The sequence below is a fragment of the Panicum virgatum genome, chromosome 3N (genome assembly GCF_016808335.1).
Source record: "Panicum virgatum strain AP13 chromosome 3N, P.virgatum_v5, whole genome shotgun sequence".
Classification (NCBI taxonomy): Eukaryota; Viridiplantae; Streptophyta; class Magnoliopsida; order Poales; family Poaceae; genus Panicum; species Panicum virgatum.
Genome location: NC_053147.1, coordinates 38,221,612 through 38,293,313, shown reverse-complemented (window position 1 = coordinate 38,293,313; position 71,702 = coordinate 38,221,612). Strand labels below are relative to the sequence as shown.

The 71,702-nt window shown below is 46.6% G+C and overlaps 2 protein-coding genes and 1 long non-coding RNA gene across 3 annotated transcripts; 2 read left to right on the top strand and 1 right to left on the bottom strand.

Annotated features, from left to right (window-relative positions):
• Nucleotides 1-46,634: 46,634 nt before the first annotated feature.
• LOC120668158 lies at nt 46,635-47,472 on the bottom strand. The gene is made up of 2 exons (XR_005672264.1): nt 47,028-47,472; nt 46,635-46,925 (listed from the first exon to the last, which is right to left on the bottom strand). It is a non-coding gene; the product is annotated as an uncharacterized LOC120668158 (long non-coding RNA).
• A 2,474-nt stretch (nt 47,473-49,946) lies between these two features.
• On the top strand, nt 49,947-50,978 carry LOC120667798. The gene has a single exon (XM_039947794.1). The coding sequence runs from the start codon at nt 50,091-50,093 to the stop codon at nt 50,976-50,978; it is 888 nt and encodes a 295-aa protein (XP_039803728.1). The 5' UTR covers nt 49,947-50,090.
• LOC120665908 (probable WRKY transcription factor 14) lies at nt 50,926-53,767 on the top strand. The gene is made up of 2 exons (XM_039945629.1): nt 50,926-51,116; nt 52,814-53,767. Exons 1-2 carry the CDS (start codon nt 51,004-51,006, stop codon nt 53,331-53,333), a joined length of 633 nt encoding a protein of 210 aa, XP_039801563.1. The 5' UTR covers nt 50,926-51,003; the 3' UTR covers nt 53,334-53,767.
• Nucleotides 53,768-71,702: the final 17,935 nt, after the last annotated feature.

Sequence of the window (71,702 nt, the reverse complement as noted above, 5' to 3'; positions counted from 1 at the left end):
CTCTGTAGTCGGGGAGGGTGTTCCGGATCCACGGACTGGAGAGAAAGGAGAACAGTAGCGTGGGCGGTAGCGAAGTCGATCCCCATGCGTGTGGTCTAGGTTCCCCTAGCCAGGTTGAAATTCGATTCAGAATCGTCCGCCTCTCACGGCATGAGATTTCTTCATGTTTTCGGTCACACAGAGTAACAAGTGGAACCTGATGACGATAATACTGCTGGTTGATTAAATGATTGCTCTACCATGTTTGTGTAGAGTTAGATGCAAACTTAGAACGGTTAATCTAACTAGAAAATGGCTAAATAAAATATGAAAATAAGGACCAACTCTTAGTGGCATTTTTGGCAAAACAAACCCCACCAACCAAAAAGCCTTGTATGTCTAGTTATCGGACTATGTTATATCCGGTGACGGGTAAGTCTTGCTGAGTATTAGTATACTCAGCCTTGCTTGTGGCACTGTTTTTAGGTACTAACTTCGAAGATCTATTTGCAAGTCTTACTTGGCCGTGTACCTTGCCTCCGGGCTGGTCTGTTGAGTGGGATGGTCCTTCAGCTGGTGCTGACCACCCTCCCGCTGAGTGACGTGTTTCGTATGGGCTTTATCGATACGTCACTTCCTTTCGTTAGATCTTTAATTGCTTCCGCTGAGACTATGACACTCGAATAATTTGTGTAGTTCGGACTTCTGTAGTACTTTGCTACTCTGAACATGGTTTGTAATAAATTTTCCTTTCCGCTGCAAACTCTGAGATGTATGAAATGTTATGTGTTGTAATCTCTGGGCTCACCTTCATGTGAGTGTTGTCTGCTGATCCTGGAATAGTGTGGCTTTTATCGAGGCTTCACTCGAGGAACTACCGGTGAGTGCCAATTTGGGTCAGAGTTGCTTAGCAACAAAGATTAGTGCACCCGGGCCCAGTAGTTTGGGTGGTTCCACCACAGGCAGATCCTCTAGCTGTGAGGCAGAAGTGATGGGATCCTGTGCCTTCCTGAGGTGCACTGTCCGTCCTTGCGGCGTTGCATATATAATCAAATTAGAGAGGGAGTCCTGATCGGACTTGGAGTTCTTAGCCGAGTTAGACTCGACTAGTTTACTATACTGGATTAGGTCGTCCACCTGTTCCTCCGGATCGGAGGAGTACTCGGATTCGGAATCGGTTAGCCCACCGATTTTTGAATATGTATGCTTTGGGTGAGCAAGAAGCGGTATGCCCATCTCTACACAGAGGGCATTCTCGTTCATCCAGTGTAGCCATGATTGAGTAGGAGTTAGCCCCTCAGCCTCCTTAATCCAGGGTTTGTCATAGACTGAGTCGCTGGATTGTTCTGGAGCCTTGGCTTTTCCTTTTTTAAGCTTGGCCAGTTCCCAAAGAGCGTCGTCGTGCTCGTTTGGTTTGGCCATAGCGTCCATGAACAGCTCGACGTAGTCTGACCACTCTTCAAGATCGTCGAGCAGTTCAAAGTTCTCGAGGCCGTTCATGAAGCGATCAAAGTCCTGATCCAATTTGGACTCGACTGGTTTCGGAGTCCGAATGTGAGCAGGTTTCGGTGAAGGGTTCTGAGGTATCCTGGAGATAGACGGTCCCATCCGAACAAGCCGGGGGTTTGTCTCACCAGCTCCCCTGCAGATTCCTCCTCCCGGTTTTTGCTCTTTGTTTTGCAGAGTGCTTTCAGCCACCTTAATGCAGTTGGCAAGCTTCGGATTTACCCGATCGACCCCTGAGAGCATATCGTCCGACCTCTTCTGCGGTGGGTTTAGTGCTTTAGGGTTCTGCAGTGGCGCAGATGAGCTGAGAGCGGTTTCTGCAAGTTTGATGCAGCCCTCAATTGATTGTGAAACTTGATCTACTCCGGCGAGTAGTTCTGAGTTTTTGGTCTTTGGGCGTTTGATTGTCTTCAAAAGAGCCACGTATTTCCCGAGAGTTTTGGAAAAGTAAGGCTTTTCGGAATCAAAATTTGTGTCAAACTTGACCAAACCGAGAGTTCGGTTTTGAGTTGTCACATTTCCTGGGTTGTCCGAGTCGAGTTCGGGTGGAATTCTTTTCTCGTCGAGATCCGGTGAGTTGGGAGCGGGTTTTCGACTTAGGCGAGTTAGGTGTGATAGGTGGCTGGAAAGCCTCCCGTTCCATCAGCCGTGCAAGCCCAGGAACCGAAAACAAAAGTCGTGCCTTCTGGCACGCTGTTGGCGTTGCTTGATCTGGCCATCGAATTCGTTGGTGAACTCGCCGAATCCCCTACCTGGCGTGCCAGCTGTCGGTGTTTACCGCCAAGCCTGCTCAGGGATATCCTTAGCAGTAGGGTTTGTAGGTAGGGGTCGACTGCTCTAGAACTCGATGGTACAAGGAACACAAAGATTTAGACAGGTTCGGGCCACGAGTTTGCGTAATACCCTACGTCCTGTGTGGTTTGTATTGCCTTAGATGTTGATGATTGTTCAGAGGGGGTCCCTGCCCGCCCTTATATATCTGGGGGTCAGGGTTACATGGAAAGTCCTAGCCGAGTACAGTTGGAGTGGAGTCCTACTACAACAAAATCGGGTAGTTTCCTTTGTACTGCAGCTAGTTCTATGCCTATTCGGGTAGTTACAAAAGAGGTAAGGTATATCCATGAGCTATCCCTTACTCTAGAACATTCTAGGTCTATAAGCAGCCCCCCTGTCCCGAGTCTGACAAGCCCCCGAGCTCTTCATTTCCGATTCCTGCAGGCGTCGAGTACTTGGCTGGGCATCTTCGAGTACTTCAAGTAGTCAGAACATCCTTCTAGTTTCTTCTGGTCCTTCCTTCAAATACGTTGAGTAGTCCTTCAATTACTTCTGTTTGCTTCGAGGCTGTGAGGTGCTCAAGCCCTAAAATCTTGATCATATATGGTGCGCAAAGTACTCGCGCTCCATATGGAGTAGCCCCCGAGCCTTAGGTTGAATCGCAGAATCAGGCTGAGGGTCACTTCAGACCATTTTCCAAAAAAATTGAAAAATAAATCTCTGATACCTATATCCAGCAGCCCCCGAGCCTTAAATCAAAATCCCTTTTGCTGCGAGTAGCCTCTGAGCATAGATTTGGAATTAAGGATTTAAGTCGTGGTATCAGATTTTATCCTTCAGATTATTTGTAGGATTCATCAGAACCGGAATCCGAAAAGACCTCTTTTTCGGGTAAAATCCCAGAAAAATGATATAATTGGATCCACCACACTGATTGCACCCGAAATAATTTCAGGAATAAAACTCGAGATGTACGGCTCTTTATTCAGTGCTCACATGAGACGTTACTGTTTGGAGAATCTGCATTATTGCAACTTTGACTGCGTCCGTGAATGCTGCCATGAATGCGTCCGTGAAACTTGCACTGTTGATTCACGGGTTCTCCTTTAGCAAGTCTCCTTGTGGCTATAAAAGGCAGGGGAGAGGCTTTTGCCAGAAGCACCAAAGTGTAGTGACCATGGCTTTTCCTTGGTGTTCTTGTTCTCGCCCTCCAGAATTTTACGTAGTTCCTTCCAACAAAAGATGCTAGAAGAGAACTTGCGAGTGACAAGAGAAGTCTCTTCTACCTCCTCCTGCATCCCTAGAGCTCTCATTGGATCCATGATGGACATCATGTCCTTGCATATTCCAATGAGGCAGGTTTTCCGAGGATGAGTGACACCACATTGTGTCTTATTCTTGGGGTGGCCTGTTTCTAGGTGCCCAAGAACTGCATCTCTGGTGGGAGACTTAATTTTGTCACAACGTATTCTGGGAGAAGGAGAAATTTCTCCACAAGATGCTACAAGAGGACTTGCGATGTGATTACTGTAATATGCCTCCAAACTCTTGAAACTTTCCTCCCAGAGTACGAGTATCATTATTCCCTTAGTGGGAATAACAAGTTTGTACTTTGTCATGGCACCGAACCGATCTAGTCTGCAGCAGGCGTCAACTAGAAGCTCCAAGAGATCCAGGCGATGGCATGCAGGTCCGAGTCATTGTAAAGTTATGTAAAAAGTACTCGAGTTGTAATGTCGAGTAGTTGTACTGTGTCGAGTACTTATCCTTGTTTTCGAATGTAATCCCAGTTAAGGAAAAGGGTGTCGAGTAATCAACTAGCGATGTGAGTGTTTTCTTTTCTAGAATGTATTCTCAAAAAAAGGAATGTCTCTTTAAAATCCCGTTTTTTCCACGATTTGCAACAGACTTTTGGCCTATTGGGTGTTTTTACCATGTTGCCACCACCATTATAAAATGAAGCAGTAACTTAGGTTTTACCCCACTGGCCGCCACTTGTTTTTACTGCTTTAGATCTGTCTTTCTGCTCTCGAGCTCCCAGATCCAGAAATTCCTGCTCCTTGTCATTCCCCATCCTCCTCTTAGGGTTTCCGCCAGTTTATGCGCGTGAAGCGATTTGTGGATTTCCGGATGGCACCCAAAAAGACGACCAAGGGGAAGGGTACAGCCGCAGAGCCAACCCGTGATGAAGGCTGGGAACCAAGTAAGTGTTCCAGATCTGACTTGGAATCCTTAGTAAAACAAAGTTTCTTGGCTTCTGAATCCGTAATCCAATGGCGTCCCGCATTTGGTGATGCCCGTCCGTACGAAAATACGGGCGAGATCATTGGATTTGTTCCGTATTTTGAGCGGGGGTTTAACTTCTCGGCTCTAATTTCTTTTCTGGACTTCTGTATTATTATGGGATCCAGCTTCACCATCTTACTCCCAATTCTTTTGTGCATATGTCTGTCTTCGTACATTTGTGCGAAGCGTATCTGGGCATCGAGCCCCATTTCAAACTTTTCCGTCACCTTTTCCATCTTAAGCCTCAGCCCAATTCGGCTAGTTTAGATGTAGTTGGTGGAGCGGGAATTCAATTTAGACATAAGATGGATAGAGTTTATATCCCCTATAAGTTATCTCAAAAGGTCATCGACTGGAAACCACCATGGTTTTATGTCGAGAATCAGGGAAACAACCTTCCATTCATCACAGTTGGTCCTCCCGTTCAGTGTCCTGAATGGCTGAAAAAACCTTATGATATGAGCCAAATTCCAGAACTCCTGGAAATGATTGCAAATCTGAGGCAAAAGGGGATAAGTGGAGAGTCTGTGGCTTTTGACTAGATGAACCGTAGAATCCAGCCTCTCCAAGCTCGAATTACTTTTGGTTTCGAGTATCAACGGAGAAGTGATCCCTCGCGATGTTCGGAAGATGAGATCACAAACAGAGAAGCTCTTTGTCGAGTACAATGATTATTCGACAAAGTGGAGCATGTTCCTCATCTTCTTAACACTTTTTCAGTGCTTAAGCCTCCAAAAGAGGTAAGTGGTAAGTAGTCGATTTGCAAAATCGAGTACTTTATTCGAACTTCTGACAATATTTCCTTTTGCAGGATAATGTGAATGTTTATAGGAGTAGTCCATCTTTGACAGGCATATTTCGCCCGTCTCATCTCCTTCCGAGTGCTTATAACCCATTTGTGCCTGATTCTGAAGATTCTTCAGAATTTGAAAGCTTTAGTTCTGATAATGAAGCTGCTAGTGCAGAAGCTGCAGAGTCGGCTAGAGATGAAGACAGGGCAGATAGTCCTAGTCGAAGCGAGGGTACTTGTGTGGATCACCCGATGAATACTCGCTCAGCTGCGAGAAAGCGAATCAGCTTCTCACAAACTGCTGACAACAGGTATGTTGCTAGTCGACTTTAATCAGGAACTTCCATTGTCGATTCACGGATTTTGTGTTTTGATTTTTAAGTCCGGCGGCTAAAATGCCACGGATCGTATCATCTGGGGATGATATTGTGGTAGGACAGACTGTCCCCTCCACCACAGTGGACCCATCAAGTGGGATCGGAGCTACTCCTTCAGCGAGTAGTTCCGATGTGGATAAGACCGTCGATGCGGGTAAGCTGGCCGTGATCACAAAGCCTGCCCGCAAATTTGTCATCAAGGGTTTTGCCCTAATAAGAGCTCATGTGTAAGTTCTTTAGAACTTGTATGTGTAGGGTCTGTTTTGAATCTAGTAGTTTGTAACTACTTTGTCTTTACAGAGATGCGGTCCTGGGAGAGGACGTAGGAGCTAAGAGCCACTCGGCTTCTCAGCCGGGGCTAGGGAAGCCCCCGAGTACTCCTGAGATGAGTGCTCGCGATGCGGAGGCGATGGCCAACGCTATGCTTCTGGATTCTCCATTGCCGAACTTGGAGAGGGCCAATGAGGAAATTCCAGAGGATGGCGGAAGCGAGAGGCTTCCAGGAGAAGGAGAAGGCGAGAAGCTTCCTGAGGGAGGCGATGATAAATAGCCTGTGGAGACCCTGCAGGTAAGCTTGTAGTGCCTTGTAGAAATGTATCCTTTTGCTCTTAATGTAATTAAGTAGCATGTCCTTCCTTTAGATTCCCAAAACACGGGGAATACTGTAGGAAGGATTGAAGAAGTGCCCAAGAAGGCTGTTGTTGTGGCGAGTACTTCCCAAGTCACATCGGGAAGTGACTTGTCGCGAGAGAAGGTGGAGCATGCATTTAAGCTGCTGGAGGTAAGCAGTCGAATGCTTCGAGTACTTTTATAGTAGATCGAGTAGTATACTGATCTTTTTGTTTTGCAGGAGGCACTGGGACGAAAGGGTGTCCAGTCGCCAGATGAGACAGAGCTGAATGCTCTCAAGGAGAGGGTTAAGATGCTCTCATCTGAGAAGACTACGCTTGAGGGGAAGCTGAAAAAGCTTTCCCAGTCTAAGAAAGGTTAGTCTTTAGCATTTGATATGCACTCGACTAGTAGATCCGCTTGGTGTTTATAAGATTTTCTTGTTAATCGAGTACACAGCTTGTGCCAAATCTTTAAAGATTCAGGAAAGCTTGGTACCGAAACGCAGATGAAATAGAGAAGCTCAAGAAGATCAAGGAGGACTATGATCGTGAGGCAGCATCGATGCTACAACAACTCAAGACTTTGTCAGAGTCTCGAGACTCGATGCAGCGTGAGCTCGTGGAGCTCAAAGAAGTCAGAGATGCCACCCTGGAGGTAGCCGAGGCCATGGATATCCCAGTTAGAGATGGAGATGAATCACTCACGATGGCCGGGAGGCTTCGCAGGGTGCCTGGGCATTCGAGAGGTTTGTTTCCCACACTACCCGCCAGTACGTAGGTCACGTACTTGGGCTGGTGAAATCTTATTGGCCAACCACTCGTCTAGATGCTCTTGGACGACGAGCCAAGGCTGATTGTACTGATGATCAGTTCCATCAGTATTTGGCGGAAACTTTCGGGGTGGCTGATCAGATTGTAGAAGCCTTGAGCAGAGCAGAGTCTCCTTAAGCTTTTCTTGTATTTGAGTTGGCGTGTGAGCCAGAAGTACTTTGAACAAATGCTGGATGTTTGTGTAAAGTCTAGTACTTGTTAGGATTGTGGAATCTCTTAATGTGTCGAGTAGTTGTACTCGTGGGTTCTAAGTGTAGGCAGCGTCGGGCCCACTTAGTCATAATAGTAGATATGATGCATTGTATACGTGGGTGCCTTAGGAGGCAACATATTCTCAAATCAAATCGAGTTTGTATGTTTCTGAATCATAACCATAGTGCTGACCGGTTAGGATTGAATCCCGCGGGATTAACCAAGTGGGAATAGCACTTAAAGGTGTGAGAAGCCATAGCTTAGTATGAATTTCCTTTTTGGAGGAAAAATTTTCAATTAGCATGCACCTAATATGAACTTTGTTGTCCAAATGGGGGAAGAACTCTTATTGAGTATTTAGGAGTTTTAAGAAGTTTCTCGATAGATAAGAAGACAGGAAGCTCTCGACAAATACTTAGATTACTAAGGGAGAACATGAGTTCTTTTTGTATCTCAAGCAAGCGAGTAGTACCCGTCAAGTACTCGAGGCAGAAAGATTCTGTAACGGAGATTCCCATAGTAAACTAAGCAAGCGGGAAACTTGTGTCAACTTATTTTAGAGTATCAAGAACTTATTTGTACTCATTGAGGGGTTTTCGTAGTTGACCATTTAGGATAGACCTTGTTTGGTTATCCAGATAGTATGCAGCTGTTTATGAAAATGGCCCAAACTACTCAATCGTATCGAGTAGTATGTCCTATTAATGGACTGGATTGATTTCTAGAATAGGACTGTTAGGATTGAACTCCGTCGAGTTAACCAAGACATGAATATTCTAGAAACATCCCAAACTTACTTGAGCAGAGCGAGTATGGTGTCCTACCTAAGGACTGGAGTAACTCTAAGGCAAGTCTGTTAGGTACTAACCCCGTCGGGTTGTCCAAGATGAAGGTGCCGAAAGAGTATCCAAGACCTACTTGAGCCAGCGAGTAGGGTGTCCTTTAACCAAGGACTGGAGTAATCCGTAAGACAGAACTGTTAGGTACGAACCCCGTCGGGTTGCCCAAGACATAAATGTCGAAGGGATACCCAAAACTTACTCGAACAAGGTGAGTAAGGTGTCCTTTAACCAAGGACTGGGGTAATCCTTAAGACAGAACTGTTAGGTACGAACCCCATCAGGTTGCCCAAGATGTAAATGTCAGAAAGATATCCAAACCTTACTCGGGCAGGGCGAGTAAGGTGTCCTTTTAACCAAGGACTGGAGTAATCCTTAAGACAGAACTGTTAGGTACAAACCCCGTCGGGTTGCCCAAGACATAAATTTCAGAAAGATATCCAAAACTTACTCGAGCAGGGCGAGTAGCGTGTCCTCTTAACCAAGGACTGGAATAATCCTTAAGACAGAACTATTAGGTACGAACCCCGTCGGGTTGCCCAAGACATAAATGTCAGAAATATATCCAAAACTTACTCGAGCAGGGCGAGTAAGGTGCCCTTTTAACCAAGGACTAGAGTAATCCTTAAGACAGAACTGTTAGGTACGAACCCCGTCGGGTTGCCCAAGACGTAAATGTCAGAAAGATATCCAAAACTTACTCCAGCAGGGCGAGTAAGGTGTCCTTTTAACCAAGGACTAGAGTAATCCTTAAGACAGAACTGTTAGGTACGAACCCTGTCGGGTTGCCAAAGACGTAAATGTCAGAAAGATATCCAAAACTTACTCGAGCAGGGCGAGTAAGGTGTCCTTTTAACCAAGGACTGGAGTAATCCTTAAGACAGAACTGTTAGGTACAAACCCTGTCGGGTTGCCCAAGACGTAAATGTCAGAAAGATATCCAAAACTTACTTGAGCAGGGCGAGTAAGGTGTCCTTTTAACCAAGGACTAGAGTAACTCTTAGGGCAAGTCTGTTAGGTACTAACCCCATCGGGTTGCCCAAGATGAGTGTGCCAAAAGAGTATCCAAGACCAACTCGAGCAAGGCGAGTAGGGTGTCCTACCGGAGGACTAGAGTGTCTTTTAGGACAGAACTGTTAGGTATGAACCCCGTCGGGATGCCCAAGACGTAAATGTCAAAAAAGCACTCGAGTGAGAACCATAAAAACTACTCGATAGATGCTCAAATGCTGAGCAAGACTTTCGAGGTGGGGTATTGGTCGTGAGAGTGAGAGCCAAGTAGTCGGTATAGGAGAAATCAACTTTATTTGAATTTGTCGAAATTACAATAACTGTAAAGTGACAGACTCTGACTCTTATGACCTACTCCTAGCTCATTGGACGTGAGCAATGGTTTACATAATCTGAATAAAACTTATTCAAAGATAGTACTAGTCGATTTGGGGTAGAGCTAGTCGATGCAGAGGTCGACTGGATTTGTTGGTGGGGTCTCCCTCAGGAGAGGTGCCCCAAGGGCCTTGCAGAGTGAGTCACACAGGAAGATTGTGTGAGAGCTCTTTGGGTGGATAAAGCACTTGCGTAGCAGTGCTTTGTTGATCCTGTTTCCGTTCTAAGATGATTCAGCTTGATGCTGGGTGCGTGGTTTACCCTGAGGACGGGTAGTGAAGGTTGCCGGCTTGTGCTTCTTGACGGATGCGGAAGCCATTGGGGGGATGCGGTAGATGGAAGAAGGGTTGTATGCCTCGACTTCCTCTCGTTCCTTTCTCCTTGAGATGATGATGTTGCGCGCATCACACCCAATGTTGATCACACTGCGGAGGTTGCAGTTGGAGTAGTCGTAGTTGTTGCCTTGCTATTCCAGAAGGCTGTTACCAAGGCGCTGACGCCTGAACGCCCTCTTCTGGTTGAGCTAGCGACGACGTTCATAGAGATCTTCTGCTGGATACTGCTCGTCCAGTTGAACGGTGACGGTCACCGCTGGAGGAGGAGGAGGAGGAGCAGGTAGATTCTTCTTGGTAGTAACTTGGGCTTCTGTGATTGTAGGAGGAGTAGCTTCCATGCTGTCGGAAAGGTACTCATTGAAATCATCAGAATTGTAGTCGTCGAGGTTAAGACGCTCCGTGAGATCGCCCTCAAGTTCTTCGATGATACGAACCATGAGGATTTCACGGCAGAGGTCTTGAACTTCTTGGTCTTGTTTGCTTGAGGATGGGTCTAAAGGAGTGCTCTGTTGGTAGGGCAGATCCTCTAGCTGTGAGGCAGAAGCATTGGGATCTTGTGCCTTCCTGAGGTGCACTATCCGTCCTTGCGGCGTTGCATATATAATCAAATTAGGGAGGGAGTCCTAATCGGACTTGGAGTTCTTAGCCGAGTTAGACTCGACTTGTTTACTATACTGGATTATGTCGTCCAGCTGTTCCTCCGGATCGGAGGAGCACTCGGATTCGGAATCGGTTAGCCCACCGATTTTTGAGTATGTATGCTTTGGGTGAGCAAGAAGCGGTATGCCCATCTCTACACGGAGGGCGTTCTCGTTCATCCAGTGTAGCCATGATTGAGTAGGAGTTAGCCCCTCAGGCTCCTTAATCCAGGGTTTGTCATAGACTGAGTCGCTGGATTGTTCTGGAGCCTTGGCTTTTCCTTTTTTATGATTGGCTAGTTCCCAAAGAGCGTCGGCATGCACGTTTGGTTTGGCCATAGCGTCCATGAATAGCTCAACGTTGTCTGACCACTCTTCAAGATCGTCGAACGGTTCAAAGTTCTCGAGGCTGTTCATGAAGCGATCAAAGTCCTGATCGAATTTGGACTCGACTGGTTTCGGACTCTGAATGTGAGCAGGTTTCGGTGAAGGGTTCTGAGGTATCCTAGAGATAGACGGTCCCATCCGAACAAGCCGGGGGTTTGTCTCACCAGCTCCCCCGCAGATTCCTCTTCCCGATTTTTGCTCTTTGTTTTGCAGAGTGCTTTCAGCCACCTTAATGCAGTTGGCAAGCTTCGGATTTACCCGATCGACCCCTGAGAGCATATCGCCCGACCTCTTCTGCGGTGGGTTTAGTGCTTTAGGGTTCTGCTGTGGCACAGATGAGCTGAGAGCGATTTCTGCAAGTTTGATGCAGCCCTCAATTGATCGCGAAACTTGATCTACTCCGGCGAATAGTTCTGAGTTTTTGGTCTTAGGGCGTTTGATTGTCTTCAGATGAGCCAGGTATTTTCCGAGAGTTTTGGAAAAGTAAGGCTTTTTGGAATCAGAATTTGTGTCGAACTCGACCAAACCGAGAGTTCAGTTTTGAGTTGTCACGTTTCCTGGGTTGTCCGAGTCGAGTTCGGGTGGAACTCTTTTCTCGTCGAGATCCGCAGACTCGCGGATGCCGGCGAGTTGGGAGCATGGGTTTTCGATTTAGGCGAGTTATGTGTGACAAGGTGGCTGGAAAAGCCTCCCGTTCCATCAGCCGTGCAAGCCCAGGAACCGAAAACGAAAGTCGTGCCTTCTGACACGCTGTTGGCGTTGCTTGATCCGGCCATCGAATTCGTTGCTGAACTCGCCAAATCCCCTACCTGGCGCGCCAGTTGTTGGTGTTTACCGCCAAGCCTGCTCAGGGATACCCTTAGCAGTAGGGTTTGTAGGTAGGGATTGACTACTCTAGAACTCGATGGTACAAGGAACACAAAGATTTAGACAGGTTCGGGCCGCGAGTTTGCGTAATACCCTACGTCCTGTGTGGTTTGTATTGCCTTAGGTGTTGATGATTGTTCGGAGGGGGTTCCTGCCTGCCCTTATATATCCGGGGGGACAGGGTTACATGGAAAGTCCTAGCCGAGTACAGTTGGAGTCCTACTACAACACAATCGGGTAGTTTCCTTTGTACTGCAGCTAATTCTATGCCTATTCGGGTAGTTACAAAAGAGGTAAGGTACATCCATGAGCTATCCCTTACTCTAGAACATTCTATGTCTATAAGTAGTCCTGCTGTCCCGGGTCTGACAGAATCACTTTAAAAAAATTACAAATCATGGTAAAAGAGTGCTGCGATGGTTTATTTGTCATATCCAGAGCCATAATATTTTATTACATGAGCAAAATATAGGCTATCTTGATTTACATTGAGCTTTGTCAAATTGCGAGTTCGCTTGAGGAAAGGTACTTGCCATCTACCGGTCTTTCTCCTTTGCGTACCCTTTTCATTGCTAGCCTCAGAAATGTCTGGTATGACAATTACCTACTCCAGGTATTGCCATCCACGTTTGCCAGACAATTCCACCACAATTTCAGCCCAAAATCTCCACTGTGTGCCCATTCATTTAAAAAAGGGTCAAAATCTCCAAACGCTCCATTTGAAAAGAGTCTATCAAGAAGGACATGGGTAATCTTCTTTAAAACAAAAGAGAGAGAGAGAGAAAGAAAAGGAGAAAGTATTCATGATCCTTAGCAAAAAGAGTTCCAATGAGCAGTTCAAATAAAATAACCCAAAATATTTTCCAAAGTGTGAGTTCATTTCCTCCCTGTCCCCTGGACATTTGAAATTCCTTAAGATCGGAATATGACTAAGTGCCAAACACTTGCGAACCACTCTACATCTCGAAATATAGATAAACAAGGTATGCTACACTCTTCCTACCGAAAACTCCACAAATCAGCTATAGAATAGGAAGAAGTTTGTCCAATTTTGACCATGGTAAGGATCATACACCTTGAACGATTGAGAGTACCTTCAGAGAATCTTAACCATACTTGCAAAACATTCCAAGAATGATCCTGAACAGGAAACATGAAATATTCCGGTGAATGATGTTCAGTCTCCCAACCACTTAAGACGAGGGATGAAATGCAAACGAGCCCTATCAACCAGAACATATAGGTATGAGCCAGCTTACTCAATGTACATATGGGTAGAGTAATATGCTATATACAAGGTACCTATAGGGAGTGGACATTGATGCAACTCCTGATCCACCGAGCCTCAGTTTTAAGCTTTGCTCAAGGATGAACAAAAGTTTAAGCTTGGGGGGGGAGGGGGGGTTGCGCCCATTATTTCCCATTCTGATCGTCAACTTCTCGGGAATAGTTCGAGCTTTTGAACTATCTTCTATACATGTTTTGTTTAATTCTAATAAGTTCCACAAGTTTTGGATGAGTTGTGCTTGCAGAAGATCACAAGCCAAAAATGGACAAAATTAGATAAAATCCAGGCCGCCCGACCTTGTTCATGGCGGCCAGCCTATAACACCCTAATTTAAATTTCCTATTTGATAATAAATTTAATTGGCTTTATTTAATTTTCTAGGATTTAATTTGCTTAGCCTTGCATTTATAATTTATTTTTACTTCATAAAGTAATTAAAATCTATTTTAGGGCTAACATGTTTGTGCATTCATGCTGGTGCATAATTTTATTTGATTGAGTGTGGTTTGAATTCAAATTCAAATTCGAATTCAAATAGGTTTAGTTTGGTTTGAATTAGAAATAGAAAAGGAAAGGAAATAGAAGAAGAAAAAGAGAAGAACCAAAACCCAGCCCAAAAATCCCAAACCCGGCCGGCCCACTTCTCCTTTTCCTCTCTCTGCACGGCCCGTTCAACCCGGCCAGCCCAGTCCTCCAGTTCACTCCCGTGCTCAGCCCAGCAACCAGCGCAGTGCCCTCCGCGTGCACCCCCTCCCTCCGGACCCACACTCCAGTGACCGGCATCAAGCTACGCCCCGCATGACGCCCCGCCCGACCAGCTAGGCCCATGGGCCAGCGACATCGCGCCCGCAGCCCGCTCCCCGGCCCCGCCTGCCAGTGGCACGGTTTTACACGAGCGCCCCACCTGTCAGCCGCTGTCTCCCGCGCCTCGCGAGTCGCCGTTCGCCAGTTCCCTGCCGCTGATAGCCCTGGCCCACTGGTTAGGCCCTTCTTCCCCCACAGCGCAACGTCCGCGCGGCATCGCCGCCGAGATCGCCGGCCTTCCTTCCCGAGCGTACGTGCCGTGATCACCGGACTCCTCCTTTATCTGGCGCCCCGCGACCTCCTTCCCCCTATCCTCGCCCCAGCAGCCACCCAGAACCCTAGCGCCGCCTTCGCCATGATCCGCGGCTCCGAGCTCCACCGCACCGCCGTGGAACTCGCTATTCCGCTGCCGCTCCGCCTCCGCAAGTTGACGCCACGGCTTCGCCTTGGAGTCAGGAGCGCCACCGACCTCTCCTTCCCCGACTCCGACCCCTGCAACAGCCTCCTCCGCGTGCGCCGCGCCGGACCTGCCGCTCGACCTCGCCGCCGACCTCCCTGCGTCACGCTTCCGCTCGATTCGAGCCTCGGTGAGCCACACCCCGATCCCCTTTCTCGTTTGCGCTAGGTATCTAGGCCCGTAGCCTACACCCGAGGCTTGAGCGCTGCACGCCGGCGCCTCGCGGAGCCATGGCGGATGCTCTACATCGCAGCCCAGCCCTGCCCGTGCCATGTTCTGACCCGCACACACCCGCACCTTCGTTTCCGGTCTCTTTACGCCCAGAACTGACCCCAGCACGGCACCAGCACTCTGCTCCGGCGAGCACCTCCGCTGCAGGGCCGCCGCACCACCCGAAGTCCTTGCTCCGAGCCCCGAGCCGCCTCCTGTTGCCTCCAGTGGATCACGCATGGCGTGAGGAGCATTCCCGACCCAAGCCCGCTCCGTTTTGGCCCCGGGAACGCCGGATTAGCGAGCTCCAGCGAGTCCCCGACGATGTGCCGCCGCGGGATTTGTCGCCAGCGCGTTCCGCCGCCGCTCCGCGCGCCCTTTCTCCCTGAGCCGTCCGATCCACAACCGACGTACACGATTAGAAGCCGCATACCCTTTGATCTGAGCCACAAGATCTAGATCCGATGGCCCTCATCGCTAGATACCGGTTCGGCCTGGCGATCTTTCTAAAGAGCCCCTCCGTTTTTCTGCTTTTAACCCGCAGTCCACCCACGTTCAAAAGTATTTCTAGTTAAGTCCTGTTTTTAGCGTTTCAACCCCTGAGCTTTCTAGAATTAGAACCCGCGGTCCAAGCCCTACAGTTTTACGAGTTAGACCCTAGATCTACCCTTTAATTACGTATAGGTCCCTGGTTTTTGCAGAAAAACCCCAAAAACTCTGTTTTTCTTACAGTTAAGCCGCTAGATCCTGTTTTAGGCCTAGTGTTCGCGTTCTAGCTCCGTTTTAGGCGTTCTTTATGTCCACGCGATCGTTGTAACGAGTAGAATAGTTCTAGCTTAGTTTCGTTTGCTGTTTTTATGTATTGTTGTACTGTTTGTTAGTGTTTGCCTTTGGTTGCATGTATGTGTATGTGCTGGACTTGTTTTGGCGTTGCAATCGTGAGTAGACGTTGATCCATCAGAGGAGTACCAGGAGCCATCTTCAGAGCAGTTTGAGCAGCAGGAGAACTTTGAGGAAGGCAAGTATAACATGAACACCACCTATCGCTTTTAAATACATTTTCATACTGCATTTTAATACTGTATGCCTATAAGGACTTTCCTAGCCACTTCATATCCTTTATGTATATATCCCTTGGGTTGCATTTTGGTTAGTTGTGCTAGGTGCCGCGCTATAACGCACTTGGTCCTTTTTAATTAATTTGATTAATGGTATATGCAACTTTATTCTGAGAGTGGCCCATTTGAGGGGCTCACGTCTCGTTAAAAATTGGTTTTTCTAGAAACTTGGTTTAGGGGGCTCGCACTGTATTTTGTGCTAGCTACTCTCCATAAGGACCGTACGTCATTAGAGCGACAACCTGGGACAACCGCGCAACCACAAGACTGGAATGGGACGGTCATGGCTTACTAATTAGGTCATTTTGGTTCGGGAGTAACTTACCGACGGGGCAGGAGGGGTGGTGAGCTTCAATGGTCCCTGCGCTATGAGGCTTGCTCTGTGTTATCTTGTACCCCCTCGAGGTGGGCCCCATCATTGCGGAGCCTGAATCCTTAGCGGTTACACCTTACCAACGTGGTCCTTTGTAACGGCCTCGTAGTGAGTTTGCTAGTCATATCACCTAAGGAAGTGTGATGAACAACTAGCGTAGCTCACGACTTGTGGGTAAAGATGTGTAACCTCTGCAGAGTATAAAACTGGTATACTAGCCGTGCTCACGGTCATGAGCGGCCCAGATCCTCCTTTTGATTAGTGGGGTTATCTTCCTTTGGTTAGGAGGGTTTCCCCGGGTGGCTTGGTTTGGTTTGGTTCTCAGTAGTATCATATTTAATTCTGATTGATTACTATGTAACTGGGTTTATGGTAATTCATCCACTTGTAGTAAATAGCTTTAATAAAATTTTGCTAAGACTTAAAAAGCTAATGCAGAATATACATCCCTGTGGATGAATTGCCTCACGTGTAGATGTCTTTGGAGGAGGTCCTTGTCCGCCCTTATATATATATATATATATATATATATATATATATATATATATATATATATATATATATATATATATATATATAAAGGACCAATAGGACAGAATTGAGTTGCATATACCATTAATCAAATTAATTAAAAAGGACCAAGTGTGTTATAGCGCGGCACCTAGCACAACTAACCAAAATGCAACCCAAGGGATATATATATATATATAAAGGATATGAAGTGGCTAGGAAAGTCCTTATAGGCATACAGTATTAAAATGCAGTATGAAAATGTATTTAAAAGTGATTGGTGGTGTTCATGTTATACTTGCCTTCCTCAAAGTTCTCCTGCTGCTCAAACTGCTCTGAAGATGGCTCCTGGTACTCCTCAGATGGATCAACATCTACTCACGATCGCAACGCCAAAACAAGTCCAGCACATACACATACATGCAACCAAAGGCAAAAACTAAGAAACAGTACAACAATACATAAAAACAGCAAACAAAATTAAACTAGAACTATTCTACGCATTACAACGATCGCGTGGACATAAAGAATACCAAAAACTGAGCTAGAACGCGAAAACTAGGCCCAAAACAAGGTTCAGGGACTAAACTGCAAGAAAACAAGGTTTCTAGGGGCTTCTGCGCAATAACTAGGTACTAAAACTTAATAACAGAAAAGATCCGAGGGCAAAAGCGCTAAAACAACTGGGCTGGACTGTGGGTTCAAAAACCAGGAAACTCAGGGGGTTCGGTGTAAGAAACTGGGCCAAACTGGAATTATTTTTGAACAGGTGCAGACTGCGGGTTGATTCTGAGAAAACCCAGGGGCTCTTTAGGAAATCTGCCAGGCTAAAGCGGTATGCGCGGATTTAGACCGTTGGATTTGGATCTAATGGCACGGACCCGGTCTGATCTACATCTAATCCTATGCGTTGATTTCGGATCGGACGGATTAGACCTGATCCTGCGCGTGGGGTGGCGTCGCTTGACGCCGGCGACCAATTCCGCGGCGGCGCTCGTCGGAAACTCGCCGGACTTCACCGAAACCGGTGCTCTGGGGGTCAAATCGATCGGGTTTTGGGTCTAGGATGGACTACGCGCCATGCGTAATCCACCTATGGCCTGAGCGGGGCTAGGGAAGGCTCGGGGCGGCGTGCGCGGTGGCGGCGGCGGGTCTGCGCGGCGGTGCTCACCGGCGTGCGGCGTGCAGGCCATACTGGGCGCGGGTTGTGGTGCAAAGGGGTGCACGTGCGTGTGCGGGTTTAATGCGAACCCGAACTAGGGTCACGAGGGGCTGGGGTATTCTGCAGAGAACCCGCCACTGCAGGCTGCGTGTCGTGCGGCGGCGGAACGCCGGTGAACGGCGTTGCGGTCGCGGGGATGGGCTACATCCTACAAGTTCTAGCGCAAAAGGACCAGGAAAGCGGTCTGGTGCTCACCGGGGGCTCATGGTGGCCGGAGATGCAACGGAGCATGGTCGACGTCGAGGTCCGGCTGCGGCGATGGGGCGGTGCTCGCGGAGGAGGGCGCTATAGGTTTTCTCCCGGCGTCTGGATCCCTCGGGCCGACGCGTGGTACTCCTGCGAAGCCAGTGCAGGGGTCAGCGTGACCTGAGAACCACCGGCGGCGAGCAATTACTCGGAGCTCGGTGCTTACCGGAGTTGGGGGCTCGGCGCGATTCCGGCGATGTAGAGGCTTAGGGTCAAGGCAAAGAGCTGGGGAGGTGTCCTGGGGCTACGGTGGAGCTGCTGTGGTGGCTCGCGGTGGCTGCGGTGTGGCGGAGCGGTGAGGCCACGGCGGAGCAGGGGCTCTGCTCCAGTGCGGAGGTCGCGAGGGTGGTACTGGGGTGCAGAGGTGGCGGCAGTGTGGCGAGGGTAGGGCACAGAGGGTCCACGGGGGCCAATTAAAGGCCGGGCGGGGATCCTGGGCAGGCGTGCGCACTGGTGAAGGCCACGGTGATCGCGGCTGTGATCCGTGCGGGGAAAGCGGATCGTGTGTAACACTCTTATTTAAATTTCAGCATTTAAAAATAAATTTAATAGGCTTTGTTTAATTTTCTAAGGTTTATTATGTTTAGTCTTGCATTTAATCTAATTTTCTCTCACAAGTAATTAAAATTTGTCTAAGTTTAAAATTTGTTGTTGCATTCATGCTGGTGCATGTTTTATCTTGCTTGATTGCATAGGAGTTTGAATTCATAATTTCTTTTGAATTCAAATAGATTTGAGTTGATTAGAAATAGGAAAGGAAAAGAAATAGGAAAGGAAGAAAACCCTGAAACCAGCCCATCAGCCCAAACCGGCCCTGCCTAAGCCCCCGCACGGCCCAGGCCGTCTCCCCCTTCTTTCCCTCCCGCACGGCCCAGTGTGGCCCAGCTCTTTCCCCTCTCCCCACACTGGCAGCCCAGTCCTCGGCCCGGCTAGCACCCTCGCGCCCCGCAGCCCAGCGTACCGCGCGCTCCACTGACGAACTGGGCCCACCGGTTAGATTCTTCCCCTCCGTGATGCCCGCGCCTCTGCTCCGTCCAGCCCGAGCTCCGCTCACCTCGCTGCCCGTGGACCTCCCCGACGCCGCAGACCCACTGGTCAGCGCGGCGTGTCCTTCTTCTAGAAGCCACACCCTGAACGGGATCACACAGAGTTGTTGCCTAATCCGTTTCCTCCGCGCCCAGTGAAATCCGAGCTCGCCACCGCGATCGTCGCGGTACCCTTCCATATCGCGCCGCTAGGATCTCGGCACAGCTTCTTTAAACACAGCCCCGGCCTTCCCTGCACCGCACACGCCCACCTCCCGCAGCCCAGAACCCCTGTTTCAACGCCCTGCACTGTAGCACCGCGACGCCGGACCTCTGCGCCGCCGCAGCAACGCTGCACCACCGCCCCCAAGCCCCTACAAACCGCCGCAGCGACTCCGCCTCGGCACCAGGAAGCCATCCGAGTACTCCACTCTCGACCCCAGGCTTTCACCTCGCCGAAATCACATCTGCCCCACCCGGTGGTGAGATCGCTTCGCCTTCGCGATTGCTTGCCGCCGTCGACCCTCGGGTCCCTCTAACCCCCCCCCCACCGGCTTCACAGGAGCACCACACGTCAATCTGTGGAATCCAGGCGCCCGAACTCCCTCTGCAGCGCCCTCCTCCGCGAGCACTGCCCCATCGCCGCCGCTCGACCTCACCGCCATCGTCCCTCCGCTACAGCTCCGACCCGATCCGAACCCTCGGTGAGTACTATCCCGGTCTTCTCTTGCTTTTGCGCTAGTTAGTTTCGCCCGTAGCCCACCCTAGGTACCCGGACCTAGCACGCCGGCGTCTCACCGCCGCAGCTCTGCCATGGCGGATGCATTTTTGTTCTCCCCAACCCTGCGCGACACCTGTTTTAGGTTGCTCGTGCCCTGCGCATGCTCCACGTGCCCTTTGCACCCGTTTTCCAGCGCTGGCACAGCCCGAACGCCGCACGTCGGCGGATTCCCGACGCCCAGGGCCGCCGCCGCCATTGCAAGCGCAGCTCCGAGCACCCCCGTGCCCTGCTCTTGGCTCAGGTGGCTTACGTGTATCGCACTGACCGTCCCGGGCCAAAGCCCAACTTGATTTGACCCCCGGACGGCCAAGTTTGGCCAAGTCCGGTGAGCCTCCGCCGCGGGAGCAGAGCTCCGGCGACTCGCGCCGCCGCCCCGCGCGTCCAACCAGCCCTGCGCCGTCCGATCCTAGATCCACGGCCCAGAATAGATCCAGCCCGAGGTCAACCAAACCAAATACCGGTCAGCACCTCCAAGTTTTGCAAAAGAGACCCCGGGTTTCTCTGGAATAAACCCGCAGTCCTAGTTAGTTGAAGAATAATTCAATCCAGGCCCAGTTTTTAACGATTAAGCCCCTGACCTTTTTAGAAATCGAACCCGCCGTCCAAGCCCTGCAGTTTTGCGAGTTAGACCCTAGATCTACCCTTTAATTGCGTATAGGTCCCTAGTTTTTGCAGAAAAACCCCAGAAACTCTGTTTTTCTTACAGTTAAGCCCCTAGATCTTGTTTTAGGCCTAGTTTTCGCGTTCTATTTCCGTTTTAGGTGTTCTTTATGTCCACGCGATCGTTGTAATGCGTAGAATAGTTCTAGCTTAGTTTTGTTTGCTGTTTTTATGTATTGTTGTACTGTTTCTTAGTGTATTCTATTGTTTGCATGTATGTTTATGTTGTGTATTGTTTTTGGCCATGTGTTCGTGAGTAGACATTAAGCTACCGAAGGAGCCTCAGTACCAGTACCCAGAGCATCCATCTTCAGAACAGTTTGAGCAGCAGCAGGAGCAGTTTGAGGAAGGCAAGTATAACATGAACAACACCTATCACTTTAAATATAATTTCATACTGCATTTTAATACTGTATGCCTATAACAAACTTGGTTAGTTGTGCTAGGTACCGCACTATAACAAACTTGGTCCTTTTTTAATTAATTTGATTAATAGTTTATGCAACTTAATTCTGAGAGTGGCCCTCTGTGTTGTGCTTGAGTGGCTCACGTCTCGTTAAAATTGGTTTTTATAGAAACATGGTTTAGGGGGGCCAGCACGGTGCTTAGTGCTTGGTTGGCCACTCTCCATAAGGACCGGTTCATAGAGCGACAACCTGGGACAACAGCGCTACAACAAGACTAGAATGGGACGGTCTTGGCGTATTAATTAGGTCTTTTTGGTTTGGAGTAACTTACCTGCGGGGCAGGGGAGGTAAGCTTCTATGGCCCTTGTACTGAGTGGCCTCATCTGTGCTTGGTCTGTGCACCTGTGTCTTGACGCCCACTAGACCTGCTCCATAGTCGCCGATCCACCCTCGTGGTTACTCCTTACCAACGAGATTCTTTGTAATGGCCTCGTAGTGAGTTTGCTAGCCATCTCACCTAAGGAAGTGTGATGAACAACTAGCGTAGGTCATGACTTGTGGGTAAAGATGTGCAACCTCTACAGAGTGTAAAACTGGTATACTAGCCGTGCTCACGGTCATGAGCGGCCCAGATCCTCCTTTTGATTAGTGGGGTTATCTTCCTTTGGTTAGGAGGGTTTCCCCGGGTGGCTTGGTTTGGTTTGGTTCTCAGTAGTATCATATTTAATTCTGATTAATTACTATGTAACTGGGTTTATGGTAATTTCATCCACTTGTAGTAATTAGCTTTAATACAATTTTGCCAAGATTAAAAGCTAATGCAGTCGAGTCAGCCAACCTTAGAGCCTCATAGTTTGTGTTATACTTGTTGAGTATGAGTTGTGTACTCACCCTTGCCTCCTCTACACTTTTTCCTCTTGTTCTTTTGGGGATACTCTACTGCTGCTCAGTTCCTGCCGACGCGAGGGAGTTCACCCGGAGCTACCAGGAGTATGAGGACTTCTAGGCGTTCGTCTCCCAGTCGACGTCACTGTGGTGCCCAGCTTCATCGAGAGTTTACGTATATGTTTTTACGCTTCCGCTGTATCAGACATTTTGTCATTAATGTAATAAATAACATTCGTGTTCGCTTTATTATATCTTTTTACGTGATATGTGCTGTGATATACTGTTCATTCTGTTGTATATACGTGTGACTTGATCCTGGCACGTATATGATTGCTCGGTTTATGTCCTTTTATAAACCGGGTGTTACATCGCACAACCGCTCGGCGCGATCCCTGGCTCAGGGCGCGACTTCTAGAAGGCCGAGGGAGGCTGACTAGGGGGTCACGGGATTGGGGGTCAGTCCACGGTGCAGAGCGGGGTGAGCGGGGGTCGGCACAGAGGAGCTCGGCGCGGGGACTCGGGAGGAAGGGGACGGGACCGACAAGCGGGCCCGGGTCGGCAGGGACAGGCGGGGTCGGGCCACGCGTGGGGCGAACGGCTGATGGGCGGGGCAGGACTGTCAGCGCGCGCGAGCGGGCGAGGTGAGGCTGACATGCGGTACCCGCGTGTCAGGGGGTCGTAGCGCGTGACACGGGCCGAAGCGGAAGCGTGCGGGAGCTGGGCCTCGCTGCTAGTTAGGGCCGGGGGAAAGAGGGGGTCGGCCCAGGGGAAAGAAAGAGCAAGCGGGCCGAGCTCGGGCTGCTGGGTTGAAGGCGGTAGCGGGCCGAGCGGGAGGCGGGGCGAGTTGGGCCGCGGGGGAAAAAGCAAGGAGGAGAGGGCTGGGCTGCTTGCGGGTTTAGGCTGGTTTTCCTTTCTTTTTTTGCTTTCTCCTTTTCTATCCCCTTTCCTTTTTCAAACTCAACTGAAATCTAATTTGAATTCAAATAAAATTTGAATTAAACTCCTATGCACTCAAACCAATAAAACTTATGCACCAGCATGAATGCACAACATGTTAAAACCTAGAAAATTTTAATTACTTATGAAAGAAAATTAATTTAAATCCAAGACTAAGCATATAAACCTTAGAAAATTAAATAAAGCCAATTAAATTTATTATTAATTGCTGAATTTTAAATTAGGGTGTTACATAGGGCGAACCCTGTCGGATTGCCCAAGATGGACAAAATATAGTAGTATCCATAACGTACTCGAGCAAGCGAGTATTTTTGCATTTACAGCAATGCTGGAGTTCCTCATAGTTGACCTGTTAGGATGAACTCTGTCGTGTTACCCATGATGGACAACTAGTAAAGGTATCCATTCACCTTCTCGAGCTAGGCAAGTAGGTTGTGCCCTTTAAGGGAAAGGATGCGACTTGTGTAGTTGTTCTGATGGAAAACTGTGTAAGCTTATTCTAAACAGGTGATGCCATCAAATTGCCTTTAATGTAGTCGATATGCCAATAAGGATCCTCACTTTATTAAGGAAATCAACTGACACCACTAAGCTGCTTGGATCAAGGATAAAACTTGCGTAAGTGCTCGATGTTCCAGGAATTCGGTAGCTCATTGCCATCTGCATCAGTGATTCTGTATGAACCTGGTCTTGTAACCTTAGTTACGATGAAGGGACCTTCCCAGCTGGAATTTAACTTGTGCAGTCCTATCTCATCCTGAATCCGGCGAAGTACTAGATCTCCAATGTTGAAGGATCTTTGCTGGACGTTGCGATCATGATAGCGTCTGACTCTTTGAAGATATCTAGCCGATTGAGTTAAGGCGTTGACTCTGGCCTCTTCGACTGAATCTAACTCTAGTTGTCGAGCTTCATCTGCTTCTCCTTCTTGATAGGCTTCTACTCTTGTGGATCTCCACATGATATCAGCGGGTAGTATAGCCTCTGACCCATAGGTAAGGAAAAAAGGAGATTGTCCAGTTGCTTTGCTAGGCTGGGTTCGCAGCCCCCAGACTACATGAGGTAGTTCTTGAATCCATTTGCCACCTTTCTTGGTGTTGGCATCATAGAGTCTTTTCTTCAAGCCATTGAGTACTAAACCATTGATGCGCTCAACTTGTCCATTTTTCTGAGGAGTTGTCACAGAAATCCCAAAAAGATTGTGATGTGAAGCTGGAGCCAAGATCTATAATAATGGTGTGAGGAAAACTAAACCGATGGATAATGTCAAAGATGAAGTACACTGCTCTATCTGATGAGATGTTGACAATGGGCTTGTACTCGATCCACTTGGTGAACTTGTCGACTGCTACCAGCACATGATTGAATCCTCCTGGAGCGACGATTAATGGTCCGATCATGTCCAAACTCCAACAAGCGAATGGCCATGATGGAGGGATTGTTATCAAGTTATGTTCTGGGACGTGAGTCTTCTTGCCGAAGAATTGGCAGCCAGGACACCGTCTGACCAGGTCTTCTGCTTCCGAGACAGCTGTTGGCCAAAAGAATCCTGACCTATACGCCTTGCCGACTAGTGTCCTTGATGCAGCGTGATTGCCACAAACTCCTTTGTGTATTTCTCGGAGGATGTCTTTGCCTTCTTCAAGGGTAACACACTTCATGAGGATGCCTGAAGCAGAGCGCTTGTATAGGTTGTTGCCGACGAGGACCAAACCCTTGCTGCGCCAGGTGATGCGGGCAGCTTCAGCGCTTTTAGGATCAACATGTGGTGGAAGCTTGAACTCCTTGATGAAGTCGATAAACTGAGTCCGCCAATCTTCTTCAATCATCAGCACTTCTCTGACTGTGACCGGGGCCTCCGTGTCAGTGGCTTGTTGGCTTTGTTCCTTGACTGATGGGTGGTGAAGTTCATGGACAAAAACTCCTGGTGGAACAGCTGCTTGAGTGGACCCAAGTTTGGAGAGGACATCAGCTCCCACGTTGTTGTTGCGAACGACGTGGTGGATTTCCAATCCTGAGAACTTGTTTTCGAGCTTTTTGATTTCTGCAACGTATGCATCCATTGTATCCTAGTTGACGTCTCATTCTTTATTGACTTGTTGAACGACGAGTAGGGAATCGCCGTAGACAAGTAGTCGCTTGATGCCAAGAGATACTACTAGTCGGAGGCCGTGTAGCAATGCCTCGTATTCAGCTTCATTGTTGGAGACCTTGAACAAGATTTGGAACACATACTTCAATTGTTCTCCCTTGGGGGAGATGAACAAAACTCCTGCGCCGCCTCCATCGATCTTGAGTGAGCCATCGAAGTACATCACCCAATGCTCTGGAATGTTCTGGGGTGCTGGAATTTGATTTTCCCGCAATTCAGCCAAGAAGTCGACTAGTGCCTGTGACTTGATTGCTGTTCTTGGCTTGAAGTTGATTTCCAAAGCTCCCAGTTCAACTACCTACTTTGAGATTCGTCCAGTGGCATCCCGATTATGGAGTATATCCCCCAATGGGAAGTCAGTTATGACTGAGATCTTGTATTCGTCGAAGTAATGCCGGAGTTTCCTGGAGGTGATTAGAATTCCATACAGGAGTTTCTGAATTGATGGATATCTAACCTTTGATTCAGAGAGTACTTCGCTGATGAATTAGACTGGTCTCTGAACACCATAAGTGTGGCCTTCCTCCGGGCGTTCGACTACTGTCGCCGTACTGACTACATGGGTAGTCGCAGCGATGTAGAGGAGTAATTTCTCACCGGGTAGTGAAGCTGTTAGAATCGACTGTGACTGGAGATGATGCTTGAGATTCTCGAGTGCTTCCGTGGCTTCTGTAGTCCACTCGAATTTATCTTGTCGCTTTAGGAGTTTGAAGAAGGGTAATCCCCGTTCGCCAAGCCTGGACAAGAATTGATTCAAGGTATGATGGTAGTCAGTAAGCTTCTGGACGTCCTTGATGGTAGATGGAGCGTCCATGGCCATGATGGCATTGATCTTCTCTGGATTAGCCTCAATTCCTCGGTTACTGAGCTTCCTCGATTAGCCTCAATCCGAGTAGTTTTCCAGAGGGTACACCAAAGACGCACTTGGTTGGGTTGAGCTTCCAACGGAATTTTCGAAGGCTGTTGAAGGTCTCTTCCAGGTCAGTAATGAATTGATCCTGGGTCTTTGTTTTGACAACGATGTCGTCAACATAGGCTTCAATATTGCGATGTAGCTGATCGGAGAAGCATAGCTGTATCGCACGCTGGTAGGTAGCACTAGCGTTCTTCAACCCGAAGGACATGGTCTTGTAGGCGTATGCCCCGTAAGGGGTGATGAAGGCCGTCTTAATTTGGTCTTCTTCTTTCAGGGCGATTTGATGATATCCTGAGTAACAGTCGAGGAAGGATAACAGGACATATCCTGCTGTTGAGTCGATTACTTGTTCAATGTGTGGTAGCCTGAAAGGATCCTTTGGGCAGTGCTTGTTTAGATCGGTGTGGTCGACTCACATCCTCCATTCGTTATTGTTCTTCTTCTGGACGAGCACAGGGTTAGCCAACCATTCGGGATGGTAGACTTCCTTAATGAACCCTGCTGCGAGTAGTTTTGCCAACTCTTTCTTGATGGTCTCTCGCTTTGTCCGGTGAGAAACGCCGTAGCCGTTGTTTCTTTGGTGTGGCGTTAGGGTCGACCTTCAAGGCATGCTCGATCAACTCCTTGGGCACCCCTGGCATATCCACTGGTTTCCAAGCGAATACGTCTCGGTTGGCCCTAAGGAAGTTGACGAGCTCGAGTTCCTATTTGTCACCCAGTCCTGCTCCGATGATGGCTGTCTTGGAGTCGTCTCCCTCCTGTAACTGGATAGTCTTGGTTCCCACATCACCAGTTAGTTTAACCGATTATTGGCTTTGCTTTTTGGAAGCCATCGACTCCTTGAGGGAGAGTTCCTTAGCAGCAGCAAGTATTTCACTGACAGAGCTAGGGACCTGGATTGTGGCCGCATGATCTATTGCTTCCTTGTCACATTCGAAAGACTTGAGGAGGTCTCCGCGTAGTGAAAGGACTCCTGTGTTGCCTGGCATCTTGAGGAGCAGGTAGACATAGTGCGGTACTGCCATGAACTTGGCTAGTGCCAGTCTTCCCAAGATAGCATGGTAAGAGGACTCGAAGTCGGCTACATCGAATTTGATGTACTCTGTCCGGAAGTTCTGTTCTATACCAAATGTGACTGGGAGGGTGACCGAGCCAATTGGTGTAGAAGAGTTTCCAAGAACAATGCCGTAGAATGAAGCCTTGCTTGGAGTAAGCAGACTCATATAGTTGAGGCCCATCTTTACCAATATGATTGCAAAGATCAGGTTGAGCCCACTTCCGCCATCGATGAGTACTCGAGTAAACTTGGAGCCCTGAACGACTGGATCGAGTACTAGCGGGAACTTTCCAGGTTTAGAGAAGCTGGTCCACTGATCCTCCCTGGAGAAGGTAATGGGGACCTCGCTATATTTTAGTGGCCTGTGAATTGCTGGTTTGACTGAGAGGATCTCTCTGAGTAGAAGCTTCTGAGCTCGCTTGGAGAAGCTAGGATCTCCTCCAAATATGACGTTGACGACATTTTGATGCTGTTGGAAATCATCAGGGTCTTTCTTGTCGTCTTCATCATCTTTGTCTTGTTCTTTCTTTGGAGCAGTAGCAGGTGCCGACTGGAAGGATTTGCACAGGATCGTGCACTCCCACATCGAGTGGTTGCTCTTGGGGTGGATTGGACACCTTTTGTTATGAAGGATCTTGTTGAACTGGTCCTGCGGCTTGTCACCCTTCTTACCATGCGGTGTGTGATCCATAGTACTGACAGTGTCGTCAGTCTTATGATTACGCGTAGGATCCCGCTGGTTGCTGGGCCCTCCACGATCGTTGTGGCGCTTCCTGTTGTTGTCATTGTTGCGGCGGGGAAAGCGACTGCATTCTTACTCCTCTTCATCTGCTCAGCGCTGCATCATGTCACGTAGATCTACCACCGTTTTGGGACAATTACGCCCAAAGTCGTGGTATAGTGACTGGATGTTGATGCCACTCTGGAAATAGTCGATGACGTCGTCGTCGGCGACGTTGGGGATGGTAGCTCTTGTGTCGAAGAAGCGCTTGACGTAGGATCTGATCGACTCACCTTGCTCCTGCTTGATCATGGATAGGGCATGGCGAGTAGCTACTCGGTGTAGCGACCCTTGGAAGTTGTCGACGAATGCCTTCTTGAGGTCCTCCCATGAGTGGATTGACTCGCGCGCCAGGCTTTCGAGCCATGTGAGGGGTGCGGGCTCCAGGGCCATCGGGAGGTAGAGGACCTTGGTGTTGGTATCTTCCACTACAACACTAATAGCGGTCGAGTATAAATGTAACCATTGAGCAGGGTCTTGCAAACCGTCGTACTTTTGGGCTTGAAATCCTTCGGTACTCGATGTTGTCGAAAGCCTTGCTCAGGGCTTGGAAGCGGTGTTGACGCTCCTTAGCGCCCCCGATTTATATACCGCAAGCGCACGGTTTCGTGTAGCTTTTCCCTCAGAGTATTCCCCCAAGGTTTATCAATCCACGGAACCAAAGAGACAAGAAACAATCTACTAGCATAGAGATTCCTTTATGTGAGATGGTGAAAACGAATCTAATCTACTAAAAACACGACAAACACCGAAGGTAGCAAGAGAAAGTTAGAGATAACCAATCTAGATCACCTAGATCATGCATATGTTGTAGTTCCAGCTAGATAAAGTGAAGCAAGATAGATGTGAATCTCAATGAAAAGCCTCTTTAACCCCAAAATCTCCAATCCGATCCCTCGATACCCAACCTACTCTGTGGAGACGGCCTGTCACGACGCCCCCCTTTTCAACGGGATACCCTGAAGCAAGTCGAACTCACTTTGGTAGTTCCGCCATGAACCTCTAGCCACCATGACTACAAGATCATGCTAAGTGATCTATCTCGATAATAGATCTAAGATGAAGCGAACCCAAAGAAAAGAACGAAATCGAAAGAGGAGAACATGGTCGCTAAACATTCGGAAACACAAATAACTTCACCATGAATGATAGTACATCACAAGATCACAACCGGGGCCCTACCTTGATCTTGATGATCCTAGCTCCAGAACTCCGACGTGGTCTTCCTTGCAAGGTTCCCACGTCGGCTAGGGCAAACCCTAGACAACTAGCACGACCCTCGGCTCTCCGAGAGGTGTCCCTCTATCTTCTCTGCTCCTTGGCATCGTCTCCCGAATTGCTCTCTCCGTGAACCTTGGGAAGGGGTCTTTAAATAGTCTCAGGGAACCCTCGGTCAAAGGGGAGGTCGAACCGACCTAAAAACAGGCTGGGCCGGCCGGCCCAATGAGCCTAGGCCGGCCGGCCTGGGTCTTTCCTTCGCCGGCTGGTGCTCAACTTTCTCCCCAAGTCTCCTGGAATCTTCTAGAGTTTATGTCTTTCACGATTGCACCCCTTTAGACGTCGTTATCTTCGAGATTTCTTCGAGAAGAAGGATAGGATGGAAAATCCTTCCTTAAATATCTCTTTGCTTTGCTTAGCCCCGAAGCATCTCAATCTTATCTTGTGGGCTTTGTCTTTTGGGCTTCATTGGAGGGTGGATGTGCATGAATGGGCCTCTAATCATCATGGCCTTCGATCCTTTGTTCGGGCTTTGGCCTTCGTCATTCTTCGTGTCATCGCGTGATCGTGGGCCTCGCCATTTCATGCTCCAAAATTGGTCAAAAACCTGCAAAAATGAAGTACCTCCAAAATATATGTGCAAACGTGAAAACGACCAATAATTGGGCCGAGGTTAGGATGGTTAGTGATTTTGATATTAAATTCATGCCATTATCAAAGTTAAACAGGGGATAAAATGGATACTTAAGGAGCGCCAACATTCCCCCCATGCTTAAACCTTGCTCATCCTCGAGTAAGTCTTTGATAAAAATCAGCACTGCCTTTCAGTGTCCAATCCCTGCACTTGATCATACACGAGAAAACACAATGCTCCCAAAAAATATTTTGTATTTATTAGTTCAAGTTGTACCCAGCTTTTTCAATGTGGAAGGTAGATACAAGTTAAATGCTTCCCCATAATTATTAAGCACATGCTCTCAAAATTAAACAAGTCTCAGGAGTAAGAAAGTAGGTTCCATAAGTAATGCTAAACCAAGATCAATAATTCAAACCTCATTGCAATTTGCTCACGGAAACTCTCAGCTCATCTTGTCTCTCAAACTTGCTAGAACTCTCTCCTTTCTTTCTCTCATATGTATGTGTGAGGCTTTATCTGGAGCTCCGGAAAGGTTAGTCCTAACAAAAGATATTATAATCAAGATATTATCAAAACAAGAAATACTTCTTATGGATTTACCGAGACTCGTCAAAAAGACCATTGGAAAATAATTTCTTTGTGGAGAGGGAGAGAATGGAACACACACTTTAGATGGTGGACATGTGCAAATGGCAACGGTTGATCCCAAGGCACGACTGAAGTCCTTGTTATCAGATTGCACATGGTTGGAATAATTGAGTATTGAATAATCTTCAAAGTACCTGGAGTTTAATGAAGCAAACGGAACCGAGTAGCTTTTCATCATTATTTATTTTTTTTCTTTTCTCTCTTCCTCTTTTTTTTATTTCTTTCTTTTTGCTCCTCAGAACCACTGGCAACACAATGCACTTACTCCACCTCCCCCCCATGCTTGAACATTTGCTTGTCCTCAAGCAATGAAGTGATGATAACTTGATGGAGTGAGTGCACAAAACTTCTATCAATTCTCTGGACATAACTTTGGAATTCAAGGGAGCATCTCCTCGTGAAAGATTGAAGCCAACAGAGGAGGAAAAGGGGCAGGCCGGCCGGCCTACTACCTGTAGGCCTCCACTTCTTCGGATTTTTCTTCTGCGAACTCTTTGATGCTTCCCAAGCTTATGTTTTACTGAATTTTGCTCTTGATTCCACTGTTTTGCCGTCGAAATAAATATATACTCAATATATAGGTTGTGGTCAAGGAGGTGTTTCACAAAAAGATGTTTTTGGTTAGGGGTGGATATCCAGCGAGGTTTGCGATGTTCCCGGTATAGAAACTCACAATGCATGGATAGAATGGCTAGCAAAAGATAGGTACGCAAAAATACGGAATGGTCAACTTCTTAGTCTCGTACCAAAGAAGATAAATCCTGAATTAATTCACCTGAAAATAATTATTGCTCTATGGTTTGTTATGATATATCATTTAAGCTTGTAGAAGGGTAGAGCAAATGCAAAAGGTATCATTGACAAGGTTAGCTCAAAATTAAATCCAAATTAAATTTTCCTTGACAAGCTTAAGTAAGAGAGCAAGAGTAAAAGATATGGGTCCTAATTTATCATAACCTCCACAATTGAATTAGCCGGCATTTAATTAATTTTCAGATCATGTTAAAGAGAGCATTAGTTTAATCATGCATAGACCAAGCATAAGAAAGTAGACAAAGCGGCAACAATCATCATATTTTAACATGGCACAAACTTTCGATCATCATTACTAACCATAACATTAAAGCGTGGGTGATGCATTTATTTATCATGGTGATGAAGACAAAAGAAAACAAATTGCACACATGCTGAAATAAATAAAACAGAAAATTGCTACGCACACACAAGCTTGCACACATGCTGAAAATGAATGAAAAGAAATAGAAAATCCAAACCACACGTGCGAGCATTTTATTCATGGTCATGCCGTCGATCAATCTCCTTGATTGGCTCTTGCGTTGTATCCTTGATCATAATACTGCTGAAATGCTCCTCCATTAAATTGTTTCGATGGCGCCAGTCCTAGAAGTCCCATTTGATATGCGATTCCTGCAGTTCCATCTTCTAGTTGGGTTGTATGCCTCCGGATGGCATCTATATCTTCCATATTTCTTCTCGCATAAGCACCCATAATTCTCATTCCTTGTTCTGGTTGAGGGAGGTCAAAAAATTGTGCTCCAAATGACGGGTCGGGCATCTCTCTTTGATATGACGAGGGTGGGCATCCGTAGTTGCTAAATGGTGGGGGTGCTGCCGCAGCGTGCCCCCATGCTTGTTCTTGGCTTCCTTCCCATTGACTCGTCCATCCTTGCGGGTATCCCTGTCCACTTGATGCACCTTGAAATTCATTTCTCCAATAAGCAGAACTTGGCGGTGGAAGATTTACTTTTAAGTCTTCTTGATGTGCCGATGCCAATGTCCCTTCAATTAACCTTCCTCTTTTTGATTTCTTCACCTTTTTTCCAATATTTTCAACTCGCCAATCAGTCATCTCTCTTGCAAATAATTTCAGCCTTTGATCGGGGAGGGAAATATCCATCTCAGAAATAGTAAATCTCTTCTTTTCATCTCCTCCGATATAATGGCCTTGCCTCAAATGATCAATCCCAATATCTCTTCCCGGGACATAAAATTTTTGGATCACTCGTAACCTCGGATTCATTGCTCGGGCTATCATTGTGAGATAACATCCCGAACCAACTTCTCCTGTGCCGGATGATGCTTCACAAAGCCACCTTTCAACCATGATGTTGGTGGGATCAATTACTTGCTTCTTCACCAATGCAGCATACATCCAATTTAATTCTTGGTCGGTGACCTTCGATTCTCTCATCCTCCCGAGAATTCTTTTGCTCAACCAAGAGTGGAATATTTGGAGGGTAACATTACTTATATTCTTTCTTTGGCGGTTGACATCTTTTGCTATTTTTGTCCAAAATTCATCAAGCTCTCCATCTTCAACTTGCACCATTTCATATGCATTATTTTTGAATCCGAGCAAGCTTCCTATTTCACCATAGGTGATTACTTTCTCTTCATTCTTGAGCCTAAATTTCAGAAATGAAACTTCTTCACCATCCACCATTTCTGTTGATTTTTCTAATGTCATGAACATCTCAAGAGCCACTTCTTCTTGCATATCAACCGTGACACCATCGGAAAATAACTTCCAACCGATGTTCTCCAATAGCTCATAGATGTCATGATGAAATCCCAGCTTCACCAATGCTTCCTCATCAAAATCATAATTTGCTCATAGTCTTCCCTTCATGAACTTGAGCCTTTCTTCTTGTTCCTTTGACAAGATAATAAACCCATATTCTGAATTCTTGGGCTTGTATGGTGGTGGTGCGGATGACCTTGTCGAACGCCGTGGAGGAGGTGGCATTCCTTCGGTGAATCTCATGGAGGAGCTTCTCGGGTCTCTCATCCCACCAAGGAGCAGCATGTCGCTCCTCGGTGCGGGGTTGTCTTCCTCCATGCTCCGCGGAGACTCGGAGACCGAGTGCCTCCGCGAAGAACTTGCCGATGCATCGGATGTTGATGAACGCGTCCTTCTCCTCCCGGCGATGAACTTCATGAGGCCACTCATGGTGACTCCTTGCTGCACACACTCAAAAACAAACACACCGGGGGTTTCTTGCCGGCGGGAGAACAATATATCGAAGAGTGGAACAAACTAGGAATTTTGGTGAATTTTCTGAGATTTTTGGAGTAGATTTTGGTGGACGAATTTTTCAGGGCTCTAACTGATGTTTCTGGGCAAAGAACTTGAAGAACATAAGCAAGGAAATGAGTGAGGAGCATACCTGCCAAAGGGGAGCACCAGAGGGCATAAATAGGGGCTAGGCTGGCTGGCCTAGGGCCTTGGGGCCGGCCGGCCTAGGGTGTTTTTCCCTCTTCTCCACTTCAATTTTCTCTGATGGATTCCTGGTGCAATTATTTGCTTCTGTCCAGTACATCTTGTATGCTTTGCACCGCCCAAATCATGTGAACCACTCCTTCTTTGCCTTTGATGTCCACTTGCAACATTATTTCTCCACTTTGTGTCATTCACCTTGTCCCATGCTTCATCATGCATCACATGGTGCCATCTTTGCTGAAAATCACTTGTCCTTCCCATGCATGGCTGCCCCCTCCTTTGAATCATTTGCATGTGGTGGTAGGTAGAGAGCACAACTCTTTCCCGTGAACTCACTTTGATCAATGGAAGTTAATCAAACACATAAACCCTTTCCAAATGATGCTTAGATGTTTAATCCTCCTCTAACTTCGAAATTTCAGAATTGACTCAAAGCATGCAATGAGTTTAAATGAATAATTAGAGGGGAATTGAAACATCTTTACATTTGTAAGTCGAAAAATATTTCCCGACTACATTAATTTTGGTTGCACCGGAACCGTTCACTTTCATGAATCGATAGCGAACAATCTCGAATTCAACCGTGGGTCTTGGGTTTAGGTTCTAATTTTTGCCAAAGTGAGAGAGAATTTTGAAAAAGAGAATAATTAAGGTTAGGAAAATTCTAGTCCTATGGTAATGAAACTGAAAATTCTCTCTATGTTTGTGTGAACCTACGCATCAAGAATTTAAGTAACATAGCGCGGCTCTACTCGTGTGTTTTAACTCAACTTGGTCTGGCCGTCATGGAGAGGACGGTCGCCAAAAATAGGTATGGAATTTTGGATGTGGCTTTCTCAAGAAGAGGCAAATAAATCTTAGGATGGCTCATGTCATTGGTTTAAAATAAGAAATAACATTGGAATGACCGAGCGAATAAAATCCAAATTGAATTGTTCGACCGAACGACCAATTGTTCAAAAGTATATCATGTCCTTGCATAGCAAAATTCTCGACTCACTTACCTAATCTTTTCACGGGTTGTCCTCCCGGCAGCTTATTCTTGACTCGACGAACGGGTTGAACTCCCGGCAGCTTTATTCTTGACTCGACGAACGGGTTGAACTCCCGGCAGCTTTATTCTTGACTCGACGAACGGGTTGCCTCCCGCAAAGCACTTCGTTTAAAGTCTATAGCTAGACTTTCTTCTTCTTCACTTCGGACCAACGCTCGATGATGGCGCTGCAGTCTTGGGTACCCACTTCCGCACAATCCTTGGTGCGGGTTTGTCTTCTACGTTAGTCATCTTTTTGGTCTTCACAGGCGGGCTTTTAGCTTTCTTCTTGACGGGTGCGACGATCTTCTTTGTCGCGATGGACGCGACGACTTCTATCTCCTTCTTCGCTTCCTTCTTGTTCGGCTCCTCTTCTTTCTTTGGCTTCTCCTCTGTGACACGGTGGTGAGGCGGAACATATTTAACATTGATCATGTTGCATACCTCGAGGCGTGGACGAAACTTGAATTCGCTTGTGGTGCCATTGATGTCGAACTTTATCTCCCCCTTGCCAACGTCGATGTTTGCCCTTGCGGTCTTGAGGAAAGGCCTCCCAAGTATGAGAGGCGCCTTGCTCCCTTCTCCCATATCGAGAATCACAAAGTCAACGGGGATTAAGTGTTCTCCAATCTTCACGGGAACGTCTTCGGCGATTCCCAAAGGATAGCGAACGGAATTGTCCGCTAACTCTAGGCACATGGCGGTGGGTTCCAGCTCCGGTAAGCATAGCTTCTCGAACACATTCTTTGGCATGACGCTCACACTTGCACCGAGATCACAAAGTGCTCTTTCGAACATAAGAGATCCAATGGAACACGGGATGGTAGGACATCCGGGGTCCCTCTTCTTTTCTGGAGCTTCATTAGCGATTGCCGCGCTGCATTCCTCAGTTAGCTTGACAGTGCTTGGCGGTATCTCGCGCTTGTTTCCCATGATGTCTTTGAAGTAGCGAGAATACGTCGGAACTTGTAGAGCGCCCAAGAGCGGCATATTGATGCTCAACCTGCGTACCATCTCAACAAATTTGTTGAATTGCTCATCTTCGTGTTTACCTTTTCGGTATCGTGGCCTTGGCGGTAGAATCTTGGTGTCTATATCATCTAGCTCAAACTCCGGCTCTTCGGTGACTATCTCTGGCATAGGAGTAGGTGCCTTCTCCTTGATGATGGTCTCCACTTCAACTCTTGGCTTAGGCTTCCTTGCTCCCGCTGCATGTTCGGGTTCTTCGGTCTCCTTTCCCGAGCGAGTTTGAATTGCCTTAGCCGTCTCCGGACTTTGAGGTTGCCCGGGCAATTTTCCTTTGTTGCTAGATAGGCGTCCGGCGAGCTGGGCTACTTGTGTTTCTAGCATCTTCATCATGTTGAGTACTTGAAGATTAGAGCTCCCGACCTCCGTCATCTTGCCATCAATGTTCTCCAAGATCTTGTCCATAGCCTTGAACTTGGTGACGGTGTCCTTGTTGATCTTGCCTTGCTCCTCCATAAACTCCTTCAATTGTATACGAAGAGGCACCGAGTTTTGAATGGAAGAGCTTGCATTAAATTGGGGTCTACCTTGCCCGTAGCGGAAGTTGGTCGGCGGAATCCATTCTCCCTTATTCATGTAATCGAGCATCTTGGCTTCCTCCGGGCAATTCTTTTGTACATGGCCGTACTCTCCACATTCTTCATATGTAGACCTTGCTTCGGCCGCCTTCAAATCGATAGCTTGGGCTTCTCTCTTTTCCACTTCCATCTTCTCCAACCTTCTCATGAGCGAGTCGATCTTCCCTTCTAGCACTTCTTCGCGTTCCACTTGTAATACACTCTTCGCGGCGCCCACGGCTTGGAGTGGTTGTAGGCGCCCCGATGATGCCCATGCGTCATTGTCCGCCACCTTCTTGAATAGTTTGAAAACTTGAGTAGGCGTGAGTTCAATGATAGAGCCTCCGGCCAATGCGGCAATGATCCCCCTTGATGCAGTAGTGAGGCCTTGATAGAACTTCTGGACCACATCCTCCCTTGAGAACTTGTGATGACGTACGGCGCGGATGTAGTCGTTGAAGCGCTCATAGGCTTCGGCAATAGTCTCTGTCGGGGCTTGCGCGAATGTTGCAATCTTGTTGCGCATAATCTGGGTCTTGCCCGGCGAGTAGAACTCCGTCATGAACTCTTTCATCAAGGACTCCCAATTTTGCACCGTGTGTGGTGGTAGAGAATGAAACCATTGCAGCGCTCTCCCAAGTAGAGAGAATGGAAAGAGCCTCGCTCTTATTTGATCTTAAGTCATCCCTTGCATGTCGAAGGTGCGGCATAGTTGGAGGAACGCTTGAAGATGTAGATTAGCGTCTTCTTTTCCAGTGAAGGGCGAGCTTTGCACCATCCTTATGATTGAAGTCTTGATCTCGAACGGAACTCCGATGTTGTCGAGATTTTGGATCGGCAAGTCCCGAACGTCCGGAGTGCATAGCTCTCCGATCGTACGCTCCGGCTCCGGTTGCGCCATCCCTTGGTGAAGTGACGCCTCCTTTGGACTTGTTGGTGGAGTTGCTTGAGGTGAAGACGATGAATCGTCGGCTTCAACTTTTGGATCTACTAGTTCTGGCTTCTTTGATCGTGCTTCTCGTCTCCTTTGCCTGTAAATTTTTTCTGGATCATCCACAAAATTTTCGGGTTTGTTGGAGAGGCTCCCGTCCATCTCCTGTTAGGGGTTAGTGAAAATGAAAAATATATACGAGATCTAAAAGATGAATATACAAGATCTAAAACATAAAAGAAAAAAAAATCAAAATAAAGAAAACTCTAGATTAGATTGATTTTCGTGAAATAGATCCGTTTTTTTTAGTTAGCTTAGAAAAAATAAGAGATCTAAAAAAGGTCAAAAAGAAAAATCAAGAAATATTTACGAATGCAAGTAAGATTGGATCTTAAATCGATGGTTCCCCGGCACCGGCGCCAGAAAAGCTTGTTGACGCTCCTTAGCGCCCCCGATTTATATACCGCAAGCACACGGTTTCGTGTAGCTTTTCCCTCAGAGTATTCCCCCAAGGTTTATCAATCCACGGAACCAAAGAGACAAGAAACAATCTACTAGCATAGAGATTCCTTTATGTGAGATGGTGAAAACGAATCTAATCTACTAAAAACACGACAAACACCGAAGGTAGCAAGAGAAAGTTAGAGATAACCAATCTAGATCACCTAGATCATGCATATGTTGTAGTTCCAGCTAGATAAAGTGAAGTAAGATAGATGTGAATCTCAATGAAAAGCCTCTTTAACCCCAAAATCTCCAATCCGATCCCTCGATACCCAACCTACTCTGTGGAGATGGCCTGTCACGACGCCCCCCTTTTCAACGGGATACCCTGAAGCAAGTCGAACTCACTTTGGTAGTTCCGCCATGAACCTCTAGCCACCATGACTACAAGATCATGCTAAGTGATCTATCTCGATAATAGATCTAAGATGAAGCGAACCCAAAGAAAAGAATGAAATCGAAAGAGGAGAACATGGTCGCTAAACATTCGGAAACACAAATAACTTCACCATGAATGATAGTACATCACAAGATCACAACCGGGGCCATACCTTGATCTTGATGATCCTAGCTCCAGAACTCCGACGTGGTCCTCCTTGCAAGGTTCCCACGTCAGCTAGGGCAAACCATAGACAACTAGCATGACCCTCGGCTCTCCGAGAGGTGTCCCTCTATCTTCTCTGCTCCTTGGCGTCGTCTCCCGAATTGCTCTCTCCGTGAACCTTGGGAAGGGGTCTTTAAATAGCCTCAGGGAACCCTCGGTCAAAGGAGAGGTCGAACCGACCTAAAAACAGGCTGGGCCGGCCGGCCCAATGAGCCTAGGCCGGCCGGCCTGGGTCTTTCCTTCGCCGGCTGGTGCTCAACTTTCTCCCCAAGTCTCCTGGAATCTTCTAGAGTTTATGTCTTTCACGATTGCACCCCTTTAGACGTCGTTATCTTCGAGATTTCTTCGAGAAGAAGGATAGGATGGAAAATCCTTCCTTAAATATCTCTTTGCTTTGCTTAGCCCCGAAGCATCTCAATCTTATCTTGTGGGCTTTGTCTTTTGGGCTTCATTGGAGGGTGGATGTGCATGAATGGGCCTCTAATCATCATGGCCTTCGATCCTTTGTTCGGGCTTTGGCCTTCGTCATTCTTCGTGTCATCGCGTGATCGTGGGCCTCGCCATTTCATGCTCCAAAATTTGTCAAAAACCTGCAAAAACGAAGTACCTCCAAAATATATGTGCAAACGTGAAAACGACCAATAATTGGGCCGAGGTTAGGATGGTTAGTGATTTTGATATTAAATTCATGCCATTATCAAAGTTAAACAGGGGATAAAATGGATACTTAAGGAGCGCCAACAAGCGGTCGGAGTTGTCCGCAAGTTGCGCTCTGCGTCTTGCGTTGATGATGTCTCGTGCGTCCACAATGGAATCGGCTACCTCTTCCCTATTGCTCCCACAGTTGTTGTTGTTTCAGTTTGGCTGAGGGCCAGGAGCTTGATTTGCTTGTGGTTTGCCACCTCTGGGGTGATGACTACTCGCAGCTTCCTGATCCTCTTGGTTTCTTCGGTTCTGCGGTTCCTGCTGCTGTTGATGCTGGTGGCCTCCGGGGGTACGGCTTGCTTGAGGTATTGCTGTTGTAGTGGCCCTTGATCGTGTACCGTGAAGCGAGGACAGGGGGTTCTGTCTCTCGAGTTGTTCAACAGCATTTTTGGTGAGATTTATGACTCGTTCCAACTCGGGATTCTGGAGCATCGTCATGAGTCGTAGGGTTGCTTCTGTCATTGCGGTGATTGGTGTTCTGAAGATAGGATCCGCGACATTGTTGAATTCGTTGTTAAGGTTGTGTTGCGGGAGACGAGCACGCTCGGCCGCACGAGTCCCGCGCACTTCTTTGCATTGATTCCTTTCCCTGTGGGCTGTACGAGTGACTTCGTCTTCATCAGCTGGAGCGTCTTGGGTCAGGTTGTCTGCTGAGATCTGATCCAAGGCTTCGTTTGGATCATGGTGGCTTGGAGCACCTCCGGGCTGGATGATTACCGGAACCAAACGCTCGTGAGAGAAGCTTCCTAGGTCTAATTTGTAATCAGCTAGGACAGTTCCACCGGAGCCAGTTTCCCTCTCGGTTTCGAGGGGAGTGCCGTGTTGAAACGGGAGATCATCAATGCTGGCGACTTCTCGCAGGTTGTCGAGTAGTTCTGCGAGGGTATGACCTTGACAAGATTTGAGTTGCATCTTAGCCAGCGCATTGGTGATGAAATCCAGGCTGTCTTGAGGTGACTCGACTGGATCTGAGTAAATGTCGAAAACGGGTGCCTCCCGGCTAGCGGTGGCTGATTGGTTTTCGACGTGAAGTAGGTGATCCAAGCTATTTTCATAGGAGGATCTAATTATCTGTTTGTAAACAGACGATGAATTGCGCAAACCAAAGACGGGTTGCGCGATAAGAGTTCCAATCCGAGTGGATTTCGGTTTGAGATCAATCTGAGTCCGAATAGAACTCAAGTTGTTTTCGAGTTTCGGCTTGATCTCCTTGGCGACGTCGGGAAGCAACATAACGCTGCGATCATGAGATCTGGCAAGCTTGTTGGAGTCTTCCAATGTAGAGCTCTTCGGCGTGGGAGAGTTGGTTAAGTGGCAATCGAAGCCGCCTGAACCATTGGCGACGCAGACCCACGAACCGAAGATGAAGGTGGCGCCTCTAGAAGGTGTCATGGTGCTGAATGCGAAAGTGGCCATCGAACTCGCCGATGAACTCGCCAAGTCCCCTACTTGGCGCGCCAGCTGTCGGTGTTTACCGCCAAGCCTGCTCAGGGATACCCATAGCAGTAGGGTTTGTAGATAAGGATCGACGGCTCTGGAACTCAATGGTGTAAGGAACACAAAGATTTAGACAGGCTCGGGCCGTGAGTTACGTAATACCCTACGTCCTGTGTTGTGGTCTGTATTGCCTCAGGTGTAGATATCTTTGGAGGGGGTCCCTGTCCGCCCTTATATATCCAGGGGACAGGCTTACATGGAAAGTCCTAGCCGAGTACAGTTGGAGTCCTACTACAACACAATCGGGTAGTTTCCTTTGTACTGCAGCTAGTCTTACGCCTATTCGGGTAGATACAAGGGAGGTAAGGTACATCCATGAACTATCCCTTACTCTAAAACATTCTATGTCTGTAAGCAGTCCTGTTGCCCCGGGTCTGACAGATTCGCCGAGAGGCTGTCACCTTGGATGGAGTGTGTTTCTCTTGCTCTCAAGGAGTGTTTCCTCCTCATTTCCAAGGATAAGCAACTTCAACTTGGAAACAAATATTCAACAATACTTTGTGGAATTCGATAGTAATAACTCCTACCACTAATATTAACACTCGCCTTTTATGCATCCATGCAGGAGCTGATGGCCTGGATCTGGCACGTAAGAGCTGTCGACAGTGGCCCATATGGGGGCCCTTTGATCCATGGAAAGCTAGATGCCACCAAATTTCAAAAAAAAAAATTGTGGCAACATCACATACTTATTGCCACAATTTATATATTGTTGCAATATTGTAGATGGCAAAAGCCTATTTTTCTAGTAGTGACATGGAAAAAAAGTTGACTTTATAGAATGCTTACCGAGAACATCTACTTCTCTATCTGAAACAGTAATTGTTCTCTTAACCAGAGCATTACAAATCAGATGGACTTTGCCAAAAACAATGTTACAGTAAAGGTAACTTGGCATGAGATAGCTTCTCTATATATTATTGCACATCAGATTCAATCCAACATGAACTACCATTGGCGTCTAGAAGTGTTGATTATAGGAAAACTAAGTGGTCGAGTAAACACCTTAGCTATAGCTGCCTAGCTTAGTTGACTCGTATATTCGTTGGAGAATTCAAGCATGCATTTTGAACAAGTATGAGGAGTCAAGGTGGGTACTGAAGCTCCTGAAAACGCTAGGCCGGCACTTGCTTGATTCTCGAAGGATCAGCAGAGAATATAGCAATCTGCTCTAGAATGGAGTATGTGCTTGGCGTCTAGCAGAGGACGCGTTCTTTCTGCTCTCCAGGGAGCATGCTTTTTCTCGGCCATCGTTGGGTGAACTCCAAACGAATAGTCGCACGGGAATGAATTAGTTGTAGGAGGACGTTCAAACCTGGAACTTTCAGCAAGACACGAGCAGCGGAGGACTTCTTTTCCGTCTTGGCGGAACCCTTTACGCTTGACTGAAACACCAAAGAAATTAAAGAACTAACCTTGTTGCCAATCCATGGTTGCTTCCACTCAGGTTCGAAAATATGTGAGGGTCAATGTGAAGATTCTTACATCGGAACTCAGTCAATTGACATTTTTTTATGACTACGTACATGGAAGCGGGTAGTGATTCCATCTCTAATAGGACCGTTAATTCAGCTATCAGAGACCATGTCAATTATTTTTATTGTGACATTTGTATTCTGCTTAACTGATAATTAACGACGCACTTGATGCTGCCGTGATGGTGAGATCATCCTATTGTTACGATATATGGGGAAAATAATAAGATGTTAACACACGAGATAGAACAATTCTTGCATTGTGAAAGAGTACTCTAGCAGTAGATCCATCAAGCCGTACAATGAAGCAAGTGGGTACCTAATTTGGGTCAGGTATTTAATTATGTTGGTATGATCCTCTAATTCATTTTTTTTTCAAATTATTTATGTAGAACTAGGCGTATGACCCGCACATTTGCGCGGCTAGTATTAAAAATTCAAAAATTTGCATATCGTTGTATCCTTACTATTTTTTAAAGATTATACTATTTGTTACCATACATCACTCTATTCATTATCATAAATTATGTCTTATTGTTGGTTAAAATAATTCAAATATGATCTACCTATAATAACAATTTGATTTGTTTAGCTTTAATAATATTATGCATATAATTATTCTTATTTTCTTTTTATTTTGATTGATTGTTGTTAGCTTTAGTTTTTATTAATAGTATATGTTTGTAACTGATACATAGTTAAATGATATTTTATATTTAATTTTTCATAATAGTATTGGTGGGTGATTTTTAATTAAGCACATGGGTATTTTAGGCTAATTTTTATTTTTCCATTTTCTCCAATTAACGTAAGAATTTCTAGACCTTCAGAGCGAATGTGGAGGCTCGATTTGTTGGCCAAATAATGAAATAATAGTATAAGTTTGTAACTTATACATAGCTAAATGGTATTTCATTTTTGCATAATGGCTTTGGTGGGTGATTTTTAATTAGCCACAGGGGTATTTTAGGCTAATTTTTATTATAATGACAGTGGTGGGTAATTTATATATTTTTTTCTCCGATTAACGTGGGAATTTCTAGACCTTGAGAGCGAATGTGGAGGTTCCGTTTGTTGGCCAAATAATAGAATAATTTTGTAACTGATACATAGTTAAATGGTATTTTATATTTAATTTTTCGTAATGGTATTGGTGGGTGATTTTTAATTAAGCACACGGGTATTTGAGGCTAATTTTTATCGTAATGGCAGTGGTGGGTAATGCTAATTTTTATCGTAATAGCAGCGGTGGATAATTTTTATTTTTCCGTTTTCTCTAATTAACGTGAGAAATTCTAGACCTTCAGAGCGAACGTAGAGGCTCGGTTTGTTGGCCAAATAATGAGATAATAGTATATGTTTGTAACTTATACATAGCTAAATGGTATTTAATTTTTTTCATAATGGCTTTGGTGGGTGATTTTTAATTAGGCACAGGGGTATTTTAGGATAATTTTTATCGTAATGGCAGTGGTGAGTAATTTTTATTTTTCTTTTTTCTCCAATTAACGTGGAAATTTCTAGACCTTGAAAGCGAATGTGTAGGCTCCGTTTGTTGGTCAAATAATAAGATAACTAGTTGTATAGCCCGCGCATTTGCGTGGCTAGTACTGAAAATTTAAAAATTCACATGTCGTTGTATCCTTACTTAAAGATTATACTATTTTTTTTACAATATATCACCCTGTTCATTATCGTAAATTATGTCTTACTGTTGATTAAAATAATTCAAATATGATCTACTTATAATAACAATTTGATTTTATTAAGCTTTAATAATATTATGCATATAATTATTCTTATTTTTTGTTTTATTTTGATTGATTGTTGTTAGCTTTATTTTTTATTAATAACATATGTTTGTAACTAATACATAGCGAAATGGTATTTCATATTTAATTTTTCATAATGGCATTGGTGGGTGATTTTTAATTAGACACAGGGGTATTTTAGACTATTTTTTTCGTAATGGCAGTGGTGGGTAATTTTAATTTTTTTTCTCCGATTAACGTGAGAATTTTGTATACCTTGAGAGCGAACGTGGAGGCTCCGTTTGTTGGCTAAATAATAAGATAATAGATAGATAGATGTCTCTAGTTTATTTTATCAAATTTGTAGGTCAACCCAATGACCTGAAATATATTTAACTTGAGTATGACTCAAGTTAAAAGACTTAGTCTGTGTTTTTCATGACTGTGCACTTGGTACGCCTAGCATCTAGAGGGACCTGAACTCACGAATAATTCTTGAAAAAAGATCGACCTCACAAGAACCAGTCAGTTTTAGCAGTGCGTATACAAAACAGTACTTATTCCTTGTTTTGTAGCTTTGAGGTGACCAATGACAACATATATCAACAGTGACCGAAACACGTACATCCACAACCAAGAGCAAGCCTTAATGAGGAATAGTTCAACTTGTTTGGACGTACAAAATTCTAAGAAAACAACATTTATATATAGCTCCCGTCATTACTACGGAAGGAAACAAAAAAGGCATACCGGCTTAATTTCTAACTTTCTTATTTACTTATCTGAACATTCAATTTATTCTTTTGAGAAGCAAATTTTATTATTATTGAAATTCAATTTCTAATTTAAATTTTTTAATTAATTTATCCTAAGTTGCACATTCTCCCCATTATTACATTCGTGTGCAGCCCATGGAGCCCTCCAAATTAAGCCACTTAAAAAATTTCAGCCATGAATGAATTGGAGGAGGAGAAAGAGAGGAGCAAATATGAAGGGGAACACATGAGCCTCCCTGTTTGGAAACCTTGGATCTGCCCCTGGTCACAGAAGCAAATTCTTACCCCCCATACAAATTTTTTGAGTGAAACGTTTGCCTTGCATTTTGGTGTCGCCAATATATTCCCAAGTAAAACGACGGTTAGCTGTACCCAATAATCCAAGCATGTGTCCTGAGGAAGGTGAGCTACCACGATCGCTCTACAAGAGTGTAGAACCATTCCTTGTCATGTGGCAACTCGCAAGGGACCAGATCTAGAGGCTGCCGGCCACCTTCCGGGAGACAGCCGCGATGCTTCCTATTGCGTCGTCATCGCCGGTCGTTTACATGTGCCCCGTCTTCACGGCAACCAAATTCACTTTCAGAGTTAAACCGAATTCAGTACATACAAAAAGTGTGTGCTTGACCGGCCGGCCACAAAGGTATCTATAAGAGCAAGATTAATAAATTAGCTAGTTGCTGGCTGTAAGGTTCTTTTCAGAGCAAGGTTAATAATTTAGCTAACTGTTGGCTGTAAGAATTATTGTAGCTTACCCCTTAGCCTACTCATATAGTGGTTTAGTCCTTCATCATTAATACATGGCCCACATGTCTCTCTCACAAGATTTCTTGGTTTTTCTGTCGAAGCCGGCTATAAGCTTACAGTCCACTTCCCCTCTCTCTCCTCTTCTGTCTCCTCCACCTCATCATTCAACCTGCTTACAGCCTGCTATAATACTTGCTCTCAGCCTACTTCTCAGCCCACTAGTAAAGTAGGTAGCCCTTCATCATTAATGTAAGATCTCACTTATCTCTCTCACAATATTTCTTGGTTCTTATGTCGAAGCCGGCTGTAAACTTGCAGCCCGCTTCACCTCTTTATACTCTCATCTCTCTTCCACATCAACATTTAGCCTTCTTGCAGTCTGTTATAATACTTGCTCTAACTGCGAATATAGCAAGGGATTTTTGGCCTTCTTTAGTTCGTGAAACTTTTTGGATTTTGGTACTGTACTATTTTCGTTGTTATTTGATAATTAATATCTAATTATGGACTATTTAGACTTAAAAGACTCGTCTCGTCATTTACAGTTAAACTGTGTAACTAATTATTTTTTCAACTACATTTAATGCTCTATGCATGTGTTTAAAGATTCGATGTGATGGATACCGTAGAAAATTTTTTAGGAACCAAACAAGCCCTTTGTATGTATGGGCACTGTACAGTAGCATGCCTACGAACGCTCAATAAAAAAAGGAGCATGCCTACGTATAATTTAATGCCATCGCACACAGTAACGTCACCTGCATACGCTTTCCAGTTTCGATTTGTGTCCAGCGGCCGGTGAATAACACATGGGTGGTGCCATAACATAATACAGGGGTTAAATTAACCACGTGGTGGAATTAGTCTTTGTAAACAAGAAACGAGGTCTGAAAATCGGCTGTTTTAGTAAAAAGAAATAAAGCTTATTGACCAAACCACGTGGTGGAATTACACTTTGTAAATTAATTAGGTCATAGCCATATGCATTGCCTGGCTACTTGGTCGTTCAAACACAAGCTTTTCAAGAAATCTGACTACTGCAGATATATGAGCTGACATGGGCAGATCCGCGTTAGAATGAACTGGAAGCCAAACAGCCATTTGGTCTCCACACATACACCATGCATGTGTAATGTACTAATGTGTTTCCCGTGGCCCCATATATAGGGTAACTCACGCTCACAACGGCCAATGTCAGGTTGTGCGTTCTTGCAAGCCTTGCGTCCAAAAGCGGCGACCCAAACGGCGGTTGCTCCCCGAAAACATAAACTTTGAGTTCATCATCAGTTGGTTATAGAATGAAATCAAGTTGGATTCTGACTTCTTGTTTAGGATTGCTTTGGGCTGCTAGATTTGGAAGTTCGCTTATCTGGATACCCGTGTAACACTACTAGAAAAAGAACCAAAGGTGCCGGTTAAAAATGAGCATAGGTACCGGTTTTGCAACCGGTACCCCAAACCGGAACCAAAAGTGACCGTCTAAAACACCGGCTAAATCACCCGGTGCCTAAGGTGCATAGGTACCGGTTTTACCAACCGGTTCCAACAGCTGCCTCTCCCGTTCGCTAGAATCTCTCCCGTTTCTGTATCTTCTTCCGTTCTAGTGCCAACAATCATTCGAAGAATTAACCACAAAATATTAAATCAATCGATACAAATTCCATAAATCTCACAAATCATTCAAAGAATCAATTACAAGATTGACACACTCAATACAATCCCACATGCATCTCTATTTCAGAAAAATTTCAAAAAAGAAGAAAAGAAAACACCCAAGGCAGGGGAGCATTTGCGGGCTTGGACAGAACCACGCCTTCGTCCTTGGGCTTGAGGACAATCGCAGGCTCCTCTTGTTTCTTGGCTTCGCTAATGATCTCGGCGTCGAGCGCTTGGGATGCAACCTCGCATTTGCTGATAATCAAGGCCTTGCAGTATATATGGCACAGGTTAGGAATCGAGGGAAGCGCCGAATAAGGGAACAATTCCCAAGATTAGGCCACTCGAGGCGAAGGATGCAGGGGATTTACTTGTCGTTTTTGGGAGGGAGGGCGTTGCAGGTGTAGTCGAGGATGCGGATCAGGCCGAGGTTCTGCAGGTTGCCGGAGCGAACGCCAGATCCAACAAATCCAAGCGGATGCTCGTCAGACCAGCCGACCAAATCCAGAGGAACCGCGCTAAGAATAGTACAGATCCGCCGTCCTACGGAGCAAAAACTAGCGGGAGAACAGATCCAGCAGAATGAGGTAGCAGAGTAGCTGAGAACTCACCTGAACCGGCTGCCCGTGCCGATGGACTTGAGGTCGACGACCTGGACGACGAGCTCTAGGATCTCGGCGGCGTCGCCGGTGACGGGTTCGCAAGGATGTGGGACATGGTGCCCGGCGTGACGGACGTGGCGGCGTCCATGCCTCCTCTCATCTGCGGACTCGTCTCCCGGAAGGAAGGTAGGTTACGCGCGGACCGGTGGCGAGCTCTAAGCTGTGGCGGAAATGCATCGGAGCTGCCCAGGCCGATGCGCGCGCTTATAAGGTGGATTTGGGGGAGAAATGGCAAGAGATCGCCTATTGGTATCGGTTGATAGTTTTGACCGGTGCCAAAAATTAATATTTAGAGCGAGAGATCGGTCATTGGTACCGGTTGATAGTTTTCACCGGCGCCAAAAATATATCTCTTTTATTGGTCCCAGGCTGTGAAACGACCCGGTGCCAATTCTTGATCATTGGTACCGGGCTGTGCCATCACCCGGTACAAAAAGTTCTCCCTAGCCACCTTGGTCCATCGGTCCGAGCTAAAAGTAACAGCTGTCGTTGCAGCCGGTACTGATGCAAGTATTAGTACTGGGTGATATGACAACTGGTACTTTTGTGCTGCACCGATGGTCTGTTTTCTAGTAGTGTAAATTCCTTCACAAAAATTTATTTGATCCGGTACAACTAGTAGATCTTATCAACCTTTACAATTTTGATATAAACTTTGACTTCATCTAGTGAGACCATTTGTAGGGGCATGAAAATCATTTCTAGGGCCAGGCCGTGCCGTCGCACGTCTTTAGAAATGTATTTTCAGGAGTAGATAATGGAGCAAGCAGTCCCTAGAAATGGCCATCATTTCTAGAGGCGGGTTTCTAGGGGCGCCTCGAAAGCTACAATAACAGCCTCATATTTATAGGAGCGGGTCGCATTTTCAGCCGGCCCTAGAAAAAAATGACGCTCTTACAAACTGTTAGTGTAATCAATACTTCTCCCTCCGTCCTATGAAAAGTGTCATTCTGTGTTTGAAAAAAAAATCCCACAAAGAGTAGTGCAATTCTAAAAATCTGATCTCAACTATACCTTCCTAATTAAGGGTCAGATTTGATTTGCGCGCTAAAACTAACTCTATATATGGCAAATAAATGAGGGTATGAGAGTCTTTTTACATCACCACTAATCTGCTAAAAAAATTAGATTGCACTCTTCATGGACCGAGGGAGTACTTCAACATATGTAATTCAATATCTTATCAATTTGTTAGAGAGAAAATAAAAAATCATTTAATGCAAAAATTTTGCGAGACGATTTGCCCCTAGCTATTAGATTCAAGAATGAAGATCATGTAGAGTAAGAGGAATTCCAACAGTCGTTCGAATTGAGGGTCTTCGCTCACGCGAATTAGCTTGTTCTTTAAAGGCTCATGCGAATTAATTGCAGCCAAAAATGTTGGTATTATATCCGTTATGAAAAATACTACGTCCGTTCTAAAATATAACAACTTTTTGACTTGATTAAATCAAACATTATCATCTTGGACTAATAATATCTTCAGAAATAATTACTTTTAATAGAAAATACTACATGTTGTGATAGTGGTAACTGATATAATTTTTATGTTGACAATCTTTATTAATTTTTTACCATCTATAGTCAAAGTTTAAAAGATTCGACTAAAAATAGCTATATTCTGGAACGGAGATTGTACGTTCATAGTAGTTTTTAATAGGTTGTGAATCTGGCAGGGTATGTAATAAGTGGGTTATTGACAAATCAACATGTGGATTATACAATATATCTGTACAGATAGGAGTAACTGTTCCTCCTATATATTACTAGGATTTAGGATATTCGAATTGCTCGACCACCAGATCTTGGGATTAACGATGTGATTAAATACGTTTTTGATACCGACGGGCTGAGCGAGTTAAGGCCCGAACCGGATGGATATGCCGTGAACATAATTAACCAAGCTACATTCTGTTTGCTTATTAATTACATTATTATACAATGGATAGAGAACCAAATTCTTGCATCCCTTGCAGCACACAGCTGACTTGCATGCCACTACTGGCACAACTACTTTGGGGGTCTCTCTTGGAACATTTTTAGTGGGTACGAACCGAATTCTTAGATTATTGCCACTAAACTACTGACGATACTAATTAGCATATATCCTTTTTGAATGGATAATTAGCACATATATATATCCTTCCGATGCCGGCCATGAGCCGATTATTACCGTCCCTGGAACTAGCTCGAATGAGGTAGTAATTAACTTTTTGCTGCGTTGCGGCCAAGTGCCGAAAGCCCGAAAGGGGGCATCGGTGAATACGTGTGGTTCTCCTCTTTGCCGTAGACTCTTCCAAGGAAAAGCTCCACCGAGTCGTCGGCCAAAGAAGGGAAGAGATATCAGGGACGCCGGAATTCAGATCCTTCTCTTCAACGTTGAACGCCCTTTTCAACTTCTGCGGTCGTCCCCATGACCCAACTGACGATGCCGAGAGCGCTGAGAAAGCGACCAGATCAGCAGCGCCCAATTAGCAATTACTAATACTCCGTTTTATTATTTTGTACTAGTAAAATCACCACGACCAGTGACCTGTTCCTGCTTTCTTACCGCATACAGTGAGTGAGTCGTCTCGTCTCCTCCCCCCCCCCCCCCCCCCCCCCCCGCGTACGTCCTCCCACGTTGTTTCCTAGCTATATACTCTCCCTAGCAGCAAGCTCCTTCCATGGCAGCATGAAACACAGATCGTCCTTGAGCTAGCTGCTGCTGCTAGATAATAACCTAACCTCTAGCTACCTCCCCGATCGACAACTCACCATCACAGATTGTTCATGCACGTCCTTGCAGCCCACCCAGGCCCTCCACTCGCGCTGCTTGGGGGTAGTCTCGACCATCGGGATAGCAACAGCATCACAAGGGAGCTTGTAGTAGTCGCTGGACGGCGGGCCATGGACGACGCGGTGTTGCAGATAATCGAAGATGCCTTCGGGCTCGCCCGGGAGCTCATGGCCGATCTCCAGGCGACCCAGCAGAACGACCCGGCGTACCTCGCCGGGCGCTGCCAGCGCATTGCCCAAGCCTACCTCGCGGCCAGCCGGATGCTGGGACCGCACCCGCACGGCGCGGACGACTTGTCCCCGCGGGCACTGCCGCCGCCGCATCATCCCTTGGGCGATGGCGGCAGTGGAAGCAGCCACGGCCACCTCCAGCAGCTGGAGCTCCTCCGCCCGTTCCTCGGTGGCGGCGGCGCGCCTTCTTCAGCGCCGTTCCAGCAGCACCTCGGGCGCCTGCTGGAGCCATCGCCGTTCAACACTAGTACTACTTCCCCCGACATGTTCGGCGCGGGCACGTCGGGCGGGCCGGTGAGGCGGCAGGCGTCGTCGTCGCGGTCGTCGCCGCCGGTCCAGCCGCGGCAGCACAGGATGAGGAGGTACGTCACGCACCTGCGCTGCGCGTGCGTCGATCGCCGCCTAGCTTGGGCGTACGTTAGGGTCCTTGCCCTTTTCGTTAGTTTTGGCGGTAAACAGTTCAAACCCGGGCGAACGGAGACCCTTTACCACGTCATCGCATGGAAAGAGCCAGCGAATTTTCCACGCACGCACCTCGCCTGGGTATTTGTTCTCCTATGGCGACGGCGACCGACGACGCTTCAATTCCCGGCCCAAAACTGCGTGCCAAGTCATGGGAGGAGTAAACTAATCAAGATCACCTTTTGTTAATCGCAGGAGGGAAAGCGGGGAGAGGATGACGATGATGGTACCGGTGCAGCGGACGGGCAACACGGATCTGCCACCGGACGATGGCTACACATGGCGCAAGTACGGCCAGAAGGATATCCTTGGCTCCAGATATCCAAGGTACGTAACGAGAGGGTGGTTAGTTGGTGAAAAAGTTTGAGTTTTATTACTATAACGTATTTTGTTGTTACTTGACAAATAATGTCCAATTATGAACTAATCAGACTTAAAAGATTCAGCCCGTGCTAATCAGTTAGATTGTGTAATTAGTTATTTTTTTCAACTACATTTAATGCTTCATGCATGTGTCCGAATATTCGATGTGACAGGTACTGCGCAAAATTTTTTAGGAACTAAACAGGGCCTAAAAGTTCAAAAAGTCTTGGGTTTTGTTTGAGACCCAGAATTTTTACTACATGAAAAATGAGCATTCGTCCAACACCTTAGTACCGGATGTATTTTCATCCCGTACTAACGTGCGAAATTAGTATTGAGTAGAAATTTCCGATCATTGAAGAACTTTTAGTACCAGGTGATGTTATGGTCTGATACTAAAATGGCACGGTCATTTAGTACCGGTCCGTGACACCAACCGGTACTAAAGAGTGACATTTAGTACCGGTCGGTGTCTTCGTCCGGTACTAGGTCCCATGAGTTACTTCAAAAGAAGAAGCATCTCACACATAGTTATATGTGATGCATAGGTGTGTGATGGCAAAGAAAGCTACACCGGAAACCTAAGGTTGTGGGTTTGAATCCTCACAATCGTTTGTATTTTTTTTATGGGTGGTGTACTTAGTGGCCTGTGGCCAGCCTGTACCGTTTAAAGCAACCGGTACAAAATAGGCCCCGATACTAATGGCTCTTTGTCTGGCTGTGTTTATTGATATCTGCAGCTTCCAATAGCTAGCTTAGTTCTTGTACCAGTACAAAAGTTAGGAGAGGACACAGAGATCATAGTAGTACTGCTAATAAGTCAATACTGTCAATCTCGTGTCAATAGTAAAAAATCTAACTTATATCACAAGTAAAATGATTTCATTGGCTGAAGCACTTCGTATGTGCTCATAGCTCATGCATGAATTGGTGAATATTTGTCTGCCTTACTATTAAGGTATTAATTGTCGTCGTTGATCTGGAAGATTCAAGCAAGTCATCAAGCATGCTTCCACACCATTTCCTATATGTTCGCATGGTTGGGGTCGTTCACATTGGACTTAAAGTTTGCCTTGATTGCTTCACTTTTCCTACTTTCCCACTTCAAAAGGGCAGCATCGATGACCAGATCATCGAGCTGGTGCATGCAAAGTCCACCCAAAGAACATTAATTAGTCGTCGTCGTAAAATATATATATCGCCTTGTTTTGTTGTTGCCTTTATTATTATACCTTTCACCTGGCTCGTGCGTGTCCTGTCAATAATGTGTGCGCGAGAAAATATTTTGACAAAATCATGTCAAGAGTCCATGTCATGCACCGTCGCTCCTAGGCAAGAGCTACCCACCACAGAAGAAACCGTGAGAAAACAAAATAGCTCCAACAGGCGACAAATTCGCAGATCGTGCGTACTCCACAGCATCCACATTTTCCTTTCAGTGTGTCTAGCAATTTTCAAATTTCAAATCCAGCATGGCATCTACTCCATTTACACCGTTTAGAATCTATCATTACCGTGCTCCTATGGCAACAACACTGAATGAGCTTACAAGATGTGTTTTCATCAAAACTCAAAAACTACTCATTTTGTTTCTTGCATTGAGAACTAACTACGGTGTGCTTGACTGATTTGCATCTTTGCATGTACGTTTCAATCCTCAGGAGCTACTACAGGTGCACCCACAAGAACTACTACGGTTGCGAGGCCAAGAAGAAGGTGCAGCGCCTGGACGACGACCCATTCATGTACGAGGTCACCTACTGCGGCAACCACACCTGCCTCACCTCCACGATGCCGCTCCTCACCCTCCCAGCCCCCACCACCACTGCCGTCTCCAGCGCCGCCGCCAGCATGCTAACCAATTCCCCGACCAGCTCATCGGCGGCAGCGATCCTCGCCGGCCAGGACCTCGTCATGGCGCCCGCTGCTGAGCATCCTACGCCGGCGCTATCCACGGCCATCCAGCTCGGCATCAGCTGGATGCCGTCGACACTCATTAGCCCCAGCGCCGGCGAGGGGAGCAGCAGCGCGCAGATGGACGTGCCGGCCGCCTCAGGGACTAGGGACACGGAGTTCCCGGTGATGGACCTCGCCGACGCCATGTTCAACTCCGGCAGCAGCGGAGGGAGCAGCATGGACGGCATCTTCCCTGCTCATCATCACGATCAACGTGATAGCTAGATGCATATATGGATCACTATATATGCATCCGAGGATCCATCTCCCCTGGGATTAATCTTATTCGAGTTTTGTTATAGTGAAGTATCATGAACACCATGCTCATTGATGACCGTTAACTTCCCCGTACAACAACCATGTAGGTGTAGCCATGGCACGCGTATATAGGTTCGAGTTTATTCTTCGATCTTTAGCCACTCAAATTATTAGGTTAGTCCGCGGTTAAGCCGTGCTAATAAAGGTGCTCACAGGTATTGAGGTTACAAAGACTGAGATGAGTGTATAGGACATAATCGAGTCGGTCCCCTCTTGTACATTAAACCAGCATTTGTATTTGTGTAACTCTTTGTTTCAAATTTCGCAGTAGCCAGAGATTTTGTAAAATGGAGATTCATGTGTCTGTCTCCCATCTTTAACGCAGTGTGACAGTTTCTGCACACCAAAGTGCCTAATAGTGTATTGTATTGTGTATGGGTAGCCCTTCGGTTACTTTACAACGTGTTCTATTGCAGGTTTAGTTGCTTCTGGTGTACACTTGATTTTGGTGAAGTTGTTTCCATGACGTTATTTCAGCACGCAAGCTGCTCGCCAGAAATCTAGACAAGATCTAATCAGCAGTATAATGGCGGTGTGTGTTGAGTAGTGTGATATGTTTGTTGAGAGGTTTGGTGTTAGGTTGTTGTGTTTTTCTTTTCTTTTTCTTGTATTGCTCAATCTGAGCTTTCATCTTCTTTTTAATATAATCGGCGGCTCTCCTGCCTGGTTCGTTTCAAAAAAAAATCAGCAGTATAAACCAAAAGTAACACATGAAAAAAATTTCAATCAATTATTTTCCTTTAATCCAGCTGCTTATTTCACCATCTGAAAGACATTTACCACATTTTTTAGGCCAAATAATTGTTTGTTCATATGCCATGGTTGTTTGTTAATAATATCACTAGATCTTGGTTAACGGATCAACCCACATCAGTCGCGCGCTAAAGCTAGGGAAGACAGAGAACTGGCTATGACCTACCAAATCTTTACATCTGCAGCGCTACCCACCGCACCCCAAGTACTACAGCCACCGCCGCGCGCATCGTTGCTTCTGTTGCTCATCGCGGTTTACACGGGGGCCATGGTGAAGCTAGTGCAAATTGAAGGGAGGTGCACCTACATTGCAGATGCATAGAGTTGAGCTGTGGAAGGTGCATATATGGTGAAATATTATACTTAACCAATGATTTTTCTTATTTTTGTGGGTGCATCAGCACCCGCTATGTTATATATAGCTTTGCCCCTGCTCGCAGTGTGGGGCATGTGGCTCGTCATCGTTGCGGTGCGGCTTGCAGCCCTTGCTGCCACGCCGTGCTAGCAAGCCTTGCCCCTATGTTGTGCGCTTCGGTCAAGCACGTCAGATATGCCCCCCCCCCCCCCCCCTCGCTCACCCTCACCATTGGGCAAGCTCGCGGCGACCCCGCCGGCCACCATTCCAGCCCCGGCAGCCACCTTCACCCCTGCGACATCTCCGACCTCTAACGTGCTGCGCGCCTCTCTCCTGATGCAGCGCTCTTCTACCCCGACCGTCAGGGCCGTGCCAAAGGAGAGCACTGGAATGGTAGCCCTCCTATCGGATCCGGCTCTGACTCTCCTGTGTCCTACTGCGGTTTTCCTCCTACGCCGCGCCCTGACACCGGCTGTCCCTGACATGCTGCATCAGGGGCGAAGCTAGAGCTGAATCAAGGGGGTGCCTTGTTCATGGTTCTGGTGCTAGCTCTCAAATTTATGAGGTGGAAATTTGATGATTAACATTGAGTTTTCATTCTGACGTGGGTGCCCGAGCACCCCCTGGAGTCAACATAGCTTCGCCCCTAGCTGCATGTCCGCTCCATCGTGGTCAGAGTGCCGGCCGGCACCTGACGGTGGCCCCATGTCTAAGCGGCGATGGAGGTGGAGAAGATGTCGCAACCGATGCAACTAGGCGCCTCGAGGCTGGCATGCGGGCACCGCACCCTCAAGTTTCCCCGGCACCGCCGCCACCTTGGGCTGTTACTACCAAGGCTAAGATCTCGCGGAGTTCACCAGATCTTGGTCGCCCTACCCACAGCAGCCACCCTAGCGCCGTGGCTTACCAGTGGGAGGGCTCTCGGGGCTCCAGCGGGTGTCCATGTCCGTAGCTTGTTGTCGGCCTTCCCTACCTGAGGTGCGACGACCGGCCTCCGCCCACTACCATCCGTCGCATCCCAGTGCACCAGCGCCTGGGACCGCGACTACCCCGCAACCGTCATGCCTCTCCATCAGATGCTGAAGGTTGGCAGACTATGCTGCCCCGGCAGCCGACTACGTTAGGCAAGCACCAAGTTTAAGCCGCACTGGCCGAGTCGACTCACCGTTTACCTGTCGTGCTCGAAGACCGCTTCAACTGCCTCTCCTACAACCACAAGGTAGCCAACTTCAAGCTCCCAACCAGATGCTTGTGTTGCCGGGGTTTCTAGCACCTTGCGAGGAACTATGATAGGCCGAGGAAGGCCAGGGAGGGCTACGGCGGAGGCACACAGCTGCGTCGTTTCATCAAGGCTAGGAGGGTATCGCTAGGACCTCCCACCCGTTACAAGAAAACCCCCCTGTAGATATGTTTTAGTAGTAACACCGCTTCAACGCGTCTCTATGTCGGCTCGTAAATACGTTTCATGAAACACTTTTGAAAACGTGTCAAATTGTCACGATATTAAACACGCTTGTAGTGTCAATAGTAGTGTAAACCCGGCCCCTGTTATTCCTGATGATAACACCAATGCCAGCTTCACTCGACGCCTTTGAGAAAGCTCCGTCAGTATTGATCTTCACCCAACCCGACCTCGGGGAGTCGGGGGTATCCAGGGTTGTTAGGATGGTGTACGCTCACGCACAAGGACCGTAGTTCCTATCACCGACAGCTTTCCTTTAATATCCTCTGCGTTCCCCAAACGAATATTAGCCAGAGTGTCCCAGTAGCTGGTCAGGAAGCTGACCGATCGCGCCATGGGCTGCCATCTGCCATTATGTGTTAGTTCGTTACGCACAAACCATGCCTTCCAAAGGATCAGCAACAATTGAGCCGCTACCACACGTTCCAACCTGTCCATGAGCAACAATAACCACTCCGAGCCATTGAATGTCAACATATTCTCAGACGGCAAGGCCCAGAATTCCCTCATCGCCTCCCTCAGGGCGGTGGCATGGTCGCAGCTGACAACCGCATGATGTTCAGATTCATCTTGTTTTCCACACAGGTCACAAGTAGCCTCCTGGGCAAGCCTTCTTTTCTTCTTATTGCACTTGGCAGCCAGGGCGCCCTGGATCAACTTTCAGGCAATTATACCTACTTTGTGGGGGACTAGGAGCTTCCAAAGCTTCTTCCACGCTGGCCTAGCACCATCTGGGTTGGCGCTGCAGGAGTCTGAACTTCCCTCTAGTTCTTTCAGTCTAACACCCAACCGGTACGCGCTCTGCACAGAGAAAAGACCAGTTTTCTCATAGTGCCAGGCGATCATATCCTCTGCAGCTTTCTGTTGAATTTGGATTTTTAGAATTTCCTCCACATCGAAATGATAGAAGAAATGTCTGAGCACGTCCTCCTTCCAACAGAGAGAATCCTCATCAATCAGTCGGTGCACCCATTTTAAACGACGAGGCCGTATGCATCCTCTTGTCCTGAGTGAAATTGGCTTAGGGATCCATGCATGCCTCCAGATTTTAATCTACCTCCCATTACCAACTCGCCAAATAGCACCTTTCTTCAGGAGTTCCAGGCCAAACATAATGGCCTTCCATGTAGGAGACAGCCGACTGGAAGGCCGTGTCTAGGAGATCACCATTTGGGTAGTATCGTGCTTTTAGCAGACGAGCACACAGGCTGTCCGGGATGGCCACAAGCCTCTATGCCTGCCACGCTAGTAGTGCTTGGTTGAACATCTTCATGTCCCTGAAGCCCAGGCCCCCTCTGTCTTGGGAGCGAGTAAATTTATCCCAAGCGATCCAGTGGGTTTTGCGCTGCCCCTTTTCTGCACCCCACTAGAAATTTCGTATTCGCCGTTCCAATTCCTCGCAGACAGCCGATGATAGTTGGAACACGCTCAAAATGTATGTTGGTATGGCCTGAGCCACCAATTTAATCTGAACTTCCTTGCCTGCCGAGGACAAATGTTTCTCTGTCCATGCTGCCATCCTCTTCGCAAACTTCTCCTTGAGCGGTTGAAACCTCTCTTGTTTTTGTCGGCCATCCGGTGTGGGGAGACCCAAATATTTGGCTTCAAATTGGGCTTTTTCCACCCCAAGCACATTGCAAATTTCTACTTTTTCTTCCTGTGCCAAATTCTCCTGAACCAAGAGGGAACACTTGGACGGGCTCAGGATCTGGCCGGTGCCTACTTCAAACCTTCTGATCACCTCTCTGATCTGCCTGGCCTGGGCTGCCTCCGCCTTGAAAAACAAAAGAGCGTCATCCGCAAAGAGGAGGTGGGAGATACCCGGCACTGCCCGCGAGATTTTTAGCTCCTCTAAGTTGCCAGACTCGATTTCCGTTCTGTGTAATGGAAATGGGGCATCGCCTCGCGTCGAAAAAAATGTCATGTTATGTCATCCAGAGCCTGTGCTTCTGCAATATTTTACCTTCATGTCATGTTATGTTGAGTTATGCTTGGTTCTAAACTGCATGTTCATGTAGCATTTAACTGCGATTGATGATAGTGGTGTGGCGTAAGTCGCAATAGATTGGCAGGCCGAACTGTGCTCAGTGGCGGATCAATTCAAAAGGGAGGATTAAGCCCTCCTACCTCCCCAAGATCCATGGATACCCCCCTAGCCCCCCTCCATTTTTAGGATGAAACAATGAAGAGAAAGAGGAGAGGAGGAAGAAGAGAAGGGGAGCAAGAAAAGAGAGAGTGGTCATGAGACCTCTCTAAATGTTCAGGCTAGATTCGCCACTGAGACTGTGCGTGCTAATAGTTCACATCAGTCTCCTTCCTCGTACGGTGCCTGCTGGTGTTGACGCAAAAATCAACACACTGGAATCCGATGGCAAGTGTTCGCCAAGCATGGAAAAGTCAACCAAACATGCCAGTTAGTTTGACCATTCAACTGACAAGGTGAAAATAATTCTTCTAAGGTCAAAGGGGATCGGCCAATCAGGCCGATTTCATCTTGGCACTAGTAGCGATAACAGCACAGTGGAATAAAGCATGATAAATGAATAATCAGCCATGATAGATGAATAGCAGCACAGTTCGCCATGAGGCCGATTTCCAACATCTCGATGAGTATAAGCAACTCATTGATTCTCCGAAATACATTTATGCAATTAATGATAATAAAGCTCAGGAGCTATCGGCTAAGAAGCCGATAGAAAATAGAGTGCCATTGTGCTTTTAATCCACCATGAACAGGACCATAAGCCAATAATGCTTCGACTAACATTACCAACAATATTTCTAGATGAAACGACAGCGATGCTGTAACACCCTAATTTAAATTTCAGTATTTAATAATAAATTTAATTGGCTTTATTTAATTTTCTAAGGTTTTATATGCTTAGCCTTGCATTTAAATTAATTTTCTTTCACAAGTAATTAAAATTTATTTTAGGTTTAACTTGTTTATGCATTCATGCTGGAGCATAAGTTTTATTTAGTTGAGTGCTTAGGGTTTGAATTCAAATAATTTGAGTTGAGTTTGAAAAGAAAAAGAAATAGAAAAGGAAGCCAGAAAAAGAAAAACCTAAACCAGCCAGCAGCCCACCCAGGCCCGGCCCGTTTTCTTTCCCCGCGGCCCGCTTTCCCTTCCCAGCGCGTGGCCCACATCCCCTTTCCAGCCCGACTCACCCACCATCCCCGCAGCCCGGTCCTTCCCTCGCGCACGCGGCCCAGCTCCCTCTCAGCCCGCGTCACCCTGCACGCGCGTCGCTGTTGACGCTCCTTAGAGTGCCAATTTACGTACCGCAAGCGCACGGATCGTGTAGCTTTTCCCTTAGAGTATTCCCCTAATGTTTATCAATCCACGGAACCAAAGATACAAGAAACAATCTACTAGCATAGAGATTCCTTTGTGTTGAGATGGTGAAAAACGAATCTAATCTACTAAAAACGACAAACACCGAAGGTAGCAAGAGAAAGTTAGAGATAACCAATCTAGATCACCTAGATCATGCATATGTTGTAGTTCCAGCTAGATGTAGTGAAGTAAGATAGATGTGAATCTCAATGAAAAGCATCTTTAAACTCAAAATCTCCAATCCGATCCCTCGATACCCCACCTACTCAGTGGCAACGCCCTGTCACGACGCCCCCCCTTTGGACGAAAGTACCCTGAAGCAAGTCAAACACCCTTTGGTAGTTCCGCCATGAACCTCTAGCCACCATGACTACAAGATCATGCTAAGCGATCTATCTCGATAATAGATCTAGGATGAAGCAAACCCAAAGAAAAGAACGAAATCGAAAGAGAGAACATGGTCGCTAAACATTCGGAATCACAAATAACTTCACCATGAATGATTGTACATCACAAGATCACAACCGGGGCCCTACCTTGATCTTGATGATCCTAGCTCCAGAACTCCGACGTGGTCTTCCTTGCAAGGTTCCCACATTGGCTAGGGCAAACCCTAGACAACTAGCACGACCCTCGGCTCTCCGAGAGGTGTCCCTCTATCTTCTCTGCTCCTTGGCGTCGTCTTCCGAATTGATCTCCCCGTGAACCTTGGGTAGAGGTCTTTAAATAGCCTCAGCAAACCCTAGGTCAAAGGGGAGGCCGAACCGCCACAAAAAGGGACTGGGCCGGCCGGCCTGGCCCATTTCTTCGCTGCCTCATGTCCTCCTTTCTCCCCAAGTCTCCTGGAGTCTTCTAGAGTTTATGCCTTTTACGATTGCACCCCATTAGACGTCGTTATCTTCGAGATTTCTTCGAGGAAAAGGATAGGATGGAAAATCCTTTCTTAAATCTCTCTTTGCTTTGCTTAGCCCTGAAGTATCTTGATCTTATCTTGTGGGCTTTGTCCTTTGGGCTTCATTGGAGGGTGGATGTGCATGAACGGGCCTCTAATCATCATGGCCTTCGGTCCTTTGTTCGGGCTTTGGCCTTCGTCTTTCTTCGTGTCATCGCGTGATCGTGGGCCTCGTCATTTCATGCTCCAAAATTGGTCAAAAACCTGCAAAAATGAAGTACCTCCAAAATATATGTGAAAACGCGAAAACGACCAATAATTGGGCCGAGGTTAGGATGGTTAGTGATTTTGATATTAAATTCATGCCATTATCAAAGTTAAACAGGGGATAAAATGGATACTTAAGCAGCGCCAACATTCCCCCATGCTTAAACCTTGCTCGTCCTCGAGTAAGTCTTTGATAAAAATCAGCATTGCCTTTCAGTGTCCAATCCCTACACTTGATCATACACGAGAAAACACAATGCTCCCAAAAATATTTTGCAGTTAATAGTTCAAGTTGTAACCAGCTTTTTCAATGTGGAAGGTAGATACAAGTTAAATGCTTCCCCACAATTATTAAGCACATGCTCTCAAAATTAAACAAGTCTCAGAATTAAGAAAGTAAGTTCCATAAGTAATGCTAAACCAAGATCAATAATTTAAACCTCATTGCAATTTGCTCATGGAAACTCTCAGCTCATCTTGTCTCTCAAACTTGCTAGAACTTTCTCCTTTCTTTCTCTCATATGTATGTGTGAGGCTTTATCTGGAGCTCTGGAAAGGTTAGTCCTAACAAAAGATATTATAATCAAGATATTATCAAAACAAGAAATACTTCTTATGGATTTACCGAGACTCGTCAAAAAGACCATTGGAAAATAATTTCTTTATGGAGAGGGAGAGAATGGAACACACACTTTAGATGGTGGACATGTGCAAATGGCAACGGTTGATCCCAAGGCACAACTGAAGTCCTTGTTATCGGATTGCACATGGTTGGAATAATTGAGTATAGAGTAATCTTCAAAGTACCTGGAGTTTAATGAAGCTAAAGGAACCGAGGAGCTTTTCATCATCATTCATTTTTTTTATTTTCTCTCTCCCTTTTTTTTCTTTCTTTCTTTTTGCTCCTCAGAACCATTGGCAACACAATGCACTTACTCCACCTCCCCCCATGCTTGAACATTTGCTTGTCCTCAAGCAATGAAGTGACGATAACTTGATGGAGTGAGTGCACAAAACCTTTATCAATTCTCTGGACTCAACTTTGGAATTCAAGGGAGCATCTCCTCGTGAAAGATTGAAGCCAACAGAGGAGGAAAAGGGTCAGGCCGACCGGCCTAGGGGTGTTGGGCCGGCCGGCCTACTGCCTGTAGGCCTCCACTTCTTCGGATTTTTCTTATGCGAACTCTTTGATGCTTCCCAAGATTATGTTTTTCTGAATTTTGCTCTTGATTCCACTGTTTTGACGTCGAAATAAAAATATATACTCAATATATAGGTTGTGGTCAAGGAGGTGTTTCACAAAAAGATGTTTTTGGTTAAGGGTGGATATCCAGCGAGGTTTGCGATGTTCCCGGTATAGAAACTCACAATGCATGGATAGAATGGCTAGCAAAAGAGAGGTACACAAAAATACAGAATGATCAGCTTCTTAGTCTCGTACCAAAGAAGATAAATCCTGAATTAATTCACCTGAAAATAATTCTTGCTCTATGGTTTGTTATGATATATCATTTAGGCTTGTAGAAGGGTAGAGCAATTGCAAAAGGTATCATTGACAAGGTTAGCTCAAAATTAAATCCAAATTAAATTTTCCTTGACAAGCTTAAGTAAGAGAGCAAGAATAAAAGATATGGGTCTTAATTTATCATAACCTCCACAATTGAATTAGCCGGCATTTGATTAATTTTTAGATCATATTAGAGAGAGCATTAGTTTAATCATGCATAAACCAAGCACAAGAAAGTAGACAAGGCGGCAACGATCATCATATTTTATCATGGCACAAACTTTCTATCATCATTACTAACCATAACATTAAAGCGTGGGTGATGCATTTATTTATCATGGTGATGAAAACAAAAGAAAGCAAATTGCACACATGCTGAAAAATAAATAAAACAGAAAATTGCTACGCACACACAAGCTTGCCCACATGCTGAAAATAAATGAAAAGAAATAGAAAAATCCAAACCACACGTGCGAGCATTTTATTCATGGTCTTGTCGTCGATCACTCTCCTTGATTGGCTCTTGCGTTGTATCCTTGGTCATAATACTGCTGAAATGTTCCTCCATTAAATTGTTCCGGTGGCGCCAGGACTAGAAGTCCAATTTGATATGCCATTCCCGCAGTTCCATCTTCTAGTTGGCTTGTGTGCCTCCGGATGGCGTTTATGTCTTCCATGTTTCTTCTTGCATAGGCACCCATGATTCTCATTCCTTGTTCCGGTCGAGGGAGGTCAAAGTATTGTGCTCCAAATGATGGGTCGGGCATCTCTCCTTGGTATGACGGGGGTGGGTAGCCGTAGTTGCTAAATGGTGGGGGCGCCGCCGCAGCATGCCCCCATGCTTGATCTTGGTTCCCTTCCCATTGACTCATCCATCCTTGCGGGTATCCTTGTCCACTTGATGCACCTTGAAATTCATTCCTCCAATAGCGGAACTTGGCGGTGGGAGGTCTACTTCCAAGACTTCTTGTTGTGACGATGGCGATGTTCCTTCAATTAACTTTCCTCTTTTTGATTTCTTCACCTTTTCCAATATTTTCAACTCGCCAGTCAGTCCTCCCTCTTGAGAATAATTTCAGCCTTTGATCGGGGAGGGAAATATCATCTCAGAAAGAGTGAATCCCTTCTTTTCATCCCCCCCGATATAATGGCCTTGCCTCAAATGTTCAATCCCAATATCTCTTCCCGGGACATAATATTTTTGGATCACTCGTAACCCTGGATTCATGGCTCGGGCTATCATTGTGAGATAACACCCCGAACCAACTTCTCCCGTACCGGATGATGCTTCACAAATCCACCTTTCAACCATGATGTAGGTGGGATCAATCACTTGCTTCTTCACCAATGCAGCATACTTCCAATTTAATTCTTGGTCGGTGACCTTTGATTCTCTCATCCTCCCGAGAATTCTTTTGCTCAACCAAGAGTGGAATATTTAGAGGGTCACATTACTTATATTCTTCCTTTGGCGGTTGACATCTTTTGCTATCTTTGTCCAAAATTCATCAAGCTCTCCATCTTCAACTCGCACCATTTCATATGCATTACTTTTGAATCCGAGCAAACTCCCTATTTCTCCAAAGGTGATGATTTTTTCTTCATTTTTGAGCCGAAATTTCAGACATGGAACTTCTTCATCATCCACCACTTCCGTTGTTTTCTCCAGTGTCATGAACATCTCCAAAGCCACTTCTTCTTGCATGTCTACCGTGACACCGTCGGAAAATAACTTCCAACCGATGTTCTCCAAGAGTTGGTAGATGTCATGATGAAATCCCAACTTCTCCAATGCTTCATCATCAAAGTCATAATTTGCTCGCAGCCTTCCCATCATGAACTTAAGCCTTTCTTCTTCTTCCTTCGACAAGATAATAAACTCATATTCTGAATTCTTGGGCTTGTATGGTGGTGGTGCGGATGACCTTGTCGAACGCCGTGGAGGAGGTGGCATCCCTTCGGTGAATCTCATGGAGGAGCTTCTCGGGTCTCTCATCCCACCAAGGAGCAACATGTCGCTCCTCGGTGCGGGGTTGTCTTCCTCCATGCTCCGCGGAGACTCGGAGACCGAGTGCCTCCGCGAAGAACTTGCCGATGCGTCGGATGTCGATGAACGCATCCTTCTCCTCCCGGTGATGAACCTCATGATGCCACTCATGGTGACTCCTTGCTGCACACACACTCAAAAACAAACACACCGGGGGTTTCTTGCCAGCGGGAGAACAATATATCGAAGAGTGGAGCAAACTAGGATTTGTGGCAAATTTTCGGAGATTTTTGGAATAGATTTTGGTGGACGAATTTTTCAGGGCTCTAACTGATGTTTCTGGGTGAAGAACTTGAAGAACATAAGCAATGAACTGAGTGAGGAGCGTACTTGTCAAAGGGGAGCACCAGAGCACTTAAAAAGGGGCCAGGCCGGCCGGCCGGCCTAGGGCATTTTTGGCTCTCCTCCACTTCAATTTTCTCTGGTGGCTTGCTGGTACAATTATTTGCTTCTGTCCAGTACATCTTTCATGCTTTGCACCGTCTAAATCCTGTGAACTACTCCTTCTTTGCCTTTGATGTCCACTTGCAACATTATTTCTTCACTTTGTGTCATTCACCTTGTCCCATGCTTATTCATTCATCACATGGTGCCATCTTTGCTGAAAATCACATGTCCTTCCCATGCATGGCTGCTCCCTCCTTTGGATTATTTGCATGAGGTGGTAGGTAGAGAGCACAATTCCTTCCCGTGAACTCACTTTGGTCAATGGATGTTAATCAAGCACATAAACCCTCTCCAAATCATGCTTAGATGTTTAATCATCTTCTAACTTCGAAATTTCAGAATTGACTCAAAGCATTCAATGAGCTTAAATGAATAATCAGAGGGGAATTGAAACATCTTTACATTTGTAAGTCGAAAAATATTTCCCGACTACATTAATTTTGTTTGCACCGGAACCGTTCACTTTCATGAATTGATAGCAAATAATCTCGAATTCAACCGTGGGTCTTGGGTTTAGGTTCTAATTTTTGCCAAAACGAGAGAGAGATTTTTGAAAAAGAGAATAATTAAGGTTAGGAAAATTCTAGTCCTATGGTATTGAAACTGAAAATTCTCTCTATGTTTGTGCAAACCTACGCATCAAGAATTTAAATAATATAAACATAGCGCGGCTCTACTCGTGTGTTTTATCTCAACTTGGTCCGGCCGTCATGGACAGGACGGTCACCAAAAATGGGTGTGGAATTTTGGATGTGGCTTTCTCAAGAAGAGGCAAATAAATCATATTATGGCTCATGTCATTGGTTTAAAATAAGAAACAACATCGAAATGACCAAGCGAATAAAATCCAAATCGAATTGTTCGACCGAACGACCAATTGTTCAAAAGTATATCATGTCCTTGTGTAGCAAAATTCTCAACTCACTTACCCAAACCTCTCGCGGGTAGTCCTCCTGGCAGCTTATTCTTGCTCGACAAACGGGTTGAACTCCCGGCAGCTTTATTCTTGACTCGACGAACGGGTTGCCTCCCGCAAAGCGCTTCGTTTATAGTCTATAGCTAGACTTTCTTCTTCTTCACTTCGGACCAACGCTCGGTGATGGCGCTGCAGTCTTGGGTACCCACTTACGCACAATCTATGGTGCGGGTTTGTCTTCTAGGTTAGTCGTCTTTTTGGTCTTCACAGGCGGGCTTTTAGCTTTCTTCTTGACGGGTGCAGCGATTTTCTTTGTCGCGATGGACGCGACGACTTCTATCTCCTTCTTCACTTCCTTCTTGTTCAGCTCCTCCTCTTTCTTTGGCTTCTCCTCTGTGATACGGCGGTGAGGCGGAACATATTTGACATTGATCCTGTTGCATACCTCGAGGCGTGGATGAAACTAGAATTCACTTGTGGTGCCATTGATGTCGAACTTTATCTCCCCCTTGCCAACATCAATGTTCGCCCTTGCGGTCTTGATGAAAGGCCTCGCAAGTATGAGAGGCGCCTTGCTCCCTTCTCCCATATCGAGAATCACAAAGTCAACAGGGACTAAGTGTTCTCCAATCTTCACGGGCACGTCTTCGGCGATTCCCAAAGGATAGCAAACGGAATTGTCCGCTAACTCTAGGCACATGGCGGTGGGCTCCGGCTCAGGTAAGCGTAGCTTCTCGAACACATTCTTTGGCATGACGCTCACACTTGCACCGAGATCACAAAGTGCTCTTTCGAACACAAGAGATCCAATGGAACACGGGATGGTAGGACATCCGGGGTCCCTCTTCTTTTCAGTAGCTTCATTAGCGATTGCCGCGTTACATTCCTCGGTTAGCTTGACAGTGCTTGGCGGTATCTCGCGCTTGTTCCCCATGATGTCTTTGAAGTAGCGAGAATACGTCGAAACTTGTAGAGCGTCCAAGAGCGGCATGTTGATGCTCAAACTGCGTACCATGTCAACAAATTTGTTGAATTGCTCATCTTCATGTTTACCATTGCGGTATCGTGGCCTTGGCGGTATAATCTTGGTGTCTATATCATCTAGCTCAAACTCCGGCTCTTCAATGACTATCTCTGGCATAGGAGTAGGTGCCTTCTCCTTATGATGGTCTCCACTTCAACTCTTGGCTTAGGCTTTCTTGCTCCCGCTGCATGTTCAGGTTCTTCGGTGACTATCTCTAGCATAGGAGTAGGTGCCTTCTCCTTGATGATGGTCCCCACTTCAACTCTTGGCTTAGGCTTCCTTGCTCCCGCTGCATGTTCGGGTTCCTCGGTCTCCTTTCCCGAGCGAGTTTGAATTGCCTTAGCCGTCTCCGGACTTTGAGGTTGCCCGGGCAATTTTCCTTCGTTGCTAGATAGGCGTCCGGCGAGCTGGGCTACTTGCATCTCTAGCATCTTCATCATGTTGAGTACTTGATGGTTAGAGCTCCCGACCTCCGTCACCTTGCCATCAATGTTCTCCAAGATCTTGTCCATAGCCTTGAACTTGGTGACGGTGTCCTTGTTGATCTTGCCTTGCTCCTCCATGAACTCCTTCAATTGTATATGAAGAGGCACTGAGTTTTGAATGGAAGAGCTTGCATTAAATTGGGGTCTACCTTGCCCGTAGCGGAAGTTGGGTGGCGGAATCCATTCTCCCTTCTTCATGTAGTCAAGCATCTTGGCTTCCTCCGGGCAATTCTTTTGGACATGGTCGTACTCTCCACATTCTTCACACGTAGACCTTGCTTCGGCCGCCTTCAAATCAATAGCTTGTGCTTCTCTCTTTTCCACTTCCATCTTCTCCAACCTTGTCATGAGCGAGTCGATCTTCCCTTCTAGTACTTCTTCACGTTCCACTTGCAATACACTCTTCGCGGCGCCCACGGCTTGGAGTGGTTGTAGGCGCCCCGATGATGCCCATGCGTCATTGTCTGCCACCTTCTTGAATAGCTTGAAAACTTGAGTAGGCGTGAGCTCAATGATAGAACCTCCGGCCGATGCGTCAATGATCCCCCTTGATGCAGTAGTGAGGCCTTGATAGAACTTCTGGACCACATCCTCCCTTGAGAACTTGTGATGAGGTACGGCATGGATGTAGTCGTTGAAGCGCTCATAGGCTTCCGCAATACTCTCCGTCGGGGCGTGCGCGAATGTTGCAATCTTGTTGCGCAGAATCTGGGTCTTGCCCGGCGAGTAAAACTCTGTCATGAGCTCTTTCATCAAGGACTCCCAATGTTGCACCGTGCGCGGTGGTAGAGAATGAAACCATTGCAGCGCTCTCCCAAGTAGAGAGAACAGAAAGAGCCTCGCTCTTATTTGATCTTGAGTCATCCCTTGCATGTCGAAGGTGCGGCATAGTTGGAGGAACGCTTGAAGATGTAGATTAGCGTCTTCTTTTCTAGTGAAGGGCGAGCTTTGCACCATCCTTATGATTCAAGTCTTGATCTCGAACGGAACTCCGATGTTGTCGAGATTTTGGATCGGCAAGTCCCGAACGTCCGGAGTGCATAGCTCTCCGATCGTACGCTCCTGCTCCGGTAGTGCCATCCCTTGGTGAAGTGGCGCCTCCTTTGGACTTGTTGGTGGAGTTGCTTGAGGTGAAGACGATGGCTTCGACTTTTGGATCTACTAGTTCCGGCTTCCTTGATTGTGCTTCTCGTCTCCTTTGCCTATAAATTTTTTCTGGATCAACCACAAAATTTTCGGGTTTGTTGGAGAGGCTCCCGTCCATCTCCTGTTAGGGGTCAGTGAAAAAGAAAAATATATACTAGATCTAAAAGATGAATATACAAGATCTAAAACATAAAAGAAAAATAAAACAAAATAAAGCAAACTCTAGATTAGATTGATTTTCGTGGAATAGATCCATTTTTTTAGTTAGCTCAGAAAAAAAATAAGAGATCTAAAAAGGTCAAAAAAAATCAAGAAAAAGAAATATTTACGAATGCAAGTAAGATTGGATCTTAAATCGATGGTTCCCCGGCAACGGCGCCAGAAAAGCTTGTTGACGCTCCTTAGAGCGCCAATTTACGTACCGCAAGCGCACGGATCGTGTAGCTTTTCCCTTAGAGTATTCCCCCAAGGTTTATCAATCCACGGAACCAAAGATACAAGAAACAATCTACTACCATAGAGATTCCTTTGTGTTGAGATGGTGAAAAATGAATCTAATCTACTAAAAACGACAAACACCGAAGGTAGCAAGAGAAAGTTAGAGATAACCAATCTAGATCACCTAGATCATGCATATGTTGTAGTTCCAGCTAGATGTAGTGAAGTAAGATAGATGTGAATCTCAATGAAAAGCATCTTTAAACTCAAAATCTCCAATCCGATCCCTCGATACCCCACCTACTCAGTGGCAACGCCCTGTCACGATGCCCCCCTTTGGACGAAAGTACCCTGAAGCAAGTCGAACACCCTTTGGTAGTTCCGCCACAAAAAGGGGCTGGTCCGGCCGGCCCAATGGACCCAGGCCGGCCGGCCTGGCCCATTTCTTCGCCGCCTCGTGTCCTCCTTTCTCCCCAAGTCTCCTGGAGTCTTCTAGAGTTTATGCCTTTCACGATTGCACCCCATTAGACGTCGTTATCTTCGAGATTTCTTCGAGGAAAAGGATTGTATGGAAAATCCTTCCTTAAATCTCTCTTTGCTTTGCTTAGCCCCGAAGTATCTTGATCTTATCTTGTGGGCTTTATCCTTTGGGCTTCATTGGAGGGTGGATGTGCACGAACGGGCCTCTAATCATCATGGCCTTCGGTCCTTTTTTCGGGCTTTGGCCTTCGTCTTTCTTCGTGTCATCGCGTGGTCATGGGCCTCGTCATTTCATGCTCCAAAATTGGTCAAAAACCTGCAAAAACGAAGTACCTCCAAAATATATGTGCAAACGCGAAAACGACCAATAATTGGGCCGAGGTTAGGATGGTTAGTGATTTTGATATTAAATTCATGCCATTATCAAAGTTAAACATGGGATAAAATAGATACTTAAGGAGCGCCAACATGCCATAAGTGGAAATGGGGATCGATCCCCAGGATAGCTTCGCAAAGATGGATGTACAGGGACAACTGAAGAATGGAATTCGGGTCGATATTGATCAACTCTAACCCGTAGAAGAAGAGAAGGCTGCGGAGGAAATCATGAGCCGGCGTGGAGAATCCGCGCTCATAAAAGAGAGTGAACACCATGATCTCGTCGATCTCATTGAAGGGCCAGGCCATACCTGGGTCTGCCCTCCAGCCTGCGACTGCTTGTGGCTGTAGTAAGCCATCCTCCACAAGCTTCTCCAGGTCTTCATGCTTGACAGAGGATGGTTTCCACACGATCACTGGTGCTGGAATAGTCTTGTACCGTGGTTTCCACTGCGGGTCCCCATCGTGACTAAGCTTCCTTTTCTTATATTTTATCCTCGCACGGGTACCCCTCACCGGCGACATTCTCGGGGGACTTGTGATTCGAGCTGAAATCTCGGGGGATATGGCCACGGATTGAGGATTGGAGGCTAAAGGATTCACATTTGTGGATTTGGGGGCAGTTGTAGCTCGAATTGGGGATTTCAACCGGCAAGGTAAACCGAACAGTTAACCCTAGGCGTACTTGTCCAGTGCGCCACCACTGAAGCATTACGAAGTCTCCAGTCTCCAGTCGGGTACAGACCCCGGTCGCCGCAGACTCGGTGCTCGTGACACGTCGGATCGGAGGGGGAGGACCAGACTTGAGGTGCATCGGTGCCGTCCATTTCGAACCACCAAGCGATGGGCCGTCCGTAGTAACCAAACCATTTGCGTGGGGCCCGGTAACCCTATATGTCCCTCATTTGCCCTGACGCACCCGTGCCTCTCTCTGGCCGCCGCCGCCTCCTCCTCTTTGCCATCACCATCGCAGCCGTGTGCCGTGTCGCCGCCCTCGCGTCGCCTTCGCACAGCGCCGCGGAAACGTCTATCCCTTGCATCGCCGCAGCCTTGTCTGCCCCCGCTCAGCACCCCCGCTGCTCCCCACCCTAGTATGCCGCCACCCGACCTAGGTGGCCTCTTCATGCATACTCTCGCCGGCTCCGACCGCCATTCGCTTCCTCGCATCCCCATCCTTGTCCTTAGACGATGGATTCACTTCCTGACGGCTTGTGGGTGAGGATTCCCCTTTCAATCTACATTTTGGGTTTCAAAAGCTATCTTTATTTCCCCTATTAATGGTTTTACAAATTCACAAATGTTTGTTGGTTGGTAGTGCCTCCAGTTATAATTTCTAACGTTAGAACGTTACAAATTCCCCTATCAGTAAGATAATCCTGTTTACAACATTAGAACTTGGTCCTAATTCATCGTCACTATTTAACAAAGTTTTGGCATTACTGTTTGTATAAACTATTGGAGTAGTTGATTCCTTTTTTTCATTATTAATATCAGTTGATTACTATCTTGTAGTGTGCGGTTTGTTCAGTTGCTTGTTTGCTTGTTGTGTATGAGTCAGAGGCGGTCATTTGACAGTACGAGGGGATTGCAGCCAAGCCGCTGAAGGTGATTGCCAGTGCTGCATTTGTTGCTTCTGTCGTCAGTGATGGCTAGGACCAAGTAGACCGCCAAGCGTGACGATGAGGGTGAAGGCAGCGACCAATCTCGCATACTGGCAAAGGACAAAGGCAAGGGTGTTGCAGATCAGCCTAGAAAGACGAAGAAGCTGTGCAAGAAAGCACGGGTAGCGTCGGCAGCAGGAGAAGCAAGGTCAGGCACTCTGAGGATCATGGAACTAGCTGATCAGGATATTGAGTCTCCACCTCGTACGAGATTCACCAGCAGTCAACGCTCGTGTTCTGCATCCACCACTCAGTCCGGTATGAAGATGCCCCGTGCCGAGACTACATTAGTGCCACTGGTTTCAATTGATGCTACAGCCAGAAGAGTCAAGAAGCTACAGTTTGTTTCTGTTGAGGAGTGGTTCCGTGAACCCCGAGACGACTGTGCAGGTAGAGATTTCTACACACTGCTTTAGGAAGACTTCTTCAGGGCTTATGAGGCTAGGGGGATTCAGTTGAGCAGGCAAAATGTTCTCAACTTCCACAAATTAAGCGTTGCTATTGGGGGAGCACGAATTGAGCCGCATTTCACCTACTTGAGAGGACTTGCCAAATTACTTTCCCAGTCAGGCAGATATATGCCGCGTTGGGTTAGAATTTTCAACGCCACAGTATGGATTGAGCCGAGTAGAGATTACATTAAGTTCATGTTCAGGGGTAGGCCTCGTATTCTTTCCC

What these genes read in the sequence shown, in the direction of transcription:
- LOC120667798 (XM_039947794.1), top strand. Translation starts at nt 50,091, where the DNA reads ATGCACGTCCTTGCAGCCCACCCAGGCCCTCCACTCGCGCTGCTTGGG.
- LOC120665908 (XM_039945629.1), top strand. Translation starts at nt 51,004, where the DNA reads ATGACGATGATGGTACCGGTGCAGCGGACGGGCAACACGGATCTGCCA. An exon ending in CTTGGCTCCAGATATCCAAG is followed by an intron (nt 51,117 to 52,813) that starts GTACGTAACGAG and finishes TTCAATCCTCAG; the next exon opens with GAGCTACTACAGGTGCACCC.